Here is a 72089-nt window from a genome sequence, read left to right as displayed (position 1 = left end):
ATCAATGAAAAAAAAGACAAGAATCCAAAAAAAATAGTAGTCAGTGTGAAAGTGCCAGTAGCTCAGCGGTCTGAGCATGTCCTCCCTGAACGGAAGGACCTGGGTTCAATCCCCCACCTGGTCACTGAAGCACGGTTGCGTGACGGTTGTCCGGTCGTGAGCTGTGACAAGCGGATCAGAGCGGATCAGATCATGACCGGAAGGACGAGAGAAGGCAAGACACGAAGGGGGGAGTTAAGATCCAGACCGCTCCCCCTGGGACTTCTCAGACAATATCCAGCAGCGGTTATGGAGCACAAGTTCAATTTTTCCTTTTATACTTATAAAAATTCCAGACAGAGGCTAAGTCGATCGTTTGGGTGTGGCTTTTTTGGCCACTCCCCTTAAATCTTGACCAAAGAAACAGCAGGATTCAGTCCAGCTCCTCCCCTGATATCATCCAATGGAAATCTCAGCTACCACCTGCCTTCCTCTGGGGGAAACGCCCTCAAACCTGCATTTGAAAGGCATTTCCCTTGATGATCCATGCTGAAAAATTCATCACATTACAGACATTCATATGTGAACATGTGCTAATAAGCTAGATTTCTATTAATTTCTATTAATTTTAGCTTAACAATCATGAACTTACAAATAAGTCAACACTTGCCCAAAAAACTACTATAGATGTGGGCCAGTGAATGACAGATGAGCCCACACCTCATTTGAACTACTGATTATATTTAACAGCATGTGTTGACGTTTGGAGAGCCGAGATCAGCTGGAAATCATGAACAGCACACAAAATGTCACATTTAGCCTTTTATTGTGCACAAACTCACTGCAGTTTGTAAATAACATGCATTCAAACAGAAATGGCCAGTCATAACCTTTATCCCAGAGAAAGGATATGAGCTGGTACCGTTATCAGACACGTCCCAGAGTTCTTGTCAAAGGCACATTATGGCAGCAAACGGAGTGCACTCCAATGACTCCAGAAAAAAGGTCAGAGGAATAAGGGTTCAGCAGTTCAAGAGACTACTGTAGCTGCTTCTCCTGTCACCTCCTCATGACCTCCAGCAGTTCTGACCCAGAGATCCTCTACAAACACACAGCGAGACAATCAGAAACACTTCACATTTCATTAACTTCTTCCTTAGGAAGTCTCAGACAGAAATAAACATGCATGATTGTTAATAAAATAATTTTATACTGCATGACAGGAAACAAATTCATGCTTTGCTCATTTGAGCAATCAAACTAATTGAATATTCCAGGTTAAATGCAATAGCATCTGTAAGACACCAGTCAAGTACCACAATATAATAGTCACACCTTTATATGAAAAATACAAAATAATAAGTTAACATATGCATTCCAATGGATGTCAATGGGGCAAGTTATTGCATGTACACATCTATGATCCAGACACCCTCCTTTTTAAGTTAAATAATATCAGGTGAAACTAAATGATCAGTCATGAGGACACTGCTGCAATTTATACATTTCAGATGATAGAGGGAGCTGTAAGTTATAATATATATATCAAATGGGATTCAATTCAAAAGCATAACTAATTGTTTAAGAAACATAAGTCAACTATTTATATAAAATAATAAGGTTACTTAAATATTTTCTTTAAGATTTAAAATGATAACTTACAATATTCAAAGAAGACTTCTCCTTGTGCTCACGCTGGTCCTCAGGTGGATTGCAAATTGGCAACAGGCTGTCGGATATTAGTCACATTTTCAGCCAATTAGATCACTGCTTGTAAGTCCCGCCCACTGCTGACGAAACAATCTAAAATTAAGCTAAATAAACTTCTTAAAATCATAATCAATCATACATCTATTCACAGGGAGCAAACAACAATATATAATATGCTCTGGTACAGTACTTCATGATACAAGCTTCGAAGCTTCAGTATAAAATGTCACATCACTAATGTTTTCATTAATTCCAACTAACTCTATTAACAGATATGTATCTCAACATTAGCATATAAACGCCTTATTGCTTATTCTACTTTATAAGCTTCATAGGAATCGCCTCATTAGATTCACATTAAAGCAACAGAAACTGATTCATTTGTTCTTCTAAAGGTCTGACAATAGAGTCCAGAAATAAAGCATCATCAACCAGTGACTCCAGCAAACTGCTTTGACATCACAAGACAAACATCAATACAAACTTAATCGACAGCTTAAATACAAATAAGGACTGTTATATAATCTGTGATAGTGACTTTACAAGAGAAACTCTTTAAGGTACTTACAGGTGAGTCTCGTGACACTGTCGATCATTATCTCAATGTGTGTCAGTTGATTCTGCTGTTGAGTGACTTTATGAGTCTGTTACTAAGCTGTCATCTGCAGGATCTGTACTTTTATGACTGTAAAACGATCAGAACGCGGTGCGATGACTGTCAAGTTGACATCAGGTGTTGTTGTCAAGGGTCCGAAATGTCATGAACGTGAAGCCGCTCGCGCCCCTAGAGGAGCGGATGACAAACTGCACAATTTCTGCCAGACGAATCGAGTTTCACCACCAACAGACTGAAAATGACTTCAAGTTGCGTTTCTGGCTCAGTTCTTCGACGTCTAGTTTACCAATTTGTATTTTATATATTTTAAAACAAATCTGGGATTTTGTCAGCATCTAGAGCAGTAGATAAACGGAGATAAGCAAATCTACATGTAGGCCTAACTGATTCAAACCAGCTCTCAACTGGGGTAAGACCAGGGTAAGACACATTAAAATGGCCGATGTGTTGATCTGACGACACTCAAACACAATATTAGGTAAAATTATTTTTTAATTAGTTCTTTATCGTTTTAGGTTCACAGTTAAAACAATGATTTTGTGTTGTTGTGCCAGTGTTTGCAGATACAGCTTTGAGATTAAAGATTTATTAGTTATTATTATAGGAACAAAGGACCTGTATCAAAATGTCTCACTTGTTTTAGCATGGTCAAGCTGGGAGACATGCTAAAAAAACAGCTAATTCCAGCTTAAACCAGCTAAAACCAAACAGCCTAGGCTGATGAATGATGATGTTATAACATGTCAAGAATTAATAAAATGTATGACTTAAACACATGACTGAAATTGTGGCTTCTTGATATTTTCACCCGTCATCAAATTTGGGACAATATTCCACTAATTGCTCACTTAATGATCAGGCGCCTCATGTATGAAATTTTAAGTAGATTTCAGGCGCAACAGTGTAATTCACAAAAATCACCAAAGGAGGGCGATACCATTTTAAGTTAATTAGACTTGATTTGCAGAGGTGTAATTCACAAACATCACCACAGGAGGGCGATACTCTTTTAAATTAGACTCGATTTGCAGATCATTGTATCCCCTTCAAATGTGAAAGTCCTGGCTCAAATCCCACAGATGTTAAAGTTATTCATCATTTAACACAAAGCTCTTGATAAACCCTGTTGAAAACACTTGTCATCTCTGCAGTCTCAGTGGCTCAGGAGATAAAGTGTTGTGTTTCCATCAGGGCATCCTGAGTTCAAATCCCACTGTTGCTTACTTTTAATTGTTCTCGTTAGACAAAATGTCCCAAAAACCAGGCATTGCTGTGAAATCCATGATGGGCAAGTGGATAAACACATGCTCTCTCGGATGAGACTGTGATAAAGACATGGGTTCAAATCTCATTTTAACTACTTTATTGGAAACTCTCAGGATAACAGTGAAATACAAGTTCCTTCACACATTTAGATAAGAGATCTGTGATGCACAGGTATAAGCACTGCCTCAGGGATTCAGAGGTTGCTGGTTCGATCCCAGCTGGGTCTCTGCAATACGAGTGAATGTGGTGTGAGTGTGAAGCTTCTGGCACGATCACCAGCAGTGGTTAAAAAAAACTTTTATGTTCATTAGACTCAATTTGCAATGGTGTAATTCACAAAAATCACCACAGGAGGGCGAAACTCATGTTCATTAGACTTGATTTGCAATGGTGTAATTCACAAAAATCACCACCGGAGGGTGAAAATAAGTTCATTAGACTCAATTTGCAGTGCTGTAATTCACAAAAATCACCACAGGAGGGCGAAACTCATGTTCATTAGACTCGATTTGCAGTGGTGTAATTCACAAAAATCACCACAGGAGGGCGAAACTCAAAGTTCATAAGACTCAATTTGCAATGGTGTAATTCACAAAAATCACCACAGGAGGGCGAAACTCTTATGTTCATTAGACTTGATTTGCAGTGGTGTAATTCACAAAAATCACCACAGGAGGGCGAAACTCATGTTCACTAGACTCGATTTGCAGTGGTGTAATTCACAAAAATCACCACAGGAGGGCGAAACTCTTATGTTCATTAGACTCGATTTGCAGTGGTGTAATTCACACAAATCACAACAGGAGGGCGAAACTCATGTTCATTAGACTCGATTTGCAGTGGTGTAATTCACACAAATCACCACAGGAGGGCGAAACATTTATGTTCATTAGACTCAATTTGCAGTGGTGTAATTCACACAAATCACCACAGGAGGGCGAAACTCATGTTCATTAGACTCAATTTGCAGAGGTGTAATTCACACAAATCACCACAGGAGGGCGAAACTCATGTTCATTAGACTCAATTTGCAGTGGTGTAATTCACACAAATCACCACAGGAGGGCGAAACTCATGTTCATTAGACTCGATTTGCAATGGTGTAATTCACAAAAATGACCACCGGAGGGTGAAAATAAGTTCATTAGACTCAATTTGCAGTGCTGTAATTCACAAAAATCACCACAGGAGGGCGAAACTCATGTTCATTAGACTCGATTTGCAGTGGTGTAATTCACACAAATCACCACAGGAGGGCGAAACATTTATGTTCATTAGACTCAATTTGCAGTGGTGTAATTCACACAAATCACCACAGGAGGGCGAAACTCATGTTCATTAGACTCAATTTGCAGAGGTGTAATTCACACAAATCACCACAGGAGGGCGAAACTCATGTTCATTAGACTCAATTTGCAGAGGTGTAATTCACACAAATCACCACAGGAGGGCGAAACATTTATGTTCATTAGACTCAATTTGCAGTGGTGTAATTCACACAAATCACCACAGGAGGGCGAAACATTTATGTTCATTAGACTCAATTTGCAGTGGTGTAATTCACACAAATCACCACAGGAGGGCGAAACTCATGTTCATTAGACTCAATTTGCAGAGGTGTAATTCACACAAATCACCACAGGAGGGCGAAACTCATGTTCATTAGACTCAATTTGCAATGGTGTAATTCACAAAAATCACCACCGGAGGGTGAAAATAAGTTCATTAGACTCAATTTGCAGTGCTGTAATTCACAAAAATCACCACAGGAGGGCGAAACTCATGTTCATTAGACTCGATTTGCAGTGGTGTAATTCACACAAATCACCACAGGAGGGCGAAACATTTATGTTCATTAGACTCAATTTGCAGTGGTGTAATTCACACAAATCACCACAGGAGGGTGAAAATAAGTTCATTAGACTCAATTTGCAGTGCTGTAATTAACAAAAATCACCACAGGAGGGCGAAACTCATGTTCATTAGACTCGATTTGCAGTGGTGTAATTCACACAAATCACCACAGGAGGGCGAAACATTTATGTTCATTAGACTCAATTTGCAGAGGTGTAATTCACACAAATCACCACAGGAGGGCGAAACTCATGTTCATTAGACTCAATTTGCAGAGGTGTAATTCACACAAATCACCACAGGAGGGCGAAACTCATGTTCATTAGACTCGATTTGCAATGGTGTAATTCACAAAAATCACCACAGGAGGGCGAAAATAAGTTCATTAGACTCAATTTGCAGTGCTGTAATTCACACAAATCACCACAGGAGGGCGAAACTCATGTTCATTAGACTCGATTTGCAATGGTGTAATTCACAAAAATCACCACAGGAGGGCGAAACTCATGTTCATTAGACTCAATTTGCAGAGGTGTAATTCACACAAATCACCACAGGAGGGCGAAACTCATGTTCATTAGACTCGATTTGCAATGGTGTAATTCACACAAATCACCACAGGAGGGCGAAACTCATGTTCATTAGACTCAATTTGCAGAAGTGTAATTCACACAAATCACCACAGGAGGGCGAAACTCATGTTCATTAGACTCAATTTGCAGTGCTGTAATTCACAAAAATCACCACAGGAGGGCGAAACTCATGTTCATTAGACTCGATCTGCAGTGGTGTAATTCACACAAATCACCACAGGAGGGCGAAACATTTATGTTCATTAGACTCAATTTGCAGAGGTGTAATTCACACAAATCACCACAGGAGGGCGAAACTCATGTTCATTAGACTCAATTTGCAGAGGTGTAATTCACACAAATCACCACAGGAGGGCGAAACTCATGTTCATTAGACTCAATTTGCAGTGGTGTAATTCACACAAATCACCACAGGAGGGCGAAACTCATGTTCATTAGACTCGATTTGCAATGGTGTAATTCACAAAAATCACCACAGGAGGGCGAAACTCATGTTCATTAGACTCAATTTGCAGAGGTGTAATTCACACAAATCACCACAGGAGGGCGAAACTCATGTTCATTAGACTCGATTTGCAATGGTGTAATTCACACAAATCACCACAGGAGGGCGAAACTCATGTTCATTAGACTCAATTTGCAGAGGTGTAATTCACACAAATCACCACAGGAGGGCGAAACTCATGTTCATTAGACTCAATTTGCAGTGCTGTAATTCACATAAATCACCACAGGAGGGCGAAACTCATGTTCATTAGACTCAATTTGCAGAGGTGTAATTCACACAAATCACCACAGGAGGGCGAAACTCATGTTCATTAGACTCAATTTGCAGAGGTGTAATTCACACAAATCACCACAGGAGGGCGAAACTCATGTTCATTAGACTCGATCTGCAGTGGTGTAATTCACACAAATCACCACAGGAGGGCGAAACATTTATGTTCATTAGACTCAATTTGCAGAGGTGTAATTCACACAAATCACCACAGGAGGGTGAAACTCATGTTGTTCTGTACTCGATTTGCAGTGGTGTAATTCACAAAAATCACCACAGGAGGGCGAAACGCATGTTGTTCTGTACTCGATTTGCAGAGGTGTAATTCACACAAATCACCACAGGAGGGCGAAACTCATGTTCATTAGACTCGATCTGCAGTGGTGTAATTCACACAAATCACCACAGGAGGGCGAAACTCATGTTCATTAGACTCAATTTGCAGTGGTGTAATTCACACAAATCACCACAGGAGGGCGAAACTCATGTTCATTAGACTCAATTTGCAGAGGTGTAATTCACACAAATCACCACAGGAGGGCGAAACTCATGTTCATTAGACTCAATTTGCAGAGGTGTAATTCACACAAATCACCACAGGAGGGCGAAACATTTATGTTCATTAGACTCAATTTGCAGAGGTGTAATTCACACAAATCACCACAGGAGGGTGAAACTCATGTTGTTCTGTACTCGATTTGCAGTGGTGTAATTCACACAAATCACCACAGGAGGGCGAAACGCATGTTGTTCTGTACTCGATTTGCAGAGGTGTAATTCACACAAATCACCACAGGAGGGCGAAACTCATGTTCATTAGACTCAATTTGCAGAGGTGTAATTCACACAAATCACCACAGGAGGGCGAAACTCATGTTCATTAGACTCAATTTGCAGAGGTGTAATTCACACAAATCACCACAGGAGGGCGAAACTCATGTTCATTAGACTCAATTTGCAGTGGTGTAATTCACACAAATCACCACAGGAGGGCGAAACTCATGTTCATTAGACTCGATTTGCAATGGTGTAATTCACACAAATCACCACAGGAGGGCGAAACTCATGTTCATTAGACTCAATTTGCAGAGGTGTAATTCACACAAATCACCACAGGAGGGCGAAACTCATGTTCATTAGACTCAATTTGCAGTGGTGTAATTCACACAAATCACCACAGGAGGGCGAAACTCATGTTCATTAGACTCAATTTGCAGTGGTGTAATTCACACAAATCACCACAGGAGGGCGAAACTCATGTTCATTAGACTCGATTTGCAGTGGTGTAATTCACACAAATCACCACAGGAGGGCGAAACTCATGTTCATTAGACTCAATTTGCAGAGGTGTAATTCACAAAAATCACCACAGGAGGGCGAAACTCATGTTCATTAGACTCGATCTGCAGTGGTGTAATTCACACAAATCACCACAGGAGGGCGAAACATTTATGTTCATTAGACTCAATTTGCAGTGGTGTAATTCACACAAATCACCACAGGAGGGCGAAACTCATGTTGTTCTGTACTCGATTTGTAGTGGTGTAATTCACAAAAATCACCACAGGAGGGCGAAACTCATGTTGTTCTGTACTCGATTTGCAGAGGTGTAATTCACACAAATCACCACAGGAGGGCGAAACTCATGTTCATTAGACTCAATTTGCTGTGCTGTAATTCACACAAATCACCACAGGAGGGCGAAACTCATGTTCATTAGACTCAATTTGCAGTGGTGTAATTCACACAAATCACCACAGGAGGGCGAAACTCATGTTCATTAGACTCAATTTGCAGAGGTGTAATTCACAAAAATCACCACAGGAGGGCGAAACTCATGTTCATTAGACTCGATCTGCAGTGGTGTAATTCACACAAATCACCACAGGAGGGCGAAACATTTATGTTCATTAGACTCAATTTGCAGTGGTGTAATTCACACAAATCACCACAGGAGGGCGAAACTCATGTTGTTCTGTACTCGATTTGTAGTGGTGTAATTCACAAAAATCACCACAGGAGGGCGAAACTCATGTTGTTCTGTACTCGATTTGCAGAGGTGTAATTCACACAAATCACCACAGGAGGGCGAAACTCATGTTCATTAGACTCGATCTGCAGTGGTGTAATTCACAAAAATCACCACAGGAGGGCGAAACTCATGTTCATTAGACTCGATCTGCAGTGGTGTAATTCACACAAATCACCACAGGAGGGCGAAACATTTATGTTCATTAGACTCAATTTGCAGTGGTGTAATTCACACAAATCACCACAGGAGGGCGAAACTCATGTTCATTAGACTCAATTTGCAGAGGTGTAATTCACACAAATCACCACAGGAGGGCGAAACTCATGTTCATTAGACTCGATTTGCAGAGGTGTAATTCACACAAATCACCACAGGAGGGCGAAACTCATGTTCATTAGACTCGATTTGCAGTGGTGTAATTCACACAAATCACCACAGGAGGGCGAAACATTTATGTTCATTAGACTCAATTTGCAGTGGTGTAATTCACACAAATCACCACAGGAGGGCGAAACTCATGTTGTTCTGTACTCGATTTGTAGTGGTGTAATTCACAAAAATCACCACAGGAGGGCGAAACTCATGTTGTTCTGTACTCGATTTGCAGAGGTGTAATTCACACAAATCACCACAGGAGGGCGAAACTCATGTTCATTAGACTCAATTTGCTGTGCTGTAATTCACAAAAATCACCACAGGAGGGCGAAACTCATGTTCATTAGACTCGATCTGCAGTGGTGTAATTCACACAAATCACCACAGGAGGGCGAAACATTTATGTTCATTAGACTCAATTTGCAGTGGTGTAATTCACACAAATCACCACAGGAGGGCGAAACTCATGTTCATTAGACTCAATTTGCAGAGGTGTAATTCACACAAATCACCACAGGAGGGCGAAACTCATGTTCATTAGACTCAATTTGCAGAGGTGTAATTCACACAAATCACCACAGGAGGGCGAAACTCATGTTCATTAGACTCGATTTGCAGTGATGTAATTCACAAAAATCACCACAGGAGGGTGAAACTCATGTTCATTAGACTCAATTTGCAGAGGTGTAATTCACACAAATCACCACAGGAGGGCGAAACTCATGTTCATTAGACTCAATTTGCAGAGGTGTAATTCACACAAATCACCACAGGAGGGCGAAACTCATGTTCATTAGACTCAATTTGCAGAGGTGTAATTCACACAAATCACCACAGGAGGGCGAAACTCATGTTCATTAGACTCAATTTGCAGTGATGTAATTCACAAAAATCACCACAGGAGGGCGAAACTCATGTTCATTAGACTCGATCTGCAGTGGTGTAATTCACACAAATCACCACAGGAGGGCGAAACATTTATGTTCATTAGACTCAATTTGCAGTGGTGTAATTCACACAAATCACCACAGGAGGGCGAAACGCATGTTGTTCTGTACTCGATTTGCAGTGGTGTAATTCACACAAATCACCACAGGAGGGCGAAACTCATGTTCACTAGACTCGATTTGCAGTGGTGTAACTCACAAAAATCACCACAGCAGGGCGAAACATTTATGTTCATTAGACTCAATTTGCAGTGGTGTAATTCACACAAATCACCACAGGAGGGCGAAACTCATGTTCTGTACTCGATTTGCAGTGGTGTAATTCACAAAAATCACCACAGGAGGGCGAAACTCATGTTCACTAGACTTGATTTGCAGTGGTGTAATTCACACAAATCACCACAGGAGGGCGAAACTCATGTTCTGTACTCGATTTGCAGTGGCGTAATTTACAAAAATCACCACAGGAGGGCGAAAATCTTTTTATATCTGACTTTTTTGCATACATTTATTTAAAAAGAAGATACACAACAAGACTGATACAGTGAATACAAAGAATAACTTAAATGATAACTTTTTTTAAAGCATTTTTTTCTATCAGTTTCCATATTTCAACAGCTTTTGGAGGAACACTGTGGTACGTCATTTATTTATTTATTATTATTTATTTTTTATGTCGTCTTTCGTTTGAATAACTAAATGAACGCTAGGCCTGACTATTTAAGTGACTATATTCTGATCATAAACTATTACACTATTAATGGTTAACACACCAAGTGACATTTCACCGACAGTTTTACAGATGGCTTATATTATTGCGGAAGTTCTAAAGAACGCGCTGTGCTGATCGCCCTCCTGTGGTGAAATATGTGCATTACACCAGAGACCCTCCCTTTAGAGGGAGACTTCCAAGTTTAGCTAAAAAATGCGTACAGTCCCCGTGAACCGGAAGTTGCAAACGACTTTTCTCCAGTGTTGTGACAGATTTTGATTAAAGATTACCACGACAAACATTTTTTTTCTGTGTATTAACTTGCACGGATTAATTGTTCACCTCAAGACTAGTAATATTCGCTAATAAAGTAAATAGGGTCAATTTTGATTTCATGACGAGGAGATGCCTTAATACTATCCTTTGCAGAAAAGTTTACAGATCTAAGAATATATTTTAATATTAACGTTAATAAAGAACAATATTTAGTCTTCTTTATATGAATTAGATCATTGTCTTATTCATTATTTTATCTTTCTCGTGATTTCATAAAATACATTTAAAAAAAAAAAAAATTCAAATTCAAATCAAAGGAACATAACCAACTAGGCGAATTACATTGCCTTTTGAATTGAATTGAATAACTCGCATTAGAGGATAATTATATAATTCAGAATTTTTGTCGTTTGTTTAGCAGAATAGCAACCGATCGCCCTCCTGTGGTGAAATATGTGAATTACATCAGAACCCCTCCCTTTAGGGGGAGACTCCCAAGTTTAGCTTTTTTTTTTTTTTTTTTTTTGTAAGGAAACATATCAGCACATCATAAATGAACTACCTGGATGCATGACATAATCAGTTGTGAGCTTGAGTCCACTTTTATGAAATCGTCGCGACAAGGCTACGATAATTAACCGTGGTTTACTATATATATATATATATATATATATATATATATATATATATATATATATATATATATATATATATATATACATAGTTCTTATAATGGTAACCACAAATTAACCATGGTTTTGCTACACTAACCTTAGTTTAATGGTATTTGTTTTAAAACTGTGTTGTGTAACCATATCCGCCAAAAATAAAACATGGTTACTACATTTTTACTATAATAAAACCATGGTTAATTTTCATAATGACAAGGCCCAACTATATATAAGTATATGTACCTTTATATCTTCTCCGATTGTCATGTTGTTGTTCCTCTTGTTCTTTCTTGTCTGAATAATTCATCCGATTTGAAATCTTCACTGTTTAGTTTCAATTAAGAAGCACGTGTACGGCTTTTTATGTGTTACCAGTGGCTTTTCTCACAGATGGACCAATCACAATCATTTGAGAAATACATATAATTTCGACTGTATTTTAATGTTTGCCAATGTTTGAAATTAATGTATTTAAATGATCATACTTTGTGTAGAAACGTATTCAATAAGACATAAAAACTCAGAGATTTTGATTTATTAATATATTTATTTATTAACTTTTTTATATTTTTTCTAATTATCAGACTATTTATAATTTAAATTCAGGGAAGGTTCCTATAACTCTATATATCTCAATGTCACTCTAAACTCTTACTAAATGATCAGACATCAGGTTATTCTCACATGCACTGAAACAGCACAGAATCACAACAAAAAACATCCCAGACCGACCTGAAGAGCCAGTTGGTGGATGAGTCCCATGCAAAAGCTCCCATGACCCGTCACTAGGACAACCCCAGATAAACAACAGCTCACAACAAAAGACCTCATATCAGAGGGACACACTGGAGAGGAACAGCAACTCTCTGGTAGGGTAGAGTTTCTCTTAAAGCTGATTACAAAATATCCTTAAATGAGTTTAAAATCTAAAAAAACTTAAAGCATTTTCTTGCATGCATTGATGAGGGTCAGTTCACAGTATTTCTGAAACAAATGTTTTTTTGAGTGCACAGCTATTGTGTGAGAGGAAGACACTAAATGATGGTAAGAAATGTTCAACTTCTATCTACTTTTACATTTTCATAACGGTCAAAAAGAGAAAAATCTCTTCCAAAAACTCATTATATGAACTTTATAGCCTTCAGGCACCAAGAAGTCAAGATCTCAAAGTGCCAAACCTGCCACAAAGAGCAAAAAAAAGCGCTCCTCCAAGAAGAGGTCAGTCAGTGCCAAATCCACAAAGACAGATGTGGATATTCTGAGTCCAGCTGCCATGGAGAACATCTACTACATCTCCCATAATGCAGTGGACTGCTTGGAGTTCAGAGGATTTGGCTGGCCTGGGGCCACCAAGAAGAAAGGAAAAAAGGGCAAAAAACAAAAAAGCAAAAAATGAAATATAGATTTGTGCCAATTAAACCTTCCTATAGGAAAAAGATTTGAATAGATAATTTCACTTCTTTAAACTGTCAGTTGTAATAAAACAGCAGAATGTTACATGTATCTCAGTTGACTATTTATTTTTGGATTATTTATCCTATTTAAAACTCAACCCAATAAATGTTGATTCCTTCAAACTGGTTTTCTGAAACTCTATTTAAGGTGTTTTAACACAAACTACACTCAGGCCCTGTTTACACCTGGTATTAAGACGCGTTTTGGTCGATCGGATCACAAGTAGATGGAGAAACATTCCCGTTTACACCTGGTGTTTTAATCCAACTCTGTCCTCTTTCATCCACTTCTGTGCTGGTTTCTTCGAGGGGAGGGTCTATGTTTGGGCTCTTTCAGATCTTTTGATCTAATGGACGAAATAAGCTTGTGAACATCACAAGATGAAAACATACGGAGATCAGCATCTTTCATTTCTGCTCTGACAGCCGCAAGACCAGCCGACTCAGTGAATGTGTGTTAGAAACCAGGAATGGTGGGAGAACATTGTGCTTGGTACACTTTTCGTCTTCAAGGCAAACTTGGGTCTTCAGCCCATAATGTTTACACTTTATATCAGTAGGTTGTCTTTTGTGTCTGTTTGAACACATAAGCGTCTACACTATGAAACCAATCCGGTTGAATGTGTTTTCAACTCCCTCTGGAACTGGTTGAAAGTGTACAAGCTCAAAGCATTTTAGACCCTGTTTATGCCTGTATTTAGTGTCATCAAAAAAAAAAAAAAAAAGCATCTTAATACCAGGTGTAAACAGGGCCTTAACTGCAGGGAAATGCAAATTATCAGGTTTCCTTAAAATAAATAACTACCATTCAGTCAATTAGTTATTAACTTTATTGGTAATTTACTAGGTGTTACTCCGTCTCTCCAGACACCCATATAGGTACATAAAATAAGCCACGTAAAATGTTACAAAAGAATATCAGAAGCTTGCAAGTACATTCAAAGAGGCAAAAGAACATTAGTCGAGACACCAAAGAAATAAAAAGCAGCCTCTAGTGCACTTCATTGTTCCACTCAGTGTATAAAGGACATGTAACAGTTTTGGAGGGGTTGACTAATGCAGGGCTTTGTTAGAAGTTTACAAACACACACTCACACACACACACAGCTTCACAAAGTCAGATAAATACAGAGCAGAAAACAGGCTGGTACGGACAGCTCATACGATGTCCCGGGTTCGTCGGATGGCGCAGCACAGCAGCATGCTGAAGATCATGCCAAAGATCTGACAACAAGAGAGAGATGGGTTAATATCTGACACCAGTGTGAGGTGTGAAGAAAGACTGAGCTATCTGCCCAAGAATCTCCTCAGGTGAACAGAAGCATCTGCTCACCATGATCACGCCAATGCCAATCCCAACACCGCCGATCACTTGAAGCCGAGAGGTGAAGACGTCCTCAATAGCGCTTGGGCAGTTCTGGAGCAGAAACAAAACAGGTGATTATGGTACATGGGGAAAAAAAACTACATATAACTGAAGAGACTTTGTTAAAGATTATTTAGTGAGTTTCTGGTACCGTTGTGACAATGACATCAAGTCCCTCCTTTTTGGGACAGATGTCAGATACTCCATCAATCAAAGTTCCTGTTTTTCCACAGCAGGACAACTAAACAAAAGCACACAGTAAAAAAAAAAAAATTCAGTCAGATTAATATGGGTAATGTTTTTGCTCTTATGGTTTGAACGTACCATTAAAATGAATACTCACTCCATAGTGAATTGCTCGCAGAGTTTCCTTCAGTGCTTCCTGTTGAGTGCTTTTGTAGTTGTCGAATGTCTGCGTGTAGAAATCTTTGACATCTTTCACGACCTAAGAAGGAAGAAAGAAAGAAAGAAAGAAAGAAAGAAAGAAAGAAAGAAAGAAAGAAAGAAGAGGACCCACTGTGAGAAAATGAAGGAGTAACAGGAGACGGAGAGTAGGAATGTCACCCACCTTGTCTTGATTGGACAATCCCCAGATTCCAGCGGCCACCTCTGCTGCAAAAATGATGAGCAGGAACACGAAGAACTGGAGGCAGCAAGAAAAAGGGAGATGAGGTGAACAAGAACATCAGCAAAAACTGAACATGGTCCATGTTTTGTTTTGTTTTTGGCAAAGACGCTCTAAAGTACATTGGAATATTCATTCAGTCTGTTCAAAACTATCCTGATTTCAGAATGGAAAAAAAGCAATAACAATAATAATAAAATAACAAAAAAAAACCTAATTAAATGAATTGTGATCCACCTGGACACACCGTCAGCAATGTTAAATATAACAAAAAAAAAAAAAAAAAAAGAAAAAGAAAAAGAAATAATAATAATAAATATAATATATAAATAACTTTAGTCAGATAACATCGCTGATGGGTGACGTATATCCTGTTAAAAACTGTTTATTTAATTACCTTGAACAAAACTGAAAATTATTAACAAGACCTGTTTAGTAAGTTAACATTTGGAAAATAATGAAACATTAAATCAGGTTTTTTGTTTATTATGTTGCTGCCTGACATTGTGTCTAGGATCAGCCAAATTTCCCTGTGCATATAGAAACATGGATATTTAAGAAGTTTGTGCCATCTAGGGGTTTATAGGAGAATAAAAATCAAATGCCCTTTTTACCCCGGTGCCTAATGGTATGTTTACACGACAATGCTGTACTAAAAACCGATAAGCGTTTTCTTTTTGTTTTTGAAAAGTTTTGCGTACAGACGACAACAATGCCAAAACGATCCCGCTCACACGGATCAGCAAAAACAACTAAAAACGCTGTATTCTGCTGCCAGGCCAGTAGATGGCGATGTCACTTTGTAAAGAAACACTACGTGACTGAACACGTAATGCACATGCGCCTGACACCACCATTTTCACAAATTTGTGTTTTCATAGTTTACACAGAGACGTTAACGGTTTAGTTTCCAAAAAACACTTTCAAAAGTTTGTGTTTTCCGGCCTTTTGTCATGTAAATGAACAGCCAAAAGTTTTTTTTTTTCCATTTTTTGTTGGTGTCGTGTAAACACCCCCTAATATGAATGTTGTTTTGTGCTGTAGAAGAACTTGGGAGGACTCACCAATCCCAGCATGCATGACGATTCTCTTATCGCTCCACAGCAGCCGAGGAACCCGACCACCATCATGATGGCACCTGCCACGATGAGGATGTAGACCCCTGAGGACAGAGAAAGACACAACATCTCTTATTCACCTGTACCTCTACATAAGTCTCATTTATTTGGCTTCTCATCTGAAAAAAATACTCTATTATTCTCAGATATATTCCCGGTTTCAAAGACAATGCTTAAAGTCTAGTCCCAGACTAAATGTTTGAGCCGTTTTAACTGAAAGCAATTTGAACTGACATCTCTTAAAATACGTCCGTGCCATTGCTTTATCTCTAGATGTACACCAGTGATGTTTTTCTAAGGCACGTTTATAAAAGCTACTCAAATCTCCTAATTGAACTACAGCCTAAGCCTGGCTTAATCTAAACCCTGTCTGTGAAATCAGGCCTTAGTTTATTAAGGATATAATTTATACATTAATCAAAATGTGTACGTTTTCCCTTAATGGTTTATCAGAATAACCTATGCAAAGCAAAATATGCAAAACAAGATTCCATGCGAGCATTATTGTGGTGTATCCATAGAAACGCTAAAACACCAGCTGCTCTTCTGGACAGACTGTCATCAGGATGTTTGGCATTGCAGGACGGCCCGCTGTCACTCAAAGTGCTTTCGAAACCTCTGGCAGGCACTTGGACACTTTCCCACTGAGTTTATCATTTTTTTGGATCAGTGGAGGCGAGCATTCTTCTGTCACATCTCGAGAAAGGAAAATAAACCACACAAAACAAAAGGAGGTGGGACGGGCGCAAACAATGCGGGTTCTGTTGGCGAGGAGGAGAAAGGCATCTCTGTGAGGGATGATGGCAAGGGGCAGAGAGCCGGCATCGTCGGGGCCAAAGCCAGCCTCCACCAAAACAGCACTGCCATTATAACTCAACCAACCTGCCTCTTAAAAAACAAACACGCAGACAGAAACCCGACATCCCGCTCTCTATATTTAGGTGGTTTTCGCACTTCAAAATCTGAGCCGTGTTTTATTAGGGTGTTGGTTTCTGGTTTAAAGTTTAATTTGCCGATTGTTGCTTTGCGGTCTTTCTCTGCGAGCCTCCAAAACTGAGGAATTCAGTCTTTGTGACTTTCATTAAAACAAACACAGCATAGAAGAATAGATGGAGTGCTTCGAATACTGGACGTGTTTTGTTGCTTTAAGAACTGGATTGTTCAGTGAATGCTGAGTGACCAAGTCAAGATGATGTGTCGTTATTATATACACAACTGCTCAAATGTTTGGAATCATTTTTAAAGATAAAAGTTTTTTTAATGTTTTTGAAAGAAGTCTCTTATACTCAACAAGGCTGCAGTCATTTGATTAAAAACATTAAAACAATCAATTCAGCATATTAGAATGATTTCTGAAGGATCATGTGACACTGAATGTTCTAATATGCTCTTATATGCATTCTAATATGCTGGAGTAATGATTCTGCTTTGCCATCACAGGAATAAATTATATTTTAAAGTACATTAAAATAGTAAACAGTTCTTTTTAATTGTAATAATATTTCATAAATTTACCATTTTACTGTATTGTGATTAAATAAGCTTTAGTAAGCTTAAGATACTTCTTTCAAAAACAAAAATTACACTTAAGTACTCCAAACAGTTCACAGAGATATATATAAAAAATACTGATCATCTGTAGACAAGCCAAAACAACTCATCTCGTTTAATGTTATAATCGTAGTGTTAATGACGCACCATTCACATGACAGATGGTCTGGTGTCTGGAAATAGGTGTGGTCTGGTTCCCATGACTACCATTATAACTCCTACCCAAACATCAACTTACAAAGACCTGATCTTGTAGGTGATAAAGGGAGCATGTACAAAAGTGTTGGGAGATAAAGGTGGATTTCTGATCCACTGAGAAGATATAGAACTGAGGAATCTAGTTGGGGAATGGCAAAATCTCACCTGTGAGGAACACAGATGGGGAATCTGCCGGAGTAAAGAGTCCTTTAGTTCTTTCATCGAAACGCAGCCAGAGACCAACAGCCAAAACTCCTGTACCTGCGAGCTGTGGAAACAAACAAAACGGTTTAATATATCCAATAAAATGTTATGTTTGAACAATGGCCAGACCAAAAACACAGTCTGCATGGTGCCATCTGAAAACACAGACATGGGCAAACTGAGTAACCACATTATAGAGGAAATATAGCTGCAGGCCAAGCATGGCATTATTTACAAGGGTGGAGCGTACAGGAAGTCAGGCTCAAAACAAAGTATTTTACTCTTTTTTTGGTTTTTTCCTGAGAGAATAAAGTTCAACAGGCCTTGTGGAACAAAAAGAGCAGACCAACCTGATAATCTTGCTAGACTGCATTGAGAAAGAGATATGCAAAACTAGGCTGAACCAACTCTAATTCGTAATGGCCAACTCCTGAACTTCCCAGGACACTGTAATGTGGCTTCCATGAATGAGTAACATGGAATAACAAGAACGATTACAATCTAGTACATGTTCTCACGGCCAAAAGTTAATCAACAGCCCACAAACGCACCTCACAGTCAAAACAGATAATAAATAAAAAGAACCTCGCCTACGTACTTCATGTTTGATTGTTGTGCACATGGAAAAGTAGATTCAACTTTTCATTCTCATTCAACAGTCTAGGAATTTGCACAAACGGTGAATCAGTGCGTTTCCTCAAGTGCTTTGACAAATGACGCAATGAATTCTGAGGAACAAACCATACTAGCTAAACCTGATCACACTAAATAACACACACACACACACACACACACACACACACCTCTGGCACTTGACAAATAGAGTTGCAATCCTCCACTTTTCTTCTGTTTTGGAAAATGACAGATGAGTCACAATGAGTCACTGCCAGGGGTGTGGAGGCTTATCCCTCAAAGATTCCCAAACTTGTCCCGTCTTTTTCCACCCACCCACACACACAACAAGAGTTACTGATGGGCGGATTTAGGATTTGCTAGTTTACTCATTCACCACAAAGCCAACTTAAGACCAGGCCCAAGTATCAAAGCCACTTTAAATGGCCACTTTAAGACAAGATAAATGCTACAGACCACACCTTATTTTGCTGTTATCCATGAAATAATATATTTTAAAGGTCCGCATCTACATGTGTGCAATGTTAAAACATCATACAGTCAAGCTAAAAGGTCATTCTGAACACATTTTCAGTCTACAACAGGCTCAAATAAAAGTCATCAACCAAAGAGGAGTTAATGGTTGACAACCCTACATATTATAAACTAGATCTACATTAAGATTGTATGAATGAGCAAACCACTAACCACAGCTTCCGTTTAATAAGCAGGCCTGTGAGCAATGAACTCAAATTTGTTGTTCAAGGTTGAATATTGTAGCCAAAATAACACAGAATTACGAATTACGCATCTCTCAAAAAAACAACGTTTGTTGTACACTACATCCAACCAAGTATGACATGTAAACAACCAACTTAAACTTTTATATCCTCACCACATCACATTCAGGCCACATTTACATTTCTGTGTCAGCATGTTCCCTTTTTACTCTACAAACAAACATTTGAATTAGCATGTGCTCGTGTAATGATGAAAAACACCTACCCAGAAGATAAAGTTGAAGATAAAGAGCAAGTATTTGATACACTGAAGTCCTCCACCTGCAGCCATGACTAAAAAGTAAGTATAGTTTCAAGAGAAAACACCCGATACTGAACACCTGAAACGTGCTTCTTTCCCACCTTAAAACAGGGTGAGTGAACAAAAAAAAAAATTCCAGCAGGCCGCACCCTCCTACCTGGTCTTTGTCAGAGGGAACAGAAGGAGGGGCCAAACCATTTCAGATTAACCGTGTCACAAGAGAAGTAGAGGAAGAACACAGACAAGAGGTTACCTGCTGCTCAGTCGTGCAGAAAAACTGAACTAACACAATTCAGTAGCTTATAAATGGAGTTAAAAAAAAGTATAAAAGATCTATATTTTGCTTTAGTTGCCAAAACGGCATCAACACAAGCTGATCAGGTTTTACTTTTCATGTAACTCGAGCTGTCCCTCAGGAACACTGGGAACACAGCTATTGTCCCTTTGCTTGACACCTTTTCTCTCTTTAAGTGGTTAGAAACAGAGACAGCACATTAACCCTTTAAAGCCTGCTTTATCATTTTTGATGCATCAATTTATAAATCAATACATTGCCTGTTGCGTATCTTTTGATGGTTTAAACTTTTATAGTAAGTAAAAGGTCCTTTCTAAAAATGGGTCTTTTTGCTGTGAATCCTTTAATGGTTTTTTATAAAGTACATGTAAGAATAACTCTAAAGAATTAGTTCACTTTCTAATTAAAATTTCCTGATAATTTACTCACCCTCATGTCATCCAAGATGTTCATGTCTTTCTTTTGTCAGTCGAAAAGAAATTAAGGTTTTTGATGAAAATATTCCAGGATTTTTCTCCATATAGTGGACTTAAATGGAGCCCAAACGGTTGAAGGTCAAAATTACAGTTTACAGCGATCCCAGATGAGAAATAAGGGTCTTATCTAGAGAAACCATCGCTCATTTTCTAATTTTTTTTTTTTAAATTTTATACGTTTTAACAATAAATGCTCATCTTGATCTAGCTCTCTTCTTCTTCTCTATTTGAATTCCGGCAGTGTAGACACTGCTAAGTGTATTACTGCCCTCCACAGGTCAAAGTTTGAACTAAATTGTCATATACAATATTCTGGTGCAAGTATGGAGAAAAATCCTGGAATGTTTTCCTCGACATGAATATCTTGGATGACATGGGGGTGAGTAAATTATCAGGACATTTTAATTTGAAAGTGAACTAATACTTTACTATTGTTATTTTTCAAGAAGCACATTTGTTGAACTGAAGCATTTTAGGTTTACTTGATTATCCATATATCATTTTTTTTTTTTAAAGAAAAATCAAAAAATTTAATTATGAAATATGATACAACAGGCTTTTAAAGGTGCTACAGAGGATCTTTTCGTCGACTGAGAAACCAAAGACTGTTAGTGAGTTTTTGAAATGAACGCATGCGTAAGAACAACCCCCCTCCTTCACAGCTCATTTCGAGGGAACGCCTCCCAAAACTCGTGCACGAGTATTGGAACACGAGTGTTTACCACCGGCATTCGCTGTGTCATGTTAGTGGATTCATTATGTCGGACTCACCGCAGGTAACTCATAATCTGCAGTTGTTTCTCCTGTCTCCTGACAAAAACATTGCAAGCGGCGCCTGTGGAGTGTGGAAAGTTACTGGAGCGCGCAGCCGCGCTCGTCTCTCACAAGGAACGTCATGGCAGTGATTGACAAGCCAGAGGGCCAATCGTTTACGCGATGATTGCGTAAACGATTGGCTGATGTTTTTAAGGCCCTACCTCGTGCACAGATGATGTATATTAATATTATTCCTTTCAGTGCACCTAATAAATAGTCTTTTATCAGTTAGTAAAGACAGTTTCACGTAATATTGCAAAAATGTATAAAACAAAACATCCTCTGTAGCACCTTTAAGGAATGTTTGTTTGTTCAATGAAAACTACAGACCTTGATCATAAAGCTAGCATTTAAATATCATTTTACTAAGACATATTGGGAGGGACGACTGATATACTGCCTTTTATGTAATGTCATTGATTTACATTACAAGCTATCATTATTTCATCTTACTTTTTGGCCATATAAATAACAACATCTGCACCAAATTTCATATTTTTGCTCAGTTTGGGCCTGAAATCGGTGTTTTGTTTTTTTCTCCTCAAGTATGAGTTCCATATTCTCACTATATCATATTATATGAGCCATAAAAACCTGATATATCAATCAAATATGATACAAAAAACATATGCAAACTTTTTGCTGTTGTTTTAGATTTTTTAAAAGTATATTTTGCCTGCAAGTACAATAAACTGTTCCATTTTTATTTTTTTTAATCTGACTCTTATTTCATTTGTCAGGCTTGACAGGGTTAAAGGGTTAGTTCACCCAAAAATGAAAATAATGTAATTTATCACTCACCCTCATGCCGTTCTACACCCGTAAGACCTTCGTTCATCTTCAGAACACAAATTCTGATATTTTTGATGAAATCCAATGACTCAGCGAGGCCTGCATTGATAGCAATTGTACTTCCTCTCTCAAGATCACTAGATATTGTTAAAAAGTCGTTATTTTGTTTTTTTGGCGCACAAAAAAATATTCTCATTGCTTTATAATATTAATATTGAACCACTGTACTCACATGAACTGATTTAAATATGTTTTTAGCACCTTTATGGATCTTGAGAAATGAAATGTCATTGCTGTCTATGCAGGCCTCGCTGAGCCATCGGATTTTATCAAAAACATCTTAATTTGTGTTCTGAAGATGAACGAAGGTCTTACGGGTGTAGAACGACATGAGGGTGAGAAATTAATGACAGAATTTTCATTTTTGGGTGCACTAACTCTTTAAGGATGGGTGTGGTAGGCGAGGACAAATCTTACTAATCCCTAAGATTCAACAGTTTGAGAGATGAACCCACTGGGGATCTCATCACTTGGTTTAAAAGTTTCCAGGTGAAGCTCTTATTTTCAAAACCAAACTTATCAAACAGTGCTAATATCGATTATTAGTGTATTTCTATTCATTCCTATATAGACTACATGTAGGTAGCCTAATATATGGTTGCTGACTTTCTTTCCCTCTTTGTGGAATTATCATTCCTGGGGCTAAATTTATCCTAATTTATGGGATGGAGCAGTGATGCGGTTGCCTAGCAACAGGTATGCAAAACTTTGACTTGTTCGTCTATGGTCTTCCCATGAACAAATTACCATCTTGAACCATCATAGCCTACCCTTCGTTTTCACATTTCTGTCTAAAAACTTGTCTACTCATGAACTACTCAACCACTTTTTTTTTTTTTTTTTAAAAACGAGAAAATAGTTAAAAGAACAAACAATGGCAGAAAGTTATATGTTTTGTCTTTAGGTTCTTCACGTTTTGCTTACCAGTAACACATAACGCCCTATTTTGAATCAGCTTATGAATATTAATTAGAGCGTGCTGACGTTAGAGGTGATACCCAGTCACGTAATCTAATTACTAATTACGTAATCTAACAGTTATGAGTCGATTCGCATTTTTTATTTTGTAAAACAAACACGTACAAAGAAGTTTCACTGTCATTAGGTTTAATTTCATTAGGTTAGCTATGGGGATATTATGAAGAAACAGAAAACGCAATTTGCGATCATATACAACTTAATGTTTTCATCAATCAAGATCCTGAACGTTACGTTAAGTAATCAAAATTAATAAGTTAGCCTTCGCCATTGTAGCTACGAGCTAGATCTTCTTTTCGAAATTACATAGGTAGCCAATCAATGACAAATAAATTAAGCACAAACCTTTAACATATAGGCCTATTTGTCGCGCTTAATAATCCAACAATAATTTAGCTATTTATGAAGCATATTCAAAGACTACTGGTTAGGCAGAATAGCAAACATTACGAGCTTTGACACAGTTTTTGGCAATAAATAAACATCCAGGAGTGAACTGTATTAAACTCACCCAAAATATGAAATTAAAGGCGAATAGGATGTATTTGATGCACTGCTCTCCACTGGACAGACCTGACTTAGACATCATGTAAATCCAGGTTATAAGTCAAATAAACAGCAACAGAAATATTTGTTGTTCTCAGTTTAAATTCCCGAAGGTCTGTATCTGTCCTTGTGTTGCTCGTCTGTGGCTCAATGCTGCTTCCCTGAGGGGAAGTGACTGTTTATAGCGGTAAACTCCCACCTCTCATGAGAGAGAGAGAAATATGTCTGTAACGTTTTTTTCTTTCTTTCTTTCTTTCTTTCTTTCTTTCTTTCTTTCTTTCTTTCTTTCTTTCTTTCTTTCTTGATGCTCATCTCATGTCATTAATAAATATAATAATATAATAATGCATTTGTATACTCAAATAATGATTGGCAATTGTTGAACATGACAAAACTGTCCTCTCAATACCTCTCTGTCTTGTCTTCTGGGCTTGTTTTTAAACGGTGCAACACTTTCACACACAGACTGTGGCACAAGATGTCTTGTGATCAGAGTATTAAAATGGCACTTTGCACCTTTCTGTGACATGTTTCTCTGTGTGATTTCATTTCCTGGGTCCCTCTGTCCTCATATGAGGACATAATATTTTAGTGAATTATGCTGACACTACACGTACAGTCTAGATGTCGTGTAAAGAGCACATTCAGGGCTTTTAGACATGTTTGGAGGTTTCACCAAGACAACAACTTCTCCTTGGTCTTTAAAAATGACTGAATGATCAAATTTAGCACTCTTATGTAAATATTTTGTAATTATCATTTAAATCTGTCTAATTGTTTGTTATGAATCAACATCTCAGGAAAATGTTATGGGGTTTCTATCGAAATATGACTTTCTGATATAAAACAGGAGATTTATTTCGGACACCAGGACTAAATCATGTTTATCAGGCATAGGAGACACAACAAGTGAATAGGGAAAGACCCTAACCCTAATTACATATCAATATTGCTATGAAATATTAGATATTATTATGAAAATGTTGCCAACAATTACTCCCATTACACTTCTTTTTTCATTACATCTTGCTCAAAGAACATAGTTGAGAATCATCTTTAAATAAAGTCTGATTAAAAAATCCTGAAACCTAATGAAAAAAAAATATATATATATATTTTTTTCCCATTTTGCTTCTCAAGTAACTATCCTAATTTAAAAATGTTAAGATATTTGTACTGGAAAATACAACAAAAATACTGATTAAGAAAATCATCTTCTTTCTGTATGCAAGCAACAAGTTCTCCTGTGTTATATTTCTATCCTTCTGTTTTTATTCATATTTTGAATGAGATTTTATGTTTATATTGTCATTTTAATTTCAGTTAACGTTTATTTTATTTCAAGTAACGGAAATGTTTTTTTACGGTTTTAGATTAAGTTATAATAACCCTGATTACATTTACAGAAGACTGTAAATTTGTCAAAAACCCACCTCAAGATTCTCATGAAGACATTTTCCTCTCTCAGATATGATCTAATGTTACAGGATGTTAGCCTACTTGACACATCATCTAATGTGAGGCCACAATGAGTCAGTTATGGTTTCCTTCCTCAAAACTTAAGGTTGAAATCATATTTGTTAAAGCATTTACGGAAAACACGGAGAATGCAGATAATTAACATGCACTGCTACCTTATGCAATGATTACTCACGGCTGCTTCCACACTGAATGTTTTCTGCTCTGTTTACAAAGTCTGTCCTCTGTCTAATTATAGAAGTTCTGTGCTTTGATTGATTTTTCCTAAAGCTGGTGGTGCCGGCTCTGTGGAGAGGCGAATACAGTGAGGCTGACAATTTGGTTGAGGAACAATGGAGCCCATTCTGTCACGGTCAGAGCAGCGCAGTGTTGTGACACCCGTCCATCTCTGTGATGCACGTCGCCCACAGCAACCACAAAACAATGACTGTCAATCACACTGCCGAATATTTGAGCTGCAGTTATGGAATGAAGTCAAATTAAATGTCTGTTTTCTTCACGAAGCTCTTGTCAAGAAGGCAGATGGCGTAGAACTGAGTCACAGTGTTTCTCACCTCAGCATCCAAGATGCTCATTGAATTCAACAGTCTCTGCACACAAATTATTCATTCCCAAAAGACACAAGACCTGTGTGACCTCAGAGTGACATTTCACCAGTAATTTCATTTTGAGATGGGATACTGAGTGAACAACAGCTGGTTTTGTTAACACTAAAATCAAATAGATTTTTTTTTTAAACTGTTATTTCACGCATGTGGGCCCTATGTGAACATTTTCACATATTGAGCAAAAAGACATGACCACATCTAATCTGCGTCAATAACCAAACATCCTCTTTTTCCTAAAAAAACGTATTGCATACTTTTTAGTCATAATCTGGCTCATAACCTTTCACAACAGTGTTCATTTTTTCTGCAGAATTAGCTATTTTTTGTATTGTTGTCATGGGTTGAAGCGACCCAACACTTCTTAAAGTGTTCCATGTTCCTCAACATCTTCTTCTAACACTGTTTGATTTTTTAATAATGCATTTGAACTAAGTTTTAAAACTTTATTTTTGCTTTATTTGAATATGGTTCCATGAAGGACCTTTAATTAACACCTTTTTTATAGAAAGGAATTAAAGTTTTATAGAAAGGAAAATGTAAAATATAACAAAGAAGTGGAATCAATGAATAATTTACTACCTTTGTGAGAATAACATCATGTAAACAACAGAAGAGTAACTGTAGTCTGATTACGAGTATTTTCAAATGTAATGTCATCTAAATACAAGTACTTAATTTTTGGAATCTGATTACTAAATCTAGATTGCATGTAATCAATCACTACAGCACTGTGCATTTATAGGCATTTATATACACAGCACAAGATAGGAGTTGTCTTGTCTTGTGATCAGAGTATAAAAATGGCACTTTGCACCTTTTTCTGTGACGTGTGTAAACTGGTAATCAATCATTTTCACCTTTATTAACACTACAAAAAGTGCAATAACTGGAATGTGTGAACATTTTCACACACTGAACACAGACATGACCACATCTAATCTGCATCAGAGAATAACTAAACATCCTCTTTTTGCTAAAGAAACCTATTGCATCATGTGAGGAGCCTGCTGAACATGTCTATGTGGCAAATAATTGTATTGTTTGTGTGTTATGTGTATGTAGATTACTTAAAAGAAATAAAATGTCAGGGCCTAAAGTATGCCTATATTAGTAGAGGCAAAGGGGTTGGATCAATGGCGCTAAAGGCACCCCAAATCACTAAATAACTAGGTTTGTTGCAATGGAGGCGCAAAGTGGTATCAATCACAATGGAGATTAATTTATGAAATATGTCTGTACTCCAAGATGTCTGTTTATTAAACATTGGAGATGTTATGAAATGCCAAATGTGACTGAAATTAACAAGACATTTTGGTAACACTTTATTTTAAGGTGACGTAGTTACACGTTACAACATGTACTTACTATAGTAACAGTAAACAAGACTACACTAAACAAAGGTTCTTTATTTGCATCTATGGCTCCATGAAGAACCTTTAATTCACACGGAACCTTTAGATTGTTAAAATGTTCTCCACATGTTCTTTGGGAAACTCAAATGGTTCTTCTGTGGCATGATTGAGAAAACCCCCTTTTTGGGACCTTTATTTTTAAGAGTGTACTGTGGATGATATTTATAATGTTTAGCCTAAGCATTTCCTTAACATTTCTTCAAATGGATTTGAACTGCAACTGACTGAGAGTGAGAAGGGAAAGGGAAAAAGAAGGGTCGATTTGAGGCCTTATGTGAAAGGATCTCTCTTCAAAACAACTCTGTATTCATACTGGCACAGAGACAATTTTGAAAAAAAGAGGTCTTTGAGTGCAGGACATTGGAGGATCGTGGTGGTGAGGATGCTGCATTAACAGCGCCCTCTTGTGGTTCTCAGACAAAACTATTGTGCTTAAATCTAGTTTGTAGATGCACATTCTGAAACTTTAGACAAACTCTTTTTTTTAAAATCGCTATTGAAACAACAGCACTCAAATGGAATAGAAAAATATGAGCGATATTTAGGATGCAATGTTGATTGTTGACCACATGAGGGCACACACACACACACACACACACTGCTAAGATTCAGATGAATTTATTAACGAACAAACTACTTTAACCACAAGAGGGCGCTAATGTCGCATCAATGCCCACATGCTCAAACCTCCTCAGATGTTCCAATGTTCTCCACAAACAAATAAATTCACTGTATACATGTTGGTTTGCCTGTTTACTGTTGACTTTGATCAATACCTTGCCTTAACCTCCCACCGTTTGCATAGAGAATGGATTAAGATAAATACATACATGTAAAAATTATGGCTTCATAGTGCAAATCCCTCCTTTTCCAGTGGGCTAGATGTACCCTCCAGACCTGTGTGAGTAGTACAGCATATATATCTATAAGTAAAAGGTGTGAAATGAATGAGAGCATCAAGGCTGATTTAACGGGCAGGCTTTTGAAGAGTTAAACGTGGCATACTCCCCATTCTTGTTTCCAAGAGGAAATCAAGCAAATCGAGAGCAGTTGTGTGGGTGAGCTTCTGAGGGGTATAAGAACCGCTTCTGAATGGAGGAAATTCCACATCTGAATGTGTAGCGTTCCTATAGACCTAGATATAGAATGTATCTTGGCAACAGGAAAAGCATGATAATTATGTGTTCAAATGTATGTTTTACTGGTCTTCTGATGTTCTGTATGAAACAGCAATACATTAGAGCCTAATATTTTAGTGTGCAACCTGAGTGCACTTCATGGGGCAGGTGCATCATCTTAATGATGCTGTCAGCCAAAATAAACACGTCAGTTTTTAGATAGATAGATAGATAGATAGATAGATAGATAGATAGATAGATAGATAGATGGCAAAATATGGCAGTCCTGGGTAGACAACAATCATCTGTGGTGAAACTGGATGGTATGTGGGCTTTATTCACCCGTGACAGAAGGTCCTGGAAATTAGTTAAAGTTTGGCACTATCATAAGCCCTCTCTCTCTCCAGCAGTCATGGTATTAAATTAAGCCTGGCCAAAGCCTGGAGAGGATTTTGCGCCTTCACAGTCTTCAATCACCCCATACCTGATTGCGCTTCAGCTCACCGGAGACATGGCCGTGAATGGATCCTGTTCGTATGTTGGTAAGTCATGACAAACCCTGTCCACAGATAATTGGCTATACACGGGTTGACAGCGCTTTTAAAGCTCCTGATATTAGTTATGAAGCGCATTAAAGCAACGGTTGCGCAGGATGACAACATGCTACCGATGAAGAGTGCCTGTGGAGATGACATTTATTTAAATATATTGAACATGTAGCCTATTTATAGAAATAAAAATAAAGCTGTAATTGTTTTGGAATTGTTATTGGTCTTGAATATTGTTTATGCAAAGAGACACGCGTTTCTGTTTTCTGTGATCAAAGAGTTGGGAAGAATTCTCTTTTGAAATCTCTTTTTGAGGTCTCTTGAGGTAGAAGTGCATCCTTAACCCTGCCACATTCTTAAAGTAAGATCAATATAAATGTTAAATGTATTAGTTGAGATTAAAACTTCACTGTTTCCCATCTACAGAGGTGCATAACTGTGTTCTGAATGGAGTCAGCACTGCCTTGAGTGAGTCCTCCTCTATTTGCAGTGATATAAGGGAAATATCTGAGACTGAAGTTATGAACTCCATCAGATGCATTTTTGATGATCCGCTTGACTCCACTGAAGAGTCTTGGCATCATGTGAGTAGCCTGCTGAACATGTCTATGTGGCAAATAATTGTATTGTTTGTGTGTTATGTGTATGTAGATTCTTAAAAGAAATAAAATGTCAGGGCCTAAAGTATGCCTATATTAGGGGTTGGATCAATGGTGCTAAAGGCACCCCAAATCACTAAATAACTAGGTTTGTTGCAATGGAGGCGCAAAGTGGTATCAATCACAATGGAGATTAATTTATGAAATATGTCTGTTTATTAAAGCAGGAAAAGGAGCAGTTTGAACATTGGAGATGTTATGAAATGCAAAATGTGACTGAAATTAACAAGACATTTTGGTAACACTTTATTTTAAGGTAACTACCCCTAAACCAAACCCTAACCGTAACTCTACAGTAAGTTCATGTGGTTAATTAATATTACTCAGTACTTATTTGAGTTAGTACAATGTAACTACCTCACCTTAAAATAAAGTGTACTCGAAATTTATTAAACTATTTCATGAAGAGGTTATTTTTAATTAGTGTCCTTAATAAGTAAGTAAAAAACATGCCAAAAGTTTTTGCATAAAGTGTCAAATTCTGCCTGATCACTATCTACACTATTTTACATTATATCAGTTTAAAATGATTTTTACTCGCAACAACCTTCTGTTATAATTTCTTTTAACGACAAGTAATGTGTTACTCTATCAATATCTAGCATTTTTTTTTTTCTAAATGTAGAAGCGAGCATATTGTGCTTATGTGGGCATTTAGCCCTACTGAAGCCTTTATTATTAAGCTTTAAAGCAAGCGCTATTTCGTAGAGGTCGATTTATGCATTAAACGGATGTGCGCAGATTTTTTTCAACCTGTTGGCGACTCCATCTTTACACGCGCGCGCAAGCCCCTCCGGCGCGTAATGATGCGCTCTGGCGCATGGAGACGCGCAGGTATTCCTCCAGGGACAATTAGTCAGGGACAAATCAGAAGTTTCTGTGGAGATGCGTTCTGTTGTGCGTGAAGCAAAGCTTTGCGCTTCCCAATCAACGGTGCCAAACTCAGACAGACGGATGGATTTCATGCTTTGCGAGATCGATGGATAAACAGAGGGAAAGATGGATGGTGGCGTCTCTGTAGGGTGACATCAGAAGCGGGCATGCCACCAGAAACACACACAATTTCCCGGGAACGCCGAGGAACTGTTGCAGTTTCATCTTGTTTTTGTGTTTTTCTTTAAGTGTGACAACATGCTGCAGACAAGTGACAACAAGATACATGTGAGTATGCTTTTGATTTCTCAAGAATACTACTAGCAATACTCAAACTGGTTAGCTTGAGTTCTACAGCCAGTGAGTGATTGAAGGATAACCCAGAAATAAATGGCATCAATGAAAGGTGTCTATTGCCTTCACACTTTCAATCTAAATTGTATTGAGAGCAGCCAAATTAAGAAGCAATAGTCTGACCTACATCTATCCTCACCGTACTCCCTCCTCCCTTTCTTCTGAGTTGAATTTGATATGCACACACACTGCTGATGAACACTGAGCCTGGGTACATTGTATTCTCCTCTCACCTGTTCAGGTGGCCAACAGCCTGATGGACGTGGACCAGGACCCTCGCAAACGGCTGTACTTTGCTGACGGCCGAAGGAAAGTGGACTATGTGCTGGTGTACCACTACCGAAAACGTTCCTTCGTCAGGGGCTCTCCTAGTCAACACAGATTGTCCACCATCTCCAATGGTAGTTATCCTTTAGGAGTGGAGGAAAAAGACCCAGAGGGAGGGAAGGATGAACCTGCGGAGGTGGTGGTGGACGTTGGACCCCCGGACCCCGCCGATGGGGAGAAAGTCATGATCCGAGAGGAGTTCGAAGGCAATTTAAAGGACGCTGGGCTGGAAATTGAGCGTGATAAAGAGGTGAGAGGAATCTTTTTTTTGTGGTGTTACCGTGGAATATTACATGCCTTCATTCAAGAATGAATTGATTGGTTACACTCTATTAAGGTGTCTGTGTTACAGTGTAATTATAGATTTAAGTACTGAGTAATAAGAATTAACTACATGTAGTTACTATAGGGTTAGGATTAGGATTAGGCTGTGGTTTAGGGTTAGATGCATGTAATTACGCACAATTGACAAGTAGCTACATGTAACGTGTAAGAAGAAAAAAAAAAGAAAAAGATTACCAATTGATTTTGCTTTAGCCAGATGCATCTAATTGCATTTTTGATCTTTGTAAGGGCCACATCTGCTGCTGATTTTACAGAAAGAACAATACCAAAAACAATACCAATCATGATCTTTAAGAGTGACCGTTTCTCTCCATAGCCAACAAATCTTAAAAAATAAGATCTTGACTGTGAAAAGGGACTTTAACTTGGTTTCTTAAAGATTGTTTACTTTATTTGTGTGCGTGAATTATGAGCTAGTTAGTCTTTCCAAGTCCTACTATGCCATCTAGTATTGGATAGAGTTACCATTTCACAGGGCATCAGACCAACTTGGGAATCATCCACATATCATTGTTTTGTTATGTGAGCCATTACTCTTAAACATCGCCCATTATGAAGTAATTGGACCGAATTTGTATGGTATTATTAATGGTCCCAAATGAACTCTTCTTCATCTGCTGCCAGTGAGCTTGTTTTTATACTGTATCTGGGGAATTAGGTGAACTCTCCTAATCTTTTACTTAAAAAGCTAGTTGACATGCTTTCTTGTCTCATAGACGATGGCAGAAAACACTTTGTTATTGTGCGCCTCAGTCTTTGTGATTGTTTTGTACTGTGTGTCTTCATCTGTAGGGTGATTAGAGTGTGAATGCTTGTGGTGTGAAGCCAAGTAAGATTATCAGGCTGGTAATAGTAGTGATTGTCTACTCTCTCACAGAAGAGCTGTGAACCGGCCTTTGACAGCACACTGAGTTAACTGTACCCTAGCCTGAAAGGGACCAAATTTCTGCTCTAAATTTAACGGTTTGCTATTGTTGTAAATGATAGATTCCCCATTTTCTTAATCATATGAGTGTTTCAGATCATTTAGAATTGCTTTTATAAAACAATTTGGGGTGTTTTTTACCATGTAAACATATTTTATCATGCTTAACATTGAGGTATGAAACAATGCTCTCTCTATAGCATCATTTCCCAGTGGGAAGCCTGGTAAGGCGGCAAGATGTGCCTTTAGTGACAAGCTTTGTCATGATGACTTTCATCACCTTCATTATCATGATCACTGAACCCTAATTCAACACCCTTCTCCTGCTTTGTCTGATCACCATCATTACATAATGTTTTGCCCCGGGCGGTTCTTTCGAGGTGTGCTCTGTGACCGCTACAAATACCTGCAGTCAGACACTCTGAATTATTCAGCCGGTAACTGAAGTTTGATTGCAGGCAGCCTGAACAGGGACAACGGGTCAAGTCACACGTTAACCGTGTCTCACTTGCGGTCTTCCTCTTATCTCGACACATTGTTACAATTTACTATCACTCTGGCGGATACGCTGTCTCAGATAACGTGAGTTTTAGAATATAGGCTAGTTTTGGTTTATTGTTTCATTTGTCAACTGCCTAGTGGATTGATTTTATAGGGAGTGAAGTTTTGTTTTGAATATCTTCAATGCTCAAGGGGACGTCGCTGCAGCTGGTATCATGTTTCGGTGGCAGCGTGTTTGTTTGTCTTAACAGCCCCAGTCTGATGGATAACATTGGCTTTCTATGGAGGCAATAAATAAATATAAAATAAACAAATAACAGTCTAACAGAGAGAAAATGTGGTCAGAAGACTTGTCCTGTAGTTTGTTGCAATTTGGCATCAGATAGTGGTTGCTGTCCTTTTCTGCAAGGATCTCTTTTGGGGTTTGACCAGTGCTTCGTTCTCAGTGGTGGGAATATACGCATGGTGCATTTACACTGAAAAATTATTTTCGCTGCTTGTTCAGATTAAGTCAAATGACACAATTTCTATACATTTTGTCCTAACTTAATTGGATTGTGTTCAGTTCACTTAAATATATGTAAAATTTAAGTTTACTTAATCTGTTTGTGTTTGAATTAACTGTTGCATTAACTGAAACTGGGCAGTGCTTGTTAGTTCACTGCATGCTTTGCATATGGCTGAATCAAGAGAGAGTAAATATTGAAATTAAGTGTTATTTTATGTGTTTTTGAGCAAGATGAGAAAAGGGGAGACTTGATAATGTGTAATAGTGTTTAATGTTTAATTATGTTGGAATTAGATTAGATAGTTTAGACTAGATTTGTTAGGGCAGAATTAAATTCCTAGTATTTAAGATGATAATCTGTGCTTATTCTAACTAAAAGTTTGTTAACTAGCTAGTGCAGTCTTAAAATTTGTTGTGACACAGTAAAATATATGAAATTAAATTTGCTGAATGAATATATGAAATTTGAATGACAAATGAATATGTCAGGCAACCATATAAAATTCACTTTGAGGATTAAAGGATTAGTTCATTTTAAAATGAAAATTACCCCAAGATGCACTCACCCTCAAGCCATCCTAGCTGTATATGACTTTCTTCTTTTTGATGAACATAATCAGAGTTATATTAATAAATATCCTGAGCTTTATAATGGCAGTGAATGGGACCAACAAGTATGAAGCTCAAGAAAGTGCATCCATCCATCATAAACATACTCCACACGACATCAGTTGTGTTTTTTTTGTAAGTTGCATACGGAAGGCGGTCTGACGGAAGCTAGATACTTTACTTTATAACTTGTTAAATATGGATTTTTTTCTTACACAAACACAATGCTTCGCTTCAGAAGGCCTTTATCAACCCCCCGGAGCCGTGTGGAGTATGTTTATGATGGATGGATGCACTTTCTTGAGCTTCATACTTGTTGGTCAAGTTCACTGCCATTATAAAGCTTGGATGTGTCAGGATATTTATTAATATAACTCTGATTGTGTTCATCAGAAAGAAGAAAGTCATATACACATAGGATGGCTTGAAGGTGAGTACATCTTGCGGTAATTTTCATTTTAAAGTGAACTAATCCTTTAACTGGTCACTTAAAATGACTTGAAGTTACATGAAAAAAATTACGTTTGTTTAACTTAATTGAATCATGTGGGACCGATGTACAAGATTAAATCATGTAAATCCAATACACTTTTTTTCAGTGTACAGTCACCGTGTTGAATCACTGCTGTGTAATAAAGGAGAAAATGACCGCATCACTAGAGTTACAGCATGTGCGAGAGACTTTTATCTGGACAGTGTCTTCTCCTTGTAGACCTAAAGTCTGTTCGCAAGTCTTTAATTGTGAAGTCAGTCTGTCTGTGACTAAGTGCGACTTCAGTTCGATTCTCAGGCGAGAGTTTGCATCTTTGGTGTGAGCCGTGAATTCTCAGGATTGCGTCCATTCAGAGATGTTGATTCTCATCTCTTTGCTTGACTTAATTATGCCAAATGTCAAAGGCAGGGCTCAACCTGCCACGAAGAGCCGTTTCCGCTCACGGGTCTTTGGGAGCCCCTCAAATGTCAGTCGCAGCCGGTTTCTGCAGCGATGGCTCCCGCTCAGACTGTGCTCAAATCGACCTAATTGCCTTACCCTGCTGAGATGAAGTACTAATTGGAATATCTTATCCTAATTAACCTTCTCAGATCCACATGTTATTTTTATCTCTCCTTTGTGGGTGTGTGTGTGTGTTGAGGGGGCAGAGAAAAAACACCCGTGGTGTTGGAACGCAGGGGGCGGTGAGGATGTCCTCAGGTTTCCATCATCTCTTTCTGTCTCATCACTCTCATCTCATCTCAATGTCTCTTTCAGTTTCATCTTCCTTTCTTCTTAACACATGCTTCTTTAGATGGCATGGCTGACCACTGCCAGACAGATACAGTTACTGTCATCTCTGTATGGGCACAACGTAGCTACAGTGTTGGATTTCATGGCTACAACTTGCAAAAAGAGATCATTTCCATACCCCCCAAGTTTATGTAATATATATAGTCCCTCTTTAGGGTCTCTCAGACGGGCTTGATGACAATCTGCCACTCTTTTGACATCGATATGGCCTATTCTGGGTTATTTTCAGTTTATGTGTTTGTAGCATGCTATCGATTATCACCGGCAATAATTTTCACACTATGCTTAAATGAATGTAAAATGCATTTAATATATTTTTTTTATAGAAACCTAAGAGGCAAGTGGGCAGCACTGCAAATTAGTGTTTAAAGTATGCAAGTATAATGACACTTAAACACTTCATTTGTTAGCGTGAGGCTGGTGTAACTCAATGTAGAAACTAGAATAGCCTTACCTAAAAGAGATAATTTAGACAACTTTGCAGCTCAAGTAACATATTTATGCACTTTAATCATAAAATCCATGACCCAAAAACCTACTAGAATGGATAAAGGGGCTTGTCTGGCTATCACCAGACCAAGCTCAATTTAAAATTGAACATTGGTCTGGGGAGTCGGCTATGTATTTTCTACTGCACAAGAGGCGTGATCAACGAGCATTATTCACGCAATTGGTTAGTCCTTCAACCAATCAGATCAACGATCCGGGTGACGTACTTTGCAGAGCGACGCGAAAACTCCAGACAGGTTTAGTTTGTATTGGTTTGTAGCATTGATCAGCGGTTTGCAGAAGCAGCAATGGCATCGAGCGATTTGATTGCTAAACTAAAGAAGTCATTCAGCATCGTCGAGAGGTTAAAAGGAATTGGATTGACGGTCGTGCTTGCCGACGCTTCTCTATCGTCATCGTGTTATACCCGCCAATAGCGAGCAAGGTGGATAAGCCAGTCTGTGATTGGTTCCCGCAAAAGTGTAACAGAAGCAGTAGAAATGAATGTACGGGTTTCCAGACTGAGTTGCCGAGCGAAATCGAATCGCTGGCAGATCAGGCTGGGTTTACCCAGTCTATAAAGGGGCTGCATTAGATTTCGTTGTTCTTAAATGCTTTCATGTAATGAAAGCATTTAAGAATTTGCACAAATGCATTTCCCACACTCCTAGAAAAAAGTGCAAAAATCGTACCTTTAGTGGGACAATAACTTAACTGGGGACATCTTTGTACCTTATTTACCTCTAAAAGGTTAACAAAAGTATCTCAAGGGTACATTTTAAAACTTTAAGGTACTAATGTGCACATTTTAGGGGTAGATAAGGTACAATGTTGTCCCTTTAAGGGTACAGCTTCAATGACAAGCTGTTATACCGCTAAAGGTACAATTTTACAGTTAACACAAACTAAATACCAAAATAGTGTGGTAAGTAAAATTCCTTTGGAAATGCATACTGGTCAGTGTTAATCTTGTCTCAATTCTCCTCAACCAAAGTCTATGTTAAAGGGAAAGTTCAGCCAAAAATAAAAATTCTGTCATTAATTACTCACCCTCATGTCATTCCAAACCTGTAAGACTTTCGTTCATCTTTGGAACAAAAATAAAGATCTTTTTGATGAAATATGAAAGCTTTCTGCCCCTCCATTCATATGAATAGAGCGGTTTAGTCCAAATTTTCTGAAGAGACTTGATCGCTTTATATGATGAACAGATTGAATTTAGGCTTATATTCACGTATAAACATTCATCAATGTAAATAAACTCATACATCAGTTGTGGTAAACGGAAGCTCAAGCATGTTTGCTTGACGTGCGAGAACCAGTGAGGTTCATTCCCGTGTTATGAATCACGTTTGAGCATCTGCAAGAACCAATGAGGTTTGTTCTCGCGCATCAAGCAGGTTCAGTTCAGCTTCTATTTATGTTCACTGATCAATGTTTATATGTGAATAAAAGCCTAAATTCAATCTCTTCATCATATAAAGCGATCAAGTCTCTTCAGAAAATTTGGGCTAAACGCTCAATTCATATGGATTAGTTTTATGATCTCTATATGAACTTTTTGAAGCATCAAAATGGTAGTTCCGTAGCTGTCAATGGAGGGACAGAAAGCTCTCAGATTTCATCAAAAAGATCTTCATTTATTTTCAGAAGATAAACGAAAGTCTTACGGGTTTGGAACGACATGAGGGCGAGACAGAATTTTCATTTTTTGGGTGAACTATCCCTTTAAGAAGAGGTTTGTTGCTTATACTTTAGGGTTTTTTTAGTTCCTCTGATTGTAACTTTTGATTCATAAAATGATGCAAATCAACATGGAGGCAACATGTCAAGACCTTTCTCTTCGATTTTTTCCCCAGAACAAGGCTCATGGTCATGCTTTCATCCGGCTACATGCACCTTGGCAGGTGTTGAGCAGAGAGGCAGAGTTTCTCAAGATCAAGGTGCCCACCAAAAAGGTAGGATACAGCAGAGCTTTCTCTTAGTCTCAAGACAGACATAAGTCCCTCAGGATGTCCTTATGTGAGTTCTCCACAAGCCCTCAGAAGTCCCTGCTTGTGTTATGTAGTGTTTCTCTGATGTATGTAAGGGAAAGAGGGAAAAGCACAAAAGAATGATGCTGATTGATGATCTGATGCTTTGTTGCTGATTTTGACCATAAAAATGTTGTCTCTTGTTCAGAGTTACGAGTTGAGGGAAGAAAAAGGTCTGACGGCCACCATGAACGAAGTGTGGCGGAAGTTAAATCAACCGTTCCAGCCCAAAGTGCCCCATCAGGAGGAAGAGCACAGCCGGACCAAGTTCCTCTCTCACTGTTTCTCCCGGGACAAGCTCCACCTGTAAGAGCCTGACGTGGTTGGGGTGATGTGGGGTTAAATGTCATCGTGGGCCGCAAGGGATTTTCTTCCCCTCTTAGAGGACTTGACAGGATTTGTTTGATTGCCAAAGGAATCTGTGTAACTCACGGATGTCTCATCATCGCTATTTTTGGCCTTTTTGCAGGTACAACATCAAGTCAAAGGACACCTTCTTCGACAATGCCACAAGGAGCCGAATAGTGAGTCTTTTTTGCTTCGCTTGTGAAAGTTCTGTTCAGCCAGAACGGTACAATGAGATACGTGTTCTTTGGTTGTTGAGAAGAGAACACGATATACAAGAGGGAACAAAAGTTATTTGCTAGCAGCAGGAGACTGCTGTCTCTAGGCACTGTTCTAGGAAACCAATTCCACCGGGAGTTTTCCAAGAACAATTTACAGGTTTATTGTTTGCTTGTATCTCTCTCACTCTTTCTCTCTCTTGCTGTCTGCCCCAGGTGTATGAAATCCTCAGACGCACCGCCTGCGCACGGACCTGCCAAACCATGGGTTAGTAATACGTTAATCCATAACCTAAGTATGGACTACTGTTCAGGGAATCCTCAGGATAGTCAGGGCCAGAATGTGAGTTTTGGAAGTGGGCCCGGTTGCAGTTGGGACGGTGCAACACAAGCCCACGCCATATGCTCCCTTGGACCAAGCTACTGCGCAGACGGACCACCGGGGGCTATTGGGAGATCGAGGCTATCCGGCAGAAGGGATGGCTTGATGCTCTCTTTAGTCCTCCATCCTTACCCCTCCCTGTCTTTCTGTCTCTCAGACTTTCTCTCACTCGGTTTCAAGAGTAAATTGGGTCATAAAGTTCTGGGATTGGGATCCGAATTGAAGCCGGGTCCATTGAGGTGGAAAGAGGGGGGCGGTGGGTAGTGGTGGTCTTTCCAGCTTGTTGCTGGGGAACTACTTTATTAATTGAGGGCTAATCACCAGAGCGTACGTGTCGTTCCTTTGAGGACTGATTAATTACTTTGATTAAAGCCTGTGTTCTACATGTCAGCTGTCTACCGCCTCCAGGACTCAGGCTGCCGGCTTTCCAAAAGCAATGAAGTTGGGTCACTTTAAAGTCATAGCAGTCAATCATTATTCCCGCGGATGATGTCGAGTATTTTAAGGTGCTCTCTTTTTTGCCTTGCAGGTATCACCACGCTGATAGCTAACGGGGTTTATGACTCAGCATTCCCGCTGCATGATGTGAGTTGTTTTTTACTAGATTCTTCTGTACTTTCTTTCTCCTGTCAGGCTGACTTGAAATGTGTTTTTGTATGACTACAGGGAGACTTTCACCCCACTGGACAAGCTGAGGGGAAGAACGACAGACAAGTATGCTGCTATTGTGTTGCTTTTTTTTTTCTTCAATGAATCAGAAAGGAGAATATTGTCAAATTCTGTATTTTTTTGCACCTGTTTCAGCTGTTACATGATGAATGGGCAAGATATGGTGCTTTTTACAAGTATCAGCCTGTTGATCTTATCAGGTAACTGTCAAATCACTTTGACCTGTGATGACATCACAAGATATAAGGGGGAAAAACATGCATTCTTCATGCATAATAATTTACTTCTTTTTTTTTTTTAAATTTTGCATTATAATGTAGAGTACAAGTGAATTTGATTTTAAAAAATACATATTAAATTTAATATAGTTGGATTAATATTTCATTGATGCAATGCACTCTCCCATGTTTTCTGTGTAACCTTTAGGAAGTACTTCGGGGAGAAGATAGGTCTCTACTTTGCCTGGCTTGGAGTCTATACTCAGCTTCTGATCCCTGCATCTGTGGTGGGCATCATCGTGTTCTTCTACGGCTGGGCCACTGTGGAAACTAACATACCTAGGTTTGTGCCAGTAAAGCCCATCGAGAGCTGGGCACGGGTCCCTGTTGTGGGTGGACACGCGGCAGCTGCCGGGTTGAGAGTAACTGACTGTGATTATTATATTCCACTGATATTAAAGTGATAATTAGAATCAAGGAACATAGTTCTGGTGTTTATGTTGTTGCATCTGATTCATGGGATTAATTAATGCTAGAATTGCAAGAATGTGCTCAGCATGCATTTGTGACCGAAACGTCCCAGGGGAGCACAGGGAATACTGTGATCCGTTTAAATTTTAAAGTACTTGTGTGAGTACGTGGTGAACCAGACAATTTTATTTTTGAGACCGCAGTGAACTTTTTCTGTCCGGTGCAGCCACCTTTTCCAAGGTCACAAGATAAAATAGTGTTGCATTTTTAATTGATACTTTAGACATTGGGCCATGCTGATGGATGAACACGCTGCACCATATCAGGGCTATAATTAATTTATTTCGTTGGACTGTTGCGTGGCCGTGTCTAATTTTGTGTGTGTGTGTGTGTTTCTGCCAGCCAGGAGATGTGTGACGAGGATCAGAACTTCACTATGTGTCCCCTCTGCGATCGGGCATGTGACTACTGGCATCTGAGCACAGCGTGTGGCACAGCGCGTGCCAGCCATCTCTTTGACAACCCGGCCACCGTGTTCTTCGCCATCTTCATGTCCCTCTGGGGTATGATCCAAAATCCCTCTCATTTCATTATCATGATTTCTATTGTTTTATTCCATTAGTGACATGCGATGAGTACTCGTACTCATACAATTCATACATCAGCATTTAACTTAGGGGTGTCAAATGATTAAAAATGTGAAGGTAATTATTGTGGCATATAAAAGCATGAAGATAGAAATCAAAATCAATGCATATTTTTAAATGCCTTAAATGTCTTTTTTTTTTTTGAACACAAGAATGATTGCCCTAGTTTAGATGTTAGCCACTTTTGTATATTATTTACTTGAAGAGCTTGATTTAGTCCTGTTGAATATGAGACCAGTTCAAGCGGCTAGCATTAACATGCAGAAGTGCTGCAGTCTCCATAGTGATGGAGTTGAAGAGATGTTGAATGGCCAGAGAGTAGTGTTACCTCTTTCTGTCACTGCCTGCATCCCCGGGCCTGGCTGATGGAGGCATTGTGAAACCGCTCAATTCCTGACACTGACCCGTCTTTGGCACCTGCGTGGGGTATCAGAAGCTATACATTATTACTCATACAGAGACCCCCAGCAGCGTGTAGAGAGACTGCAACTGTTCATATCCAGGTGCTGAGATGTATTGATTAGCCATCCAATACCGTTTTAAAGCACACACTGTCTATGATGTGAGGATTTAAAGGGATAGCTCACATCATTTACTTACCCTCATGTCATTCCAAACTCATATGAATTTCTTTCTTCAGTGAAAAAAGGAATATTTTTGAGGAATATCCTAGCTTTACTTACTTACATAGCTATAGGTTTTAAGTATAATCGAAGTTAATGAAGACTGGGGCTGTCAAAGAGAGAAATATACAGTGATCTGGATCTGTGAAGAAGATTCCCAGCAAATAACGACTTAAATTTTGGTCTGTCGGTCACACAAAGCTATCGAACAGCTTCAGAAGACTTGTATTATACAGTACATGTCATGTGGACTACTTTTATAGGATGGAAAAGAGCATCATGAACATTCTGCTAAACATCTGTTTTTGTGTTTGACTGAAGAAAAATAATCATACATATTTGGAAATGTATAAACAAAATTATTCATAAATGGTGGATCCACATGATGGAGACATAAAATAACAGGTTGTGAAAATAACATACTAGCAAAGTAAATAAAACTTTACACATACAAGTGGCACATACACAATGGCAGTCAGAAGATGGTTCTGGTTACATCCACAGCTTCCCATAGTACTTACTTTTTATTAAAGCAACTTAAAGTTGAATTTTTATTAGCAGGTCCTCGAGCATATCTCTATACTTCACCACAATGGTAACCCTGAAATCCACCAACATTACAGAAACTCCTTTAATTACCAATATAATAGAGCATTAAACAATAACAAGTCTCACCATTTTCTCATCACGCTAAATGCATAAAATAACACTCGATTTCAACATTTACTCTCCTTATCCAGCCCAATGCAAAGCATAATGGGAAGTGGAAATCATGTTCCCAGATTTATAGTGCTACTTTAACGCAACAAAAATCATTCATGTTTCAACTCAAATGGATTAATTTTGGATTAACTCATTTTATTCAATTCAGTTAAACTGAACAAGCAGAATAATTCATTTTTAGTGTCCCTTTAATGGTTTTGTAGATGAGATGTGATTTATCTTACATGAGGAAATGTCATTTTGCCTGCTATAAATCATCTTTTGCTTCTCTTTTCCCACTAGTCTCATATTTGTCAGCACTCATTTACTGTACGCCTCATCTCTCTCTCTCTTTAGCTGCCATGTTTCTAGAGCACTGGAAGCGCAGACAGATCAGTTTGAACTATAGTTGGGATCTGACAGGCATGGAGGAGGAGGAGGTACGTTCACACACATACACAGTCACATTACGTTACTCACTAGTGTTTGCCTGTCTGGACTACAACGCAGTTGCCAAAAGCTGAATTCAATGACACAGTGTTTGTTTGACACTGACCGACTGAAAATGACTAATGCTGACTGTTATATGTTGCGACACAATGGTGGCGTCTCTATCCGATAGTATTAAAGTTTATCCCCCAACTCTGTGTGTGAATGTCCTCATGTGGTCTCGGCCTAAAAATGGACTCACCAATATGTTAACTTGTTGTTTCTCTAAACGCAATCTTTGCCACCAGGAAAAAGCGAAGGTTTGAGCTTTACGTTTGAAACTCTGCTCTTTGAGATGTTGAGTCTGACTTTGCATTTTGTCCTTGTGTTGCCCTGGATTTTTGACCTGTTTGAATGGTTTGAAACTCCTCTATCTTCAGCAGTCCACTGGGTCTGGCACAGAGCGGAAAGCAATTGCCTCTTTGTCCTCTTGTCTTTAGGAGCATCCCAGACCTAAATACGAAACAATACTCCTTCAGAAGAGGCAGAGGAAGAAGAAAAATAAGAAGAACAAAAATGAGGTGGGCAGGATGTTTTTTTTTACTTGCTTTATGCATAATGCATTTCATTAATGGCTGACTTAAAAAGATCTAAATATATTTTCTTTTGGCTTCTGGCTTAGGAGCTATATGCAAATGCTTTATTGAAAAGAGTCAAAAAGGGAACTGCCATGGTTGTAGGGGCAGAGATGAGGGGGTGCCAAATGCTGTGGGCCTTTTGCACAGCCTTCCCATCACGCACTGCGCCGGCCTGAAGCATTTGGCACCGGCGCTTTGGGGCTCGTAGGTTGCGCTTTGCGTTGGTGATGCTCAAGAAAAAAGGAAGATCTGGTTTGGTTTATGGAAATCCGAGATTTGCATTGTTAGCTTGAGTTTTGCCCTCTATCGCCAGCGATTGTGTGACGGTTAAGATCTGTGTGTTCCAGCCTGAGAGAGTTGTGGACGAGAGCGGGGAACTGGGGAAGGACAAATGGAGGCAGAGGTTACTGTCAGCCATGGCAGCTGGGAATCCGGTAAATGGTGCTTTCTCTCTCTCTCTCATTCTCGCCTCAGTCTCTCAAGAGCCTTGTTTCCACCTACGTGTGTTACAGTTTCTATATAATACTCCCTAGTTGTGAGGTTGGAAGGTTTTGAACTGCAATGCTTTGTGACAGCAATCCAGCTCTGTCTTCATTTTGAAAGTTTTTTTACTCTGTCTACAGGCAAAAACATTGTTTTCTCATCCACTGGCCAGTTTTGAGATTTTGGGCTATTTGGCTTTTCATAATGTGTTGTTTCAGACTGGCGGAAAGAAATCATCTAAAAATACACCTTTATTACACTTCACATTTCAATCACAATACTTATCTTTAAAGGCTGTTTTCTCAAAATGACTTTTTCCCTCGTGCACAGAGCCAGAAACATCCACTTTAGTAGCACTTACCAAACTTTCATTCCTATGTGTGTTCTGAAGGTTTTCACAAGGGTGCTTGTTCATATATAATTTGCATGCTTTTATACAACAAGCCTGTTCTGTTTCTCTTATGTAAACTTATGCAAATTAGTGCACATTTAATTGGATAATTGATCATTTGCATATTTAAACAATAGAAAACAGACACACTTTAGATTAGGCTCAAATTCTCACTATTAACTAACTATTAACTATGACTTTTGCCTCAATAAACTCCTAATTACTACTTATTAATAGTTAGTAAGGTAATTTTTAAGTTTAGGTTTCGTGGTAGGATTAAGGGATGTAGAATATGGTCATGCAGAATAAGGCATTAATATGTGTCAATTGTCAGCCAATAAATGGGAAAACAAAGTAACTTGCGTTACTTATTTGAAAAAGTACCTCGGATATTTTGTTGTAAATTTAAAAATAATGCATTTACTTTATTAGTTACTTGAAAAAAGTAATCTGATTATGTAACTCGGTTACTTGTAATGTGTTACCCCCAACGCTGGTGAGAATTGGACCCTAGACTAAAGTGTTACCCAGAAAACTTGTTTGTAATTCTTCTAATCAATCAACTGGGAAGAATGGTGATATCTATAGCTTCTTTTCCACCATCGATTCTAAGAACGGTAAGGAACGATTCCAGTTATTTTCCATTTGAGCCTGGTACGGCACGGCATGATTACCAATCGTTATCCGTAATTCTCAGCACGGTTGGCACATGTAGGTAGAATGTGTGTAAGTGACGTCACCACTCAGGATTGGTCACTTGTCTGTTGCCTGGCTACCAGTTTCTCTGTAGCTGGCTAAGCACACTATTAGAGTGACGTGAACACGAATTAATAATAAATATCTGATCATTCTCCATAACACGGTCACTATTTGCTTCTCATGTCGTCTGTAAACTCTTGCATTACCAAGGCAATGACTGACGTATCTGTATTACATTCCAAAGAGCTCTGTTATCAGCCCCACATTGGAAAACGATCCGTACCGGCTGCGGCGGATCGGCATGGAATAGAAGCAGAGCAAAGAGAACAGTTTGACCCGACGGTAGAAAAACGGCTTATTAGTTGAATTTTTTTACCCTATTCACCAGGGGTGTCTTGCCTCTCTTTCTGTCCTTTATTATATTACCATTTCCTGAAAGAATAACTTTCAGCCCATTCACACATGCACAGCACTTTTAGTGAGAGAATTTGAGCCCCTTTTAATTTGCAAATGGCCCATGTGTCTGTCAGAGGGGCTCAGCTGGGTGGGGTGGTCACAACGGGGTCGTTGGCATGAGAAATGTGGCCGTCTCTCACTGCCGTAATCCTCTTGCTGTAGGACGTGCATGTGGGGCTAATACAATTAGATCTCGTCAGTTTGCTCTTTTGGCTTCATGTAACCCAACGTTAGTCATGTCGTAACAACATTAAAGGTTTGCCTAAGGTCAAGTGTGTTAGTGAGCTGTTCGAGAGGAAATACACTGCAGGTCACTATAAAAACATACGCTCACTAAATAAATATGTTGTCCAGGAAGGTCTCGTTACTGCTCACACATAAGGTGTGAACCTCAGAGATTTGAGTGTTTCGGTCGAAACATGCAAGTCATGCTCGTCAGTTTGACATCATTTCTTGAGGCTGTTGTCATGCATGAAGTGTAATTAGGCAAATTAGCCCAATAAATTAAGACTTATTAGTTTATACATGATGTGGCTTGTAAACAGGTACACCAGCATCCGTAGCCTCGTTTCTCCGTGGGTGTGCGTGGTGTTACGAGTCCAACTGTGTTAGTAGTTCAAGCTTCTTAAGGTTTCCCAGGGTTTGTAGAACATTAATCCTGGTTTAAAACCAAGCCTGGACTCACTGTGAGGTTCGTGGCCTTAAGGATTATTTTTACAAATGATAATAATAATAATTAAAAAAAAATCAAAATTCAGTCTGCTAGGAATTAAAGTGTTTACCAGGCTGCTACAATGAGGGCTTACAGAAGAAACTGGATTTGCTAAAGATTGAAAGGTTTGTGGCACCAAATCTTAGATAGTCAAAAGAAATTTGTTACAGGCAGTCAGTAGCAAATAAACATGATATCCTTCAGCATACCTGTATATTGTCATCCCATAAATTGCATGTAAAAAAAAACTGAATATCCTTAAGATAAGTTTAGTTTAATCATAAAAGTCTTGTTTTCAGAGACTATATCTTGAATTGTTTGTTCTTGGTATCAAATTGGCAAATTCTTTCTATATTTTAAGCATAACCTCTCTAATTATACTAAAAACCACTGAACAGTAATTAAAGAGACATGGGTAGTGCTTTATTTTACAGTCCTGTTTACTATATACTAATTGTAGTAATTATAATAACTGGGTAATAACTAGGTACTAGTCCTGAACCTACCCTTGAGGGTGAGTAATAAATGACATTATTTTCATTTTTGGGTGAACTAACCCTTTAAACCTAACCTTAACCCATCTAGTCGCTTTATATTATTCATTGCTTTCTTGGTAAGTACACTGTAAGGACATTGAAAGTGCACATACTGTAAAATAAAGTGCAACTGAGACATGTCTTAATGTCTTGTTTTCTTTCATGTTTTTTTGTTTTGATTGGTTGTTCTGGTTTCATTGTGCATCTATATTCCTTATTAAAACTTGTTCCGAACAGGAGGCATGATATGGCATACTTTTGGACAGATTTAGTGACCTCTGACCTAATGTTTAGCCTATTTTTTGTTTTGGAGGCCTTTGTGTCCAAGAGTCACAGATTTAAATTTGTCACTTGCATTATGGCGCTTTTTCCTCATTCTTATGTTTAGCTACTCTGTCCCAGATATCATGGCCTACGGTCAGTCCTGACCTAGATGTTCTGCAGAACCTTAAATCAAGACTATACATCCTAATGAATCCATTTAAAACACCCTGGACTTACCACAGATATGTGGTATTTTTAAAATCAGATCAGTGCTGGTCTGCCAGACGTTGTAAACAGGGCAATTTGTACTTCATTTTTATTTGGATGGTAAACAAGTATATTATCTAGCACAAATTCACTGTAGAGCAAATAAGCAGCAGTCACCAGGGTCCAGTTTGATACTCATCAGTTTCTGACCGCTTTATGTAAGCGATGTTGTGGTGAATGAGACTGGAGAAACCACAGCCCACAGGATTTCGTGACTGAGTGTTGATAGAGCTCCCTGTGTTTTTCACAGCTCATTTGTATTGCCACAAGGCCCAAAATCCTTAGAATAAACTATTAAATACTGGAGAGGCAGTAAATCTAGTGAAATCACTCATTTAAGAGCGTCACATGGTGTGTGTGTGTGTGTGGTTTGGGGTGACTGCAAAGAGAGCAGATGATGAAAGGTATTCATCCGCTTATTTTTCTTAACACACATGTTAAAGTGTGAAGTTTTCTATGAGAGATTAGAGACTTTTGTGCAAGTTTCAGAGATGGGAATTATATTCAGTGCAGTTTGCTACACAGACTGACCAGCAGAGAGCACTAGACTCCAGTGCGTTTATGCATATATGCAAGCGTCCTTCCGAGCCTGGCTGAACGCCAAACCTCTGAATTAAGCAAAGCCCTCACATCTCCATGGAGACACGGGACACTCGAATCCCACTCCCTCGTACGCTCGGTTGGGTTTGCTCTTATCTTCGGCTCTTTAAAAGCCTTTATCGCATAACTATGTCATCTTGGCAGCTATCTTTAGGACACATTAGTGACGTTTGTTAATAAAATGCAGCACACCCTTTGCGTGGCTAATTTTAGAGCAAAATGTTTTCATCGCCTCCAGAAGCAAAGTAAGGGAACATTCCTCATTATCTTTGAGGAGGAGAGTTGCATTTGCTTTCTGAAAGTGTGCATCTGGCTCGGGAGGAGAAGATAAAACGATTGACCTCTAACTGAGTTGTTATTTGTGCTTTTCCAATGCAGATGGAATTTTTTAATAAATTCTGCCTTCAGATTCATTCACTCTGGGTCCAAAGGACTAAAACTCTCTTTGGCCAAAGATTGAAAGTGTCGTAGCAAAAATATTCAGAAGATATAAGATAAAGCAGTAGCAAGTAAACATCTGTATACTTTGCTTCTCATGAAGATTTTCTTTAATTATACTAAAAATAAAACACTTAAAGGGATAGTTCACCCAAAAATGAAAATTCTGTCATCGTTTACTCACCCTCCAATTGATCCAAACCTGTATAAATTTCTTTTTTCTGCTGTACACAAAGGAAGATATTTGGAGGAATGTTTGTAACCAAGCAGATCTCGCCCCCCGTTGACTACCATAGTATTTTTTTCCTACTATGGTAGGAATGGGGGGCGAGATCTGCTTGGTTACATTTTTGGGTGAACTATCCCTTTAATATCTTATGCAATTCTTATGCAAGCAGAGTTTTGCTTTCTGATTGTGCATGTGTGTGATGAGGGCGATTTTTCTGATTTTATTAGTGTCTGATCATGATGATATTGAAGTTTGAGCAGGACGTCTGGGACGTTAATACATAATGTTGCATATTTTAACTTTGCATGTCATTCATCCTATACTTAATCTATGGCCTGGTGCGTTCCTGCACAAGCCGTTTATTAGAAAGATCCCTGCTGATCTGAAGCATGTAGGTTTCTTTGTGTCTAATCCTGCTCTGGTGGTCTTCTCCGATCAGAGCACAGAGCTGGAAAGAGATGAGAGTGTATTTTAAAGGGATTTCAGATCTGTCAGATGGGGCTCGCATCAGATTATTCCCTTCAGTACCCGACGCCCAAAAGACAATCTTCAGTCAAGCCACTCTTAATGGACCTCCGCCTCTTTTATCGCTAATAAAGACCTCAAAAGCTATATTTAAAAATACTAAAATATTCACTAGTAGGCTGTGTGTGTGTGTGTATTGCTAACACAAATACAATCCTTTCTGTAATGTTTCTGCATTGTGTAAAGCTGCGTATGTGGCGGCTTACATGTTCTTGGTTTGCTAGCGTGGGCAGTGGCGTGGTTCCGGTTCTTGTTCTCTCTCTTCTCTGGCTTACAGTATGCTCGGGGGGTGGGGGTTGAGAGAACGGGGCGTACGGTGACGTCAATGTGAACACGGCATCTTTGCAGAGCGACATATGGCCGTGGAGGAAATCCCCACACTGGCGATCCTGTCACTAATTTCCCAAAGGGCTTAGTGTGTCGTCCGAGTGAGTATGTGCGTGTTGGCGACCACGCGTTAACAAAACCTGAGCCAATTGACATTTTCATGTCTGCTGGGCAGATCAATGTTGGTGATGTCAAGTTGACATGAAGTCTCGTCAATGAAGAGATCATCCCGTTACAAAAGGCGACAAGCCGGATGGTTGCTGATGTGTTGGTTTTATATAAACTCTTAAAAATGAAGGTTACAAAAGGGTTGTTTTTGCAGCAGTGCCATAGAAAAACCTTTTTGGGCTCCCCAAAGAATCTTTCAGTGAACAGTTCTTAAAAGATCCATCTAAATAATAAAACTTCTATGCAAAGATGCATTTACCTTTCTTGATCTTGTTGTCTTTTGAGTTACATTTATGCAAAAACCTCTAGACAGCCATAATAAAAGACAAAGAAAGTTGCACAGCATCTTGACTTAAGCTTAAGGAAGCGATATTCTCCATCCGGCAGCTGTCGTACACACCCAACCCACTCCGCAGTCAGCGAGCTGTTGAATTAATCCAGTGATCTATATCCAATATATAACACACAGACAAGGGCTGCTGTCCTCCGCCGACTATCACGCAAGCACATGATTACATGTGAACCATCCTTCCCACTTTTTTTAATGTGTCAACCTCCTTTAAATCTTAAAGGAGGCCTTAAAGGGATAGTTATCACAAAAATGAAAATTATGCCATAATTTACTCACCCTCAATCCATCCTTGGTTTGACTTTCTTCTTTCAGCCAAACACAATCGGAGTTATATTAAAATATATCCTGGCTCTTCCAAGCTTTATCATGGGAGTGAATGGTGCCATATTTTTTTTTTGAAGCCTAAAAAAGCACATCCATCCATCATAAAAGTAATCTATATGGCTCCATGGGGTTAATAAAGGCCTTTTGAAGCGAAGCAATGCGTTTTTGTAAGAAAAATATCCATATCCATTATAACTTTGTAAACTGTAATCACTAGCTTCCGGTAACGTCTGTCTGTGCATTCACGAGAGAGAGTCCAGTTTCGGCGTATGACGCACGATGTAGGAGTATTGTAAGCTTTTTTGTGTTTTGTTCAGAGGTCACTCTTCCGTCGGATATGGGCTCGCGTACGGTCGTTACCGGAAGCCAGTTATTATAGTTTATATACAGTTATTAAAGTTATAAATATAGATATTTTTCTTACAAAAACGCATAGCTTCACTTCAGAAGGCCTTTATTATCCCCTGGAGCCGTATGGATTACTTTTATGATGGATGGATGTGCTTTTTTTGCTTCAAAAAAATGATACCATTTACTCCTATTATAAAGCTGGGAAGAGCCAGAAAATTACTTAATATAACTGATTGTGTTTGGCTGAAAGACGAAAGTCATATACACCTATGACTTGAGGGTGAGTAAATTATGGGATAATTTTCATTTTTGGGTGAATTATCCCTTTAAGCCTTTGAGTTTTTCCTCACAGGAACAATGACAATGATTTTTTTCTGTGGTTGCCGTTTATCCATAAGTTTTATTCATATTTTAAATGAAACCAATCAACTAAATCTCCTTAGTTTCTTCATTTCATCAGTAAATTTCAAAGGCTAAAACAACATTTAATAAAATTAATTACATTTTATGCAATTGGAATATGCTTTTATACAAAGTGACGTACATTGCATTTAAGGTAAACATTTTGGTAACACTTTACTTGAAGGGGTGTGCATAAGACTGACATGACACCTTCATAATCTTGACATGACACGTGTCATGAATATGAAGGAGGGTTTATGCATGTTTATGACAACTGTCATTAAGTGTCATTCGCTCAATTATGTCATTTTTAATGCAAAGATGACATTGTTTGAGATGTCTTTGTTACGACAACTTGACATAAACCAACACATCATAACCTGTCAGTGTCTTTGTCATGACAACTTGACATTAGCAAAACATCATAACCTGTCATAAACATGACATAGCAGATTAATTATCAAACTTAAAAAACTACTTAGCTTTATGGGTTAACATTACATTACATTATTTTGGCAACACTTCAGTATAGGGAACACATATATAAACGATTAACTATGACTTTTCCCTCAATAAACTCTTAATTTACTGCTTATTATAGTTAATTGTTAGGTTTAGGTATTGGGTAGGATTAAGATCATGCAGAATAAGGCATTAATATGTGCTTTATAAGAACTAATAAATTGCCAATATTTTAGCCATATGAATGCTAATAGTAATAAGCAACTAGTTAAAAGACCCTAAAATAAAGTGTTACCATTATTTTATAACAGTGTCATCTTCTTTACGAAATTTGAAATGGTCTATTATCTGACCTTCTGTTGGAGGAAACTTAAAAAAAACAAAAAAACAAAAAAACAAAACAAATGAAAAATAGTCATGACGCTGTTATAAAATTATTTGTCAGAATATTGTCACTTAATGACATTTTAATGACAAGTTCAATTTGTACCACTGTATTTGAGCTCAAGATACATATTTATGACACTATTATAATGGCCTCATGACAGCCAATGTCAAAACCAACCACATGACAGTTTAATGTAATGTTAACCCATAAAGCTAAATAATGTCAAGTTGTCCTGACAAAGACACTGACGGGTTATGATGTATTGGTTTATGTCAAGTTGTCGTAACAAAGACATCTCAAACAATGTCATCTTTGCATTAAAAATGACATAACTGAGCGAATGACACTTAATGACAGTTGTCATAAACATTCATAAAACCTCCTTCATATTCATGACATGTATCATGTCATGATTATGAAGGTGTCATGTCAGTCTTATGCACACCCCTTCAAGTAAAGTGTTACCAACATTTTTTCAGTTCATGTGTTCCGTTTTTTATACTGAAGTATATTTACTGTAGTTTGACCATGCCAAATATTTTTACTGTGAATTTTTGCATCCATTGTTTCACTTAAGTATAATTTCTCAGTGCTTTTCTGACACATCAAATCTGCAGTTTAAAAATAAAAAGTGTTAATTATTTAAAATCTATGCCACCTGTCTTCTTCCTTCCTTTCTCTTTTTGTTTTTACAGTTTTCGTGAGGCGGCTGATTACATACATAATTAATGCCATTCCTCTGCATTCTTTTGTCGGGCATCTTTTGTTATTATTATTTATTGCTAAGCTTGCACGGAATCTGCGCCTGCGGAAATCCACAGAAAGATCCACAGATTTCAGCAGAATTCAAATGGCCCACATTTATACATTTTTAATGTATTTACATCCATTTTCATCCATTACATTTACATCCATTTGTGATTTTCCTTCACAAAACAGCAAAGAAAATGGGATAAAAAGTGTGGAGATCTCACGTGGGCCTACACTGTAAATAAGCTGTAAATAAAACAAAAATAATTGGAGTATGTTTTACAAGAAAATACTATCAGTTATTCTACTTCAAGATTTCGTGTTTAATTCAATGTGTAACTTGCCATTTCTTTGTGAAATTCATTAGCAATTTCTGAGTGAAAATTGTTTCGAAGTAAAATTCCTACACCGGTGTACCTTACATACTTGTGGCACGTCACAGAATATTTGTGGCTTCAGCTTGTACAGTCATCTCTGCTTGTCCTTGTGCCAAATGCAGAAATACTTCCCACAAAGTCCTGTAGTGCAAGCATACTCAGTTTCACATTTTAAGAGGGGATCGCAGCCTGTGACCAAATAGCATCATGCATCTTAATGAAGGGTAAGCAACCGGTGAGACCGCAGACCTGCAGTAATTCCTCTCATTACGGGGTGAGGGTTTGTGAGCTGAGCCTGTGGATCACAATTGCATGACCCACATTCATTATTCTGGAGACCCTAAAGCTGTGGCATATCGAAAGTTACACGTTCCAAGTTCCTGGGTGCCAGGGTTTAGTCATGCACTGTGCTAGGTGGTGCTGTTTGCCTCATAATGAGTCCAATTGCAGGAGGTAGCACTGGTAGTCCACTGACAGCATTTGCTACCTCTAAATCTCCATTCATCAGCGAATAAGAGATTGGCTCTGTTCCAAACCCTAATGTGCTTCCTAGCTAGGCAGCAACATAGGCACACTCCCAGTGCAAAGGCGGCAAAATTGCATTTTGGCCAAACTGTAATCATGCAGCATTGAATGTATCCTGCACAGATACAGCTGGGAATGCATCCAACGAAGTTAAGGAAGTGTTGAGGAAAATGTTTTATTCATTACTGAATAGTATCCATAAAAGTTCCATCTGATTAAAAATGAACCAGTGTTTAAAGAGGTCCTTGATTATGATTTCAGTTTTTTAACTTTAGTTAGTGTGTAATGTTGCTGTTTGAGCATAAACAACATCTGCAAAGTTATGATGCTCAAAGTTCAATGCAAAGAGAGATATTTTCTTTTACAGAAATCACTTTTTAAGGAATACAACAAACGGCTGGTAGGGACTACATAGAGCTTCTTCCTGGGTTGGTGACATCACGAACCCCCAAATTTACATAAACCCTGTCTTCTTCCTGAGTCTCTCCATCAGTGTTGACTCCGGTTTGAACAATGTAAGGCTGAACACCGTTACTGACAATCCTCTTTTTGGCTGCGTGAGATTCTCCAGCTTTGTTGTTGTTGAGTATCCGAAGCTGTTAAAGCTCCGCCCTCTTCTGGAAAGGGGGCCGGGAACAGCAGCTCATTTTCATTTAAAGGGACACACAAAAACGGCATGTTTTTGCTCACAGGGGCAAATTTGACAAGCTATAATAAATGATCTGTGGGGTATTTGTACTTCACAGACACATTCTAGGACACCAGAGATCTTGTGAAAAGGGGCATTATAGATCCCCTTTAAGTGTGCTTTGTATTCTGGTGCATATTGGAGAATGGAGCCATTAGCTTGGCTGCGTTGTTTTAGAATCAACAGAGAACAAGTTGAACATCAAAACAGTCACATTTGTTAGACAGTAGCTACAAGACGGTAAACAGTGAGAACTATTTGTGCACTTGTTCCTTAGAAAATGTGCTCGGATGGCTTGTCAAACACTCTTTCGAATGTAATGATGTTTTTGTAATGATATTTTTTATGACTTGAAAGGCACAAAGCTGCCTGTTAACATTCTTGTGGCCTGCTATTTCATTTCACTACGATTTCCACTGAACTTAGGCTGAATCCATTTTTCTGCTGTTTGTCATGTAACATGTATTCCTGAGAGGAACATATGTTTTGATCTGCTGTCAAAATTTTGACAATGAAGGACGACTAACCCCAGTGGGAACAGACCACCCTCACTCCACTGCTGCCTGTTGTTTTTGGCTTGATGAGGTTTGATCTAAGTGCAAAAGAGGCATATTCAATTTGTTTTGGTCACTGAAATAGGTTCTCCGTGTTGGCCGGATGTTTGGGAGATATGATCTATCACTTCTAGACAAAGTACGGAATGTACAGTTCTCACTTTAGAGTGTTAATGGCCTTAATGTTGTCATGTTTTTACAAGTGGGCAGCTGAATTATTCCCGCTAATAGGCTAGTCATTCTAAAAGCAACTTAAAAGTAAAGCTCTCAGAAAAACAGAAACACATGCATGCAAACAGTGACCAGCACGCATGTTTCCATTAGTCACCTTAAATGTCTCTCTCCCTTCACAGACTGGACACGAGAAGCTAACATGGAGGGACAGACTGCCTGGATATTTCATCAACATTTCCTCCATTCTGTTCATGGTAACCCCTTGAGAAATATAACAATTTCTATTAATGCTAATGTGTCATAATATCTTTGCACTTTAGTATGCTTAAAATTGGACTACTTTACATGTGCTTTAATACGACCACATCAAAATAAGTCAGCATGAAATGAAAGTTTTGATACTCTTTTCTTCCCTATTATGACATATATCTGAAGAAATTACAAGAAAAAAATTAGGGCTGGACTTGATTTTGTCTATCGGGAATTTCTTAGATGGTTGTGGTTTGTTATTGGTCGATCTCGTGTGAGTGACAGGTTGCCCCGCCCTTGTACAAGTTAACGCATCATCAGAAAAGAATTTAGATGTTGTTGCACGAATGAGGGGAAGTTATTTTAATTAAAGATTACAAGGGCGCATGAATTTTAAAAAAAATATGATGTGCATGGATAAAACTTTTAATTTGACATTATTACATAGTTCACTTTTAAAAAGTGTGTTAAGACACTTAAATACACTTAAGTGGCCTTTTATTAATATTACTTTATCTGCAAGTAGTTTTTACTCTTAAGATTTGAATTGCACTACAAATGCAATTCAGTACAATTAAGCCCATATTTATTTCATATCTTGTCCACTTGTTCCTCTCTGCCTGTAGTTTGGAGTGACGTGCGCTGCTGTGTTCAGCGTCATCATTTACCGCATCACCATCTCCGCCCTCATGGCAATGAGCCCAGACCCAGACGTCAAGTCCAATGTCCGAGTGACTGTCACAGCCACCGCCGTCATCATCAACCTAGTGGTCATCCTCATTCTAGATGAGATCTATGGCATGGTGGCTGCCTGGCTCACAGAACTGGGTGAGATTTTACCACCGCCATCCTCATAACAGCCTGCGCATCACTTTTGGTCAACTTATCTCTTTTTTGGATGTCCTTCTTCTCCTCTTCGCTTACCCACACGGCATGAATCTTTGATTTGAGCCACTCTAGGAACGCTGGAGAAAACTTTGCTCGTCAGTTAGCCATCACCGAGATTTCCTTAAGAGACGTTTTAATAAATGAGAGTCTCGGGGGATATGTAGGGAAGGAAGGAAAAGGAGAAAGCATGTGTTATCATCTCGTGAATAAGACATAGATTTTCCCGTACTTCTTTGATTTTCACTCTTAAAGTCTGACCACACACAGTCTGTCTCACCCTAATGCTTTAACCTACTTAATTCATGCTTGAATGTGTTTTACAAGACTTACTGGAATTTGAGTCTGCCCTATAAATGAATATGATGAATTTATTGCTAAAACCACCGTGGCACTGCCTGTAATCTATTTTGGCAGATGAAGATTTAGGGAACGCCAGAAAACATGTAATCCCAGCCCAAACATAACCATATGGTCTTCTGAAGAGTTTCATTTCTCAACCTTCAACCTACTGAACAGAAGTTGCTGAAACATGTTGGGAGAAATTTCCAACCCACCCATTTTATTATGCTTGTCAGAATACGAGCTTTTGAAATTGTCTGCAGTTTATCCAGAACGTATCTGTCTAAATACCAAATAATTTTATTCACATGTCTGCAGAGATACCTAAAACAGAGACCAACTTTGAGGAGCGTCTGATTCTGAAGGCTTTCCTCCTGAAGTTCATGAATGCCTATGCACCCATCTTCTATGTGGCCTTCTTCAAAGGGAGGTAGGTGGACAACTTCAACACCAAAGCAGTGACTTAGGAGAAAGAGAAAAGCACACAAACACGCACATATTCAGTCTTTGGTAAATGTAAAGTCTGACTGCAGCACAAACATCTGGCTTTAAATAAGACCGGCATGTGACCCTTGGCACTTCCTTTCTTAGGGTGAGAAATATCCAGTGACCCTTATTCATGGGTTTTTTACAGGTTTGCAGGCCGCCCTGGTGACTACGTTTATGTCTTCAATGACTACCGTATGGAAGAGGTGAGTACAGTTATGCTTTTGTTGCATCATCATGTTCAACATTAGAGCTTCACGATTCATTGAAATAATCGTGTTTATAAATCATGAAACGGCTTAGTGCAAAGTTTGCAATTTAATTAAATATATGCATTGCACGTTTCAGTGTTGGGAAAAGTTACTTTTAAAAGAAATGCATTACAATATTGTGTTACTCCCTAAAAAAGTAACTAATTGCATTACTAAGTTACTTTTTATGGAAAGTAATGCATTACATTGCCTTTGCATTACTTTTTCACATCTGGCCTGGGCTTGCTTGTTTGTTTTATAATAACAAATGGCAAATGTAAAGGCCCTTTCACACCAGAAGTGAAATGAGCCTCAGGCTGAAGGAGATGCACATTTATGCCTGTACAGTAGAGGGCGCAGCTCAAACAAACCTTTCAGCTGTGCTGCCATTCTGGATTACAGAAGAATCGGATGCAGGAGAAGAAAGTTCGACACTCTTATTTCACGAATAAAAACGAAAAAAAAATGAAATGCAAATGTGATGTTTAACTTTTTGCTTATTAGTATGGTTGAATTGGATCATCGAAGGTCAGCAGCAAAGACATTGGTTAATAAAGTGAGATTAAATACATAAAGTGTATTTTTTTTTATTTAACATATTTATTACTGCATGTTTGCGTAATATTCTGAGTTTGCATTTTGCTGTTTTTATTCATTTTGAGGAATACTGAATCTGTTTTGTTCAAGTGAAATGCATGTCAATAAATGGGAAAACAAAGTAACTTGCGTTACATATTTGTAAAAAAAAATTGTAACGTTAAATTGTAGCATTACTATACTAGTTACTTGAAAAAAGTAATCTGATTACATAACTCATGTTACATGTAATGCGTTACCCCCAACCCTGGTCATTTTACAAGCAAGAAGCTCTTGATCCTGTGTTTTCAGCAGCTCAATTCACAGTAAATGCTGCTTCACACAAACTCATTTCTACATATGTTCTGAGTTTGGGTCGCTTATAATGTGTTTCTGGCAACTCAACGTTCACCAGCCATCTCCCCTTGTAATGAGAAACGCATATAAACAAACTATAAAAAAAAGACTTTTCCACCAAAATAAAAGCTCAGTGGTTTTGCGATTGAAAATTAATCAAGAAAGTCAGCCATAAATATTAGTATTCTAATTCTACAACTGTACTGTAAAATAAAATAATAATGATTGTGCAACTCTATTCATAACACTGTCATAACATCTTTTAATTTCTCTTCCCAGTGTGCTCCTGGTGGCTGTCTAATTGAACTCTGCATCCAGCTCAGTATCATCATGTTGGGGAAGCAGCTTATTCAGAATAACATCTTTGAGATCGGCATTCCGTAAGTTTTCCGCTCCTCTCAGCGGATCTCATAAAACATGCTTTTAGCTTTTCTATCTGGAAACTTCACAAAGATCGTTCCTTCAGATAAACAGTAAATTCTGTTGGTTTATAGCTACAGGAAATCCCGAGATTCTCTCAAACTGTCTTCATGACTTTCTATATGTCTTTCTTCAATTCCTTTTACTCTCTTTTTGCACGCAGGCAAATTTTCTAGCATGCCTGTCCTTGCACTCTAATAGGCTGGATTCCTGTCTCATTACACATGTTTGCACAAGTGCCGCATCACGTCATTAATGAACAAGATAAAATGCAAATCTGCGGATGAAGACTGATGTTAGTGTCATATATGGAGTAAAGTCTGTACTTGTAGAGTATGTAAACACAGAGAGACAAATCATCACAGGTGCCTTATGTGTGAGGTATGCATGCATTAATACTTGTGCATATGGAATGATTACAAAAATCTGGGACGAGATTTCCCCTGAGTGGCGGAAAGGACCTCTGAGTCGTGGACTTTCCGTTCTGTGGAAATCCCTTTTTAACCTACTTCTCCCTGTCCTTCACAAGTACACCAGCTACAACCCATTCTCTATGTTTATTTTTTTCTCTATATCCATTTAAGTTTCACACAGATCTCTTTGATGTGTGCAATTTTGATTGACGCATCCAGTTGGTTGTGAGTTATCTGATAAACGTGCACATAAATTTATGATTCATCGTATGACTCAGAGGGCTTTATCTCTACATTTTTGTCATGCATTCTGGCCAATTTTAACGAACTCAGACAACTCGTTCCCATGGCACCTGCCTTTGTTCCTTGCGGCATGCAACCCCAAAACATCTTTTTACGAACTACGACAGCAACTCAACGTGAATTGATTGACAGCGACTCCAAATCAGCTGTCCTTCACGGCAGCTCTGTCTTTCCTCTCTCTCGTCTTGTTTGCCCTTACTCTAGTTGTAAACTGCGCCAACAAGTCTGGCATGTTCCACAAAATTGTCATTGCAGTTGACCTTTCTATCTCCCAGTTTCACCTCTGAGGTTGTTCAGAGTGCAAAAGTAGTTCATTTAACAATGCAAATCAAAAAATATGGCTCATGAGGGAGTACAAAGTCAAACCCATTCTCCCGTTCAGTTCTATAAATACTCGCCTTGAATTTCTTTTTTTGGGGGGAACGCGTAGAAGTGGACTAACTTTGCTGGAAATGTACCATGATGGAGGTCAGTACCACTCGAGGTTCCTGACCTACATAACAGATCTAATCTCCCCACAGACCAATGCCATTCCACAATATTATAATAATGTGCATGCTAAAAACAGAGCCTTGTATGTTTAAAAGCATGCTGCATCTTATTTAAGTCTATTTTAGTTGACTAGTCAGTTTCCACCAGTAGGGGGTCGCGTGTGACTCAGTTTCGCATTCCCAAATGCAAATGCATTCCAACAGCTGGTAAACGAGAGCTTTATCACGGATGGAGGAAAGCACTTATGATACAAAGACGTGCATTAAAAAGTAATGTGCTGGAAAAGGCTGTAGTTTTGGAGACTAAATAATGCAGCAGATGCATTTGGAGGGTTTTATTGGGAGCGTTAATAAGCTATAGATGGATGGACCACATGGACCATTTCGTCCACTATATTTGGCCAGTCTAACATGAGCTGTCATGCTCTCGCACTTGCTGTCCTGATGAGGACTCTCCGAACATGAAGGCATGAACACAGAGCGATGCCTGTGCACGTTCCTTCTGTTTTAATGACTTAAAAATGGGGTCAAACGTATGTTCTGGTTGTGATCACATGGCATGTTTGCTGGCGTGCTTTTGTGGTGAAATATATCCTGTTACACTGAGCTTTTGAATTTTACAACTTGGGTCATTATATCAATTTAGTTTTCAAAACCCACTTAGGCAAGCAACCTTTTTTCAATCTCTGACTGTTTTATGAGAAGTTTATGAGTGGTTTGTCTTTAAATGTGGAATAGCTCCAAACACTTATTTGTGGTCACCACCAACTGATGAAGGTCTCCACTGGCTCTTTTAGGTAATGTCGGGTGTTTTTGGGTCGACAGATTTGCTCTACAGGTTTGCATTCTTTTTGTTTTATTCTTTTACATGTAACCAGGCTGGAACAGACAGCCTTGTGTCTGTGTGGACAAGTGAACAGATGTGTACAATAATGAGATTTCCAGAGAGTTCTTCCGAGGCTTCTGTGTATGTGTGTATCAAACTAGTCTGTCTCCTGTATGCCCTGTGTGTGGTTTATTAACCAATTAATCATGAAATGTCTGGCCAAGATTCATGCCATTTTAAGTTCATTCTCATGCCAGATCACTGAACTCATTCACACAAAGGAATAGAGTGCAGCAGTCGGGTTCCGGAAGTAAAAACTCCATTCATTTTCTCCATAGGGAAATTTATTTTTAACTCATATTTTTAACTCAGCCTTACAGTGAGATTGTTAATCACTGGCATTTGTTTCTGTTGAAGGCGTCAGCCCGCATTATTTCAACTTAGTTTTAAAATAATTGTGTTTAACAAAAGAATTTGTGGTGAAAAACTACATTACCCATGATGCAGGACAGAAAATTCCACCATTCAAGACCAGCAAAACGCACCAGAAGCTCTCGTTAACTCCACCCACTTACCGTGAAAGACGTAATTGTCTCTGGCATGGGAGATGGGCACTCTAACACGGAGGCTAAAGACTGTAGCTGCTAGCGTGCCTCTTGAGAGGTTTACTTGAACAGCTCCGTTACACTCACCTCCCTAAACCTCACTCCCATCCGGGTCACGGCACCAACGTAACCCCTCGGGTCCTACTCGGCCCGCTCTATGCAGGCCTCGAACCCGGGCCTCCAGCATGGGAGGCGGACATGCTAACAAGGAGGCTACAGACTGCAGCCTCTAGCAATAATAGTAGCTGTGTAAAAATAAACAAAGCACACATCATGTCAATGAGCCATGTGTTTGCATAAAATTTATATGCAGTTCTTAGAAACAAACCTGACATTTGACTCACTATCGAATCGGGGTCATTTTGGCTGCAAGGTCAAGTTTATAGCAACGGTTTGTGTGTTTACATTCTGTCTCTCTCTTTCTCCCTCTCATATCCCGCTTTAGAAAGCTGAAGAAGCTGTGCCGCACGCTCAAGGATAAGGAGCGGGACCCCAAGGAGATTGTGGAGCAGCCGGGTCGCCGCCAACAGTGGCACCTGGACTATGACCTGGAGCCTTTTGACGGACTCACACCTGAATACATGGAGATGAGTGAGTGACACTCCACTGTGTGTAAAAGTGAAAGTAGAGCGTCCTCAGGGTGAAGTGCTGTGAGAAAACATCTGGTTAATCTAACTTGTCCCCTTCGGCGGGAACAGCAGGATTTGTTGTCGGAGGAATGCTTTGGTCTGTGGATTTGACACGCCCCAGAGTTTCACGAAAGACGATAAAACTCTGTAATTAGAGTTTGTAACAGTTTTAAGGGTAAAAATTATGAATGAGCTTGTGAATTAGACCAACAGCCCTCGCATTTGTTTTACATCTGTGTTTACAATCGGGAAAGAGCCTACATTCGCTAGCATGTGGCTTGCAGTGATACACAACTGACTGAGTGTTTACGTATGTTGACGTGATGGCGTCTGCAAAAGATCTGAAAGCCTAGCGAGTAAACAGCAAAGTTAAACATATGAAAACCAATGCAAACGTAAATTACTATTATTTATTCTGCATTTATACAATCCAGTTATGCTGAGAATGCAAGATGCCGACTGATGTTTCCTGACACATTTGCAAAAAATAGATTTCTTTCAACTTGACTTGAAACAGCTCTGTCTAAATAAACATTTGTTTTGTTCTTCTTTTATTGTGTATTTTGCTATAGCTATAAAATTTAGTGCAGGTACTACAATATTGTCTTTGTCAGTTATAATGGTTCCCTATCATGATTGTTGATTGAGTGGTTTGATGTGGGACGGTTTAGTCCCTGGAGTGTCAGCGAGTTGCATAACTGTCTATCAGACTTGTGCGTGAGAAAACCTGCACCTCAAAAATGTATACATGCTTTAATCCACTGCCAAGTGAAACAGATTTTCTAGTTTTTCTTTTTTTTTTATACAAGAAACACTTATGAGACTCTTTGACTCAAAGAAATGATTGAGGAGAAATTGAAGATGAACTTAGGACCCTTCAGTAATAACACTAGTGGGAGATCAACACCTACATACTGTGAAAGATATTCTCAGTGAGAGCGGGAGAATGAGACCCAGTCATATGGATGTTTATGTAGGATACCCTCCGGCCTGATCTCTCTCGAAGCCATTGTTTGGTTGCCGCACAGAAAAAAAGCCATGTGTCAATCAAGCCAAAGAAGGAAATGCAGTTTCCCACAAGGCTTATGTTCCATGTGTTGTTGATTGACAAATAATCAGCTTTGTGCTTTACACCTGTGTTGGTAATGTTAGAAGTCAGAAATACAGAGACTGTTTCTAGAACAATCGGCACATCAAATTAGTAGTGGTTTTCCCATTGTCATAATTATTTGTGTAACTTTCTTGAGAAGTTATATCATCTATGTGTGAACACGTATACTTTTTTCAAATTTGTTGCCTCCTTTTCAACAACAGGATATGCACTGTAGTTCAAAAGTTTGGGGTCAGTAATCATTTTTTTTGTTGATGAAAGAAATTTAATCTAGCTTGAATGCAATAAATTGATTAATCTTAAGGATCATGTGACACTGATGCTTTGCCATCGCAGGAATAACATTTTAAAATATTAAACAGTTTTTTATTATTACAATTACAGTTATTATTACAATTTTGAATTACATTTTACATTAATGCATTTGGCAGACGCTTTTATCCAAAGCGACTTACATTGCATTATACTATACATTTGTATCTGAGTATGTGCAATCCCTGGGATCGAACCCATGACCTTGGCATTGCTAGTGCCATGCTCTAACCACTGAGCTACAGGAAAGCAAATTTAAAAAAATTTTAATAATATTGCACAATATTACAGTTTTTACTGTAGTTTTGATTATGATTTGAATAAGTACAGCCTTGGTGAGCATAAGATGCTTCTTTCAAAAACATAAGAAATCTTACCAACCCCAAACTTTTGAAAAGTTTTATAAATTCCACATTAAAATCCTTATTCCTGGTAACAGACAGCAGTCATGAGTCTAGCTCTCTAACGCACATAAATCAAATCCAGTTTGTAATCCAAATGTCTCCAATGTAATCTCCATGTTTGTTTTCCATTTTGCAGTCATTCAGTTTGGCTTTGTGTCACTCTTTGTGGCCTCGTTCCCGCTGGCTCCACTTTTCGCTCTCTTAAACAATGTCATCGAGATCCGCCTCGACGCCAAGAAGTTCGTCACGGAGCTTCGCAGGCCAGATGCCGTGAGGGCCAAAGATATCGGTGAAAATCTTATATTAATATTTACACCACAACAATTAACTTGCACTCTAAATCAGACTTGCTCCTGAATCTATTAATTTAACCTCTGAATTGAAATGTTTCTTCACACAGGTATCTGGTACAACATCTTGAGTGGTTTGGGAAAGTTCTCAGTCATCATCAATGTGAGTTTCTGCTATATAACTCTCATATAAGTCCTCTTTATGGAAAGTTTATTATATAGAGGGATTCACAAAGACCACAGGGTGAATCCTTGTTAAATACATCCTCTTATTGTTTTCATAAGACTTAGATGACCAAGACTATATACGCCTGGGGTCACATTATTCATGGAAGAAATCGATTCATGTCACAATGCAATTCTTGCATTGCGCAGATGTTCTTGCACCCCCGCAGTTTGCTTCATGCATGTATCTCTAACTCAAAATTGAATGATAAATCCCAAGAAGATTTGTTTTAATAATTGTGATGTTCCCAATATGAGAAGTAAGCCTTATGGCAAACCTGGTAAAGATCCTTTAGCTTCTCTTTGAACTTTCATTAAGTAAGCCATGTTTTCTCAGCAGCCCAACATCTGATTCAGTCCAGCTGTGCAGTTATTTCAGAAATCAAGTATTCGCTTATTGTTACAGCTTTAAATTGCCTTTTTAATCCAATTAAATGGCACCTGTTATCAATGAGACCACATGTGTTCCTTAGTGGTCTGGACTATGTTACACTTCAAGTGTAAATTTGCTGATTTTCAACCCTCTTCGAATTGTTATAATGTCGGTTGTGTGTGTAAATGAACAATGTTTACTCGGACCAAAAATTTCTTTTAATTTTGTCAGCAAAAGTCTGCCAGATGATGCAAAACATGTCATTCGGAGGACTTTTGACAACTCCAGGGCTTTCGAGAAAAGATACTTCCACATTTTTGTATGCCCACCCACAGAAAGGCAGATTGACAAGGTTAAAAAAAGTTACAAAGTTAAGGGTAGGCTTATCACTGAAAACCTTCTTACCTTAATGCCTTGGGGGTGTTCTTTTTCTTCCCAATTAACTGACAGAATAGCAGATTCTTTCAATTTTTTTCCTCTCCATTTGGCCTAAAACACTGTGTTCATTGTTATCCAGTTTGAAATGGAGATAACAAACATGGAGATTTTTCAGTTTTTCCTTTGTGGCATTCTCTCCATATTTGCAATTCTTTGCAGCCCTTAGCCGCTGTCCACAATGCACTGAATCCTTCATTGGAAACACAAAAATAACTCACTCCCATTAAACACTTGAATTCTTGCACCTGGGAGCATAGGCAGTGAAGTTTAATTAAAAGCCCATTTTGTTAGTGGTGAATTGTCCCTTTAATGATAGTTCTACGAAAAGCCCTAGATCTTGCTTGTTCACATTTTAACAGAGGTGTAAAGAGAACCTGAGAACCATATGCTTGAGTAAAAGTACAGATACTTTACAGTGAAAATGACTCCATTACAAATTACAAGCCACCAATTCCAAAATGACTTAAGTAAAAGTCTTAAGAGTATCTCATTTTAACAGTATTTTACTCATACTGAATGTAAGCTCAAAGATGCACTAGTCCTCAATACATAAGAGACATGCCAGTTTACAAGATACAGTTCATTTCTAAAAGCACGTCAAAATTGCAATAAATCAAGGTCGACACAACAGCCTTCTAAACGTCTACAAACTCTCAAGTCTCAAGAGCTCAAGTGCACAAAAAGGCCATAAGTACACCAACGTCCTTCAAAACTGTCTCTTCAATATTACGGATAAATAAAATAATGTTAATTAAAATTAAATAGTCAAAGTCTACTTGCACTGGATTTGCTAGTTTCTCACCGGCTGCAGTCACGACCTCATCTCATAAATCAAACATGTGCGATTTAGAAACTACCTGCTAATGCACTCGCATTAATGTAAAGTAGCCTTGTTGACAAGTGTGGGTGAAAAAAGGCAAAACGCACAAGATATAGTACCTTCAGTGCCCTCAGATGGCGATATCGCTTCTTTATAGCAGAAACAAACTGCTGCAGAAAAAGTTAGGTGCCATGAAAATGTAATGTGTAATTGCATTACTCCTCATAAATGTACTGGAGTAAAGAGTACATATACTTATTCAAAACTTTATTCAAGCAGAGAGTAAAAGTAGCTCATATCTTTGATATCCAGTCAAACTACAAAGTAGGCAAAAAGATACTTAAGTGCATTAACTAATTACAACCACTGCATTTTAATGACATATTCTTTCATCATTTCAGGCATTTGTCATCTCCTTCACATCAGATTTCATCCCTCGCCTGGTCTACCAGTACATGTACAGTGAGACGGGGACCATGCACGGCTTCATCAACCACACGCTCTCTTACTTTAACGTCAGCAACTTTAAACCTGGAACTGTGCCTTCCATCTCCGGTCTCGGCAAAGACATTACAGTCTGCAGGTAGGAAAAATGAACTTTATTACTATGAATTATTATTAAAAAACCTCCATTGCCAAACACAAAACCATGAACATTACCATCAGTGATAAGTTCAAAACTAAATAGTATTTTTAAGCAAACTAAACAAGCACCGATCGTTCGCATCAGAGTGGTTCTCTGTAGGACAGCACACAGGCCGTGAACAGCCGTAGGACCCCTCATTTGCACCTCTTAAATCGTATCAAAAATAAACATGTGTCGAAACTATAATATTCTGAACATACTGATCCTCTTGGACAGCGCCTGGGGAGATTCTTCATCAAATATTTCCACACCTGCATGTGGAAAATTCAGATAGTAGGGCAATGCAAATGGTTCTTTTACAGACCAGGCTATCCAGTTCAGTGGTAAATTACGAAGAACTGGATCAATTGACTTAATGTGAATAGAAAAGGTAGCTTGTCAGTTCTTTTATAGTTAGCTGAAAGCACAAATTAACCAAAATATTGAACAAACAGACACGCACATCTGATTCTTTGGAAATCTATAGGACTGTCACAGGTTCCTTTTAATGGTAATGAACAGACTTCTGCAGAATTTGGCTGTCATTCACAAAAACTCCTGCCTTTTGCATGTTTCTTTATTAGATATTTTGTTACACTTTACAATAAGGACTCATTTGTTAACATTAGTTAATGTATGAACAGTGAACAATTTTTTTTTTTGGTAACACTTTACAATAAGGTCTCATTTATTAACATTAGTTAATGCATTACAATGAGCAATACATTTGTTGCAATATTTATTCATCTTTATTAATGTTAACTAATACTAATGTTAACAAATACAACAATTAATAATGTATTAGTAGATGTTGAAATGAACATTAATTAAGTAGTTAACTAATGAAACCTTAATGTAAAGTGTTACCATTTTTTTTTTAATCTTTGTCAGTGTTAGTTTATAAAAATGCAATTGCCATTAAGACTAATGCATTCTGTAGAATTATTGTTCACTGTTAGCTCATGGTAACTAATTAATGAAACCTTAAAGTGTTCGCAGATATTTAGCTACAACCATTAATCCATTTTACAATAATCGGTTCCACAGAATTCTGCAGAATTTCCTCCACTGCAGAAAATGTGGAAAATCAAGCACAGATTCTGTGTAGGCCTAAATAGTTTTGTAAACTATCCTTATGTGAAAAATAGTTTTCTAATGTAGCAGCGCTGTTCGCTTGTGCTGATAGTAATAGTAATTGCATTCATCGGTTCTCTGGAAAGAATTATCTCTTGTTAAGATCACGAAAACAAACAGCATTAACCCTCGCATCCAAATCACCGCAGGCGGCTGAATGGAGGAAACAGAGAGGGAGAGAAACTTCTAGATGGAACTCCATCACCCTGAAGTGTGAGATCTCACCACTGCTTTGATTATCTCAGGCGGCCTTCACAACACAGATCAGAAGCATGTCAAGAAAAGTGCTTTTATCAGAACCTGTCTGCTTTTGCTGCTCCAAGCAGTTGAGAATGAGATTACGCTCGTTTGTTGGTGGACGTCAGCTACTCGGACCAAAGAGAAGTGGCAATCTGATGTCTGGGTTCCTTTGACCCTCGGTCGGTTTGTTAAGAGGACAGATAGATGGAGAGGGAGCACGAGAGCAAGCTTGACAGCGTTCTAAAATAGGGTTGGGGAACAAATCAAGCCCGTGTTTTTACTGCACCATATTTGCCCTTTCTGGACCAGTATAACCAAACAAGGACTTCACCCCAGAGACCGTGTCTTTAGATGAAGATATCTGACTGTCTGAGGAAATCAAAACCAGCCTAACACATTCCACGTAGATTACTGTATATGGCCATGTTATTAAAGACTCAGAGTTTACTTCATAATTCAATAGAGGAAATCAAAACTTTTGGGAACAGCCTGGTCTAATGAATTAGGCCAAGTCAGTCTGATCCTGAACAGATAACCAAAACATGCTCTCAAATCATGAAAAAGAACGTCTCTTCCTACTACAACTATATTATTTAACTGCACCTTTCTTTCTGGTGATGGTTTTTAACAATTCAAAAGTAATATTTGTCAGTGTATCCCAAAAAGGAAACAAATCCACTTAAGTAGCTGTTAAGTGACTCAACAAGGATGCAATTCATTCTTTTGCACTCATATCTTCATCATGATTAATAATGCTGTTGTGTTGTTTTGCCTTTTGTAGCCTTCTAGAAGCATGTGTTTTAAATTTTCTGTTTATTTTTATTGCCGACCTCAATGGAGATGAATTAGCTTACAATGACTCAGGGTGCCTGTTCTTTCTTTCTTTCTTTTTTTTCATTTTAGATACAAGGACTACAGAGAGCCGCCATGGTCGACTGAGGCATACCAGTTCTCTAAACAGTACTGGTCGGTTCTAGCTGCTCGGTTAGGTTTCGTCATATTGTTCCAGGTACAAGCTACTTATTTTACCATTACGCCCAAATCTGAAAGCTCCTAAAACCTCCAACAACAACAACATTTATTTATAAAGCACATTTAAACACAACGTAGATTGTTCCAAAGTGCTGTACAAAGTACAAAACAGATCTGCACAAGAATAATTTACAGGTTTCCAAACGCAAAAGAATAAAAATACGATTTAAGAGAAGATTTAAAAATGTCCAATGAAGGAGCAGACCTCACATGATATGGGAGACCATTCCAAAGCTTGGGCCCAGCCATAGAAAAGGCCCTATCACCCTTTGATTTATAGCGACACGGAGGCACAGTTAAGAGCAAGTGAGAAGAAGATCTAAGTGCCCTAGCGGGACAGTATGGTACAAGAAGATCACTTATATATCCAATAGTTTTACCCCAGTGAATGCCAGAAATTCCAGAATGGAGGAAGGTAAATGTAAAAGCCACACAATAGCTACCTCAGCAACACGAGAGGTTCAGCCACATAAATGACGCAGCCTTTTTGCACATTAGGATTAATAGTTACATGTTGGTCAGAATAATTGCTGTAATTCATCAGAAATGTCCTGCTGTCAGCATCTGTGGGTGGAAACTAATTCTATTGAAATGTAATTAAACAGTTAAAGGAATAGTTCAGTCCAAAATGGAATTCCACTCAACTTTAGTGTTGTTCCAAACTCATAAAACGACATTCATAGTGACCAAGGCTGTGGAGCTGCTAAAAAGGCTAGAAAATGTAGATTTTCAATTAATAACAACGTAAATTCACTGTTTTCCTCGCACAAAGCTTTAATATGACTTCATAACTGAAATGTTTAAATATCAAATTAATATTTGTATTCAGCAAGGATGTATTAAATTGATCAAAAGTGTTACAAAAGATTTCTGTTAAATTCTGTTCTTTTTGAACTTCACATAAGAATATTGAAAAAAATGGTAACACAAAAGTATTAAGTAGCACAACTGTTTTCAACATTGATAATAATAATAAATGTTTCTTGTGCAGTGAATCAGCATATTAGAATGATTTCTGAAGGATCATGTGACACTGAATACTGGAGTAATGATGCTGAAAATTCTGCTTTGCATCACAGGAATAAATTAGATTTTAAGATATATCCATGAGAAAGCAGTTTTTTAAATTGTTATAAAACAAATAAATGTAGCCTTGTTTGGCATAAGAGACCTCATTCAAAAACATTCAAAATCTTTCAGACCCCAAACTTTTGAATGGTAATTGTAGTCTATATATAAACTGCATACGAGATTGATTTTTTCTTCATGACTATATGAGCCTCGTGATCAGGATCTATGTATAGACATCACTGGCAGAGCTCCAATACCTGAAATGCTTTCTGGTGTGTAATAGATCCTCCATCTATTGAATAGAAAGATATATGCTTTCTTCTCTGCCACTGATGTGTATCATCTCCTCTGCCCCACCCATGAATGTATATATAAACTTACATGTCCTTCCACTCCTCCAGAACCTGGTGATAACCATGAGCATGCTGGTGGCCTGGGTCATCCCGGACGTGCCCAAAAACATCAGCGAGCAGCTGAAGAAGGAGAAGACTCTTCTGGTGGACGTCTTCCTAAATGAGGAAAAGGAGAAGTTGCAGCTGATCCAGAGCCTGTTCTCTAAAGATCTGACCCAAGAACAGCAGGAGGAGGTGCAGGTGTCTGATCAGACCTCGCTTCCCCTTCAGCAAACCCACCCCGGTCCGGTCCTTCCCGCCCCCTCCCCGGCCTCCACGGCTCCCCGCACGCGTCCCCGAGCTGCGAGCTTTAGCCAATTCACCCGCCAGATGTCCATGTCTCCCCGCAGCGACATCACCCAGCACACGGCCGTGTGAAGGAGGTCGGGCGAGAGAAGACGAGTCAACCGGTGGAGTGTGTTTAACAGTGCCTGAGCGCTGAGTTTTGAGGATTTGGTGAAGTTTAAGGCTCTGTGTTGGGAGTTTTGGGAATCAGGTGCCTGTGTCGTCACTCCTTTTGGTCACTGAACTGTATGTCTGAACGCCTGTGTACAGGCTCCACGTCTGGTTTTTTAAACCCGTAGATGTTTTCAGGGACATCTGACACACAAACTTGAGCTTCAGTAGGACCGCTTGCAGATGCAGTCATTCCATATGCATTGGCGTTCGTCGGGCACAGGAACACGAGCGGGTCTCACATCCTCTTGGGACGTTTCTCACCTCGATCTGTTCTCGAACGAGGATGCTTGTCGGGACAAACTAAAGAGCAGCACACGTTTGGTGACGTTGCGCAATCTGTACATGCTGTCCAAATGCAAACTGCTTTGCACATTGTCCACGAGATGTAGCATATAACGGCAAATAATAACCCTTCATTTTCTCAGGTAACAGCGTCACTGTAGGCTGTATTTGTTCTCATCAATATGACCATCGTTGGGTTAATAAAGACTATGATGCGTGTTAGTAAGTTAAGGTGCAAAGATCACAATTTCGATGTGGTACTGCGACGTATTCTGTGAAATATGTGGCGTTTTGTCTTTTTAACGTCCCGGCCCTCTCGTAATGTAACACATTAAAGCAATATGTAATTAAACTCAAGTTTGTCAATCCATATATTTATGCTATGCCTCCTTCTGATAACGTGCAGGGCTGTAGATTCGGATCACGCAGCATTCGCTGTATTCATGATTGTGAAGCAGCTGGTCTTTTTGTGCCATGTCAACTGTAATCCTCCCATGAATTTGCCGTCACCGGTGTGGGAAGGTTGAAAGGGGGTTACCGTCATCCAGGGAGGAAACATGGATGGATGTTGTGTGCCAACATCTGGCCATCAAGTCATCATTCACTATGCCTCATAGGACTTAATACTCATGCAAGAAGAATAAATATTTAATCCCAATTATGCGCTAGTGGATTTTCTTTCTTGCCCTCAAGGCATTGTGCTACGAGTCCCGTGGGGTCAATTCACTTGTGTTCCTGACTTCTAGCAGCTGCGCACGTTGTTTGTTGTAATACCCTGATGATTGGCACACATGCTTACCAAAGCTAGCTTTACCCAGTAGACACTCTATTCTCTTTTTCAGGTTTACCAGGGCAGGATTTTGATCTTTTTGTGTTTTCACCCCAGGGCCACGTTTGATTTATCCCTGGGGTCTGAACTTTACAATTCAAGAGGATTACAATCTTGGCAGATTTGAAGTCTATCCTATGTGCTTTATAGTTTCATTACACAACCATGCTGGAAAATACACATAAATATTTGCATTTCCCACAGATTAAAATGCATAAGATGTGGGCAAAAGTTAAGCAGCTCAAGTCCAGAGGAATTTACCAGCCCAGCTTCAATGCCCATCTCATATGACGGGCATCTGTAAGGTTGAGGCTTGTTTTGTTACCCCCTTTCTGCCAATGCAGTTAATTAAAAAAAACAAAAACAACAACAACAACAACAATATATATATAACAACTACAACGACTGGCTCCGCACCCTG

The 72089-nt window shown here is 38.7% G+C and overlaps 3 protein-coding genes and 1 long non-coding RNA gene across 8 annotated transcripts; 2 read left to right on the top strand and 2 right to left on the bottom strand.

Annotated features, from left to right (window-relative positions):
* Window positions 1-788: 788 nt before the first annotated feature.
* LOC125244671 lies at window positions 789-2499 on the bottom strand. Its single transcript, XR_007179340.1, has 3 exons — window positions 2258-2499; window positions 1642-1769; window positions 789-1080 (listed from the first exon to the last, which is right to left on the bottom strand). It is a non-coding gene; the product is annotated as an uncharacterized LOC125244671 (long non-coding RNA).
* Window positions 2500-12554: 10055 nt separating this feature from the next.
* On the top strand, window positions 12555-13389 carry LOC125244667 (small lysine-rich protein 1). Of its 2 annotated transcripts, XM_048154819.1 has the most exons (3): window positions 12555-12678; window positions 12823-12853; window positions 12948-13389. In XM_048154819.1, exons 2-3 carry the CDS (start codon window positions 12848-12850, stop codon window positions 13203-13205), a joined length of 264 nt encoding a protein of 87 aa, XP_048010776.1. In that variant the 5' UTR covers window positions 12555-12678; window positions 12823-12847; the 3' UTR covers window positions 13206-13389. The 2 variants fall into 2 exon arrangements, with proteins under 2 accessions (XP_048010776.1, XP_048010775.1); XM_048154818.1 differs by lacking the exon at window positions 12555-12678 and having other exon boundaries at window positions 12693-12853.
* A 686-nt stretch (window positions 13390-14075) lies between these two features.
* On the bottom strand, window positions 14076-24113 carry cd9b (CD9 molecule b). 2 transcript variants are annotated; one of them, XM_048154808.1, is made up of 8 exons: window positions 23907-24113; window positions 18287-18389; window positions 16319-16416; window positions 15198-15272; window positions 14973-15074; window positions 14781-14870; window positions 14597-14680; window positions 14076-14487 (listed from the first exon to the last, which is right to left on the bottom strand). In XM_048154808.1, exons 1-8 carry the CDS (start codon window positions 23982-23984, stop codon window positions 14422-14424), a joined length of 696 nt encoding a protein of 231 aa, XP_048010765.1. In that variant the 5' UTR covers window positions 23985-24113; the 3' UTR covers window positions 14076-14421. The 2 variants fall into 2 exon arrangements, with proteins under 2 accessions (XP_048010765.1, XP_048010766.1); XM_048154809.1 differs by lacking the exon at window positions 23907-24113 and adding an exon at window positions 19943-20123.
* Window positions 24114-28986: 4873 nt separating this feature from the next.
* ano2b (anoctamin 2b) lies at window positions 28987-71191 on the top strand. Of its 3 annotated transcripts, XM_048154716.1 has the most exons (27): window positions 28987-29100; window positions 29533-29690; window positions 30888-30926; window positions 31234-31569; window positions 37841-37939; window positions 38163-38320; window positions 38484-38538; window positions 38794-38845; window positions 39489-39544; window positions 39626-39673; window positions 39764-39828; window positions 40055-40189; window positions 40720-40880; window positions 42647-42729; window positions 43219-43299; window positions 43704-43790; window positions 54978-55052; window positions 55674-55875; window positions 56593-56704; window positions 56909-56966; window positions 58224-58324; window positions 61448-61593; window positions 63595-63747; window positions 63859-63911; window positions 66006-66187; window positions 68507-68612; window positions 70108-71191. In XM_048154716.1, exons 1-27 carry the CDS (start codon window positions 29070-29072, stop codon window positions 70474-70476), a joined length of 3201 nt encoding a protein of 1066 aa, XP_048010673.1. In that variant the 5' UTR covers window positions 28987-29069; the 3' UTR covers window positions 70477-71191. The 3 variants fall into 3 exon arrangements, with proteins under 3 accessions (XP_048010673.1, XP_048010669.1, XP_048010672.1); XM_048154712.1 differs by lacking the exons at window positions 28987-29100; window positions 29533-29690 and having other exon boundaries at window positions 30452-30926; XM_048154715.1 differs by lacking the exons at window positions 28987-29100; window positions 29533-29690; window positions 43704-43790 and having other exon boundaries at window positions 30454-30926.
* Window positions 71192-72089: the final 898 nt, after the last annotated feature.

The sequence above is a fragment of the Megalobrama amblycephala genome, linkage group LG14 (genome assembly GCF_018812025.1).
Source record: "Megalobrama amblycephala isolate DHTTF-2021 linkage group LG14, ASM1881202v1, whole genome shotgun sequence".
Taxonomy (NCBI): domain Eukaryota; kingdom Metazoa; phylum Chordata; class Actinopteri; order Cypriniformes; family Xenocyprididae; genus Megalobrama; species Megalobrama amblycephala.
Note: the sequence above shows the minus strand (reverse complement) of the source record. Positions and strands in the feature narration are given on the sequence as shown.

Excerpts from the sequence above, each read along its gene's own strand:
- cd9b (XM_048154808.1), bottom strand. The coding sequence starts at position 23,984 with ATGATGTCTAAGTCAGGTCTGTCCAGTGGAGAGCAGTGCATCAAATAC. Across the intron at positions 16,417-18,286 it reads CCCATCTGTGTTCCTCACAG|GGGTCTACATCCTCATCGTG; the intron begins GTGAGATTTTGC and ends CTCTGTCCTCAG. Across the intron at positions 14,871-14,972 it reads TGCGAGCAATTCACTATGGA|TTGTCCTGCTGTGGAAAAAC; the intron begins GTGAGTATTCAT and ends GCTTTTGTTTAG.
- ano2b (XM_048154716.1), top strand. The coding sequence starts at position 29,070 with ATGGCCGTGAATGGATCCTGTTCGTATGTTG. Across the intron at positions 40,881-42,646 it reads CATCTTCATGTCCCTCTGGG|CTGCCATGTTTCTAGAGCAC; the intron begins GTATGATCCAAA and ends CTCTCTCTTTAG. Across the intron at positions 61,594-63,594 it reads ACCTGAATACATGGAGATGA|TCATTCAGTTTGGCTTTGTG; the intron begins GTGAGTGACACT and ends TCCATTTTGCAG.